Source organism: Nicotiana tabacum, chromosome 23 (genome assembly GCF_000715075.1).
Source record: "Nicotiana tabacum cultivar K326 chromosome 23, ASM71507v2, whole genome shotgun sequence".
Lineage (NCBI taxonomy): Eukaryota > Viridiplantae > Streptophyta > Magnoliopsida > Solanales > Solanaceae > Nicotiana > Nicotiana tabacum.
In genome coordinates this window covers 140,032,448-140,104,536 of record NC_134102.1, presented here as the reverse complement: position 1 = coordinate 140,104,536, position 72,089 = coordinate 140,032,448, and the positions used below count along the sequence as shown (strand labels likewise).

The following is a 72,089-nucleotide window of genomic DNA, read 5'->3' as shown; positions in this document are numbered from 1 at the left end:
CTGCAGGAAATACATCTGGAAAGTCTCGCACTATCGGTACATAATCAATAGTAGGAGTGTCTGCATCAACATTTCTCAGAAAGGACAAATATGACAAACACCCTTTCCCAACCATACGTTGGGCCTTCAAATAGGAAATTACCTTACTGGGAACATAATCTAGTGAACCTCTCCATTCGATCTTCGGCAACCCTGACATTGCTAATGTTACAGTTTTTGCGTGATAGTCCAGAATAACATAACATGGAGACAACCAATCCATACCCATAATTACATCGAAATCTACCATACGGAGCAAGATCAACTCTAGTCTCTATCCCCCCGATAGTTACCACACACGGCCGATACATACGGTTCACAGTAATAGTATCGCCCACCGGCGTAGATACACGAACAAGTAAAACTAAGGACTCACGGGGCATATCCAGATAATGATCAAAATACGATGATACATATGAATAAGTGGAACCAAGGTCAAATAATATAGAAGCCTCCCTGTGGCACACTGAGACAATACATGTGATCACTACATCTGAAGCAACGACATCTGGCCTGGCAGGAAAAGCATAGAATTGGGCCTGACCGCCACCTGATCGGCCTCCCCCTCTTGGGCAACCCCTAGCTGACTGAGCCCCATCCCGAGCTAGCTGGGCGGGTGGTGGAGCAACTGGTGCAGAAGTAGTAACCTGACTCATCTGTTGAACTGGACCTGTAAAGGCGGGGACAATATTTCCTCACATGACCCAGCTCTCCAAACTCATAACAATCCCTCTCAAAAAATGGTGGCGAGTTCTGAGGCGGACCTCGAGAACCAGAATAACTGCTAGAAGCACCTGGTGAAAATGAACCCTGAACTGAAGGAGCATAGGACGTACTCTGCGCTCGCAGAGCACTAAGAGATGACTGACCCTGATGATAAGTGTATGGACCATGGCTAGATGATGCACCATGGTGAACTGGACGACCCGTCTGAGCGTGCCTATAAGGGCGACCCCTACTGTGGTAGGATTGCCCTCCAGAAGGTACCCCACCAGAACCACCCAAACCTCGAGGCCTCTTGGCCTGCCTCTCACCACACTCCTGGCTAGGTACCACCTCTATCTGCCTAGCAATGTCAACCACTTCGTCAAAAGTGGCACCAGATACCTTATCCCTAGTCATAAGCAACCGCAGCTGATACGTGGGGCCATCATTAAACCTCCTAATCCTCTCTCTGTCAGTGGGAGCCAACCATATTGCGTGATGAGCCAACTCAAAAAACCTCATCTCGTACTGGGTCACAGACATGCCATCCTGCCAAAGCTGTTCAAACTATCTGCGCAGCTCCTCTTTGCGAGACTGCAACCCGAACTTCTCCAAAAAGAGAACAGAGAACTACTGCCATATAAGTGGTGCTGCACCTACTGGCTTGCCCCTCTCATAAGCCTCCCACCATCTGAAAGCATCCCCAAAAAACTGAAAAGTATTGAATGAGACCCCGCTGGTCTCCAGAATACCCGATGTCTGAAGTATCCGCTGGCACTTATCCAGAAAACCCTAAGCATCTTCTAACTCAGCACCGCTAAATGATGGAGGTCGAAGCCTCCCAAATCTCTCAAGTCTCCTCTGCTCATCATCTGCCATAAAGGGGACTACCGGGGTGTGAGCAGCTGCAGCCGGCTGGGCTGGTAGTGCCCCCCAGTATCTGAAGTCCCTGCACTACCTACTCTGGAGTACGGGCAATAGGGGTATGATTACCTCCCCCGGCCTAAGAAGTGGCAGGTGCGGCCTGAGCAAAAACCACCTGAGCAAGGCCAGTGCAAACTGTCAATATCTGGGCCAAAGCCTCGTGAAGGCCTGGAATCACAATGGGCATAGCTGGTGCCTGAGCTGGTCCTATCAGCTCAGTTATGTCTAGAATCTACTCCTGAGCTGGAGCAACTGGGGGTGCTACAGGTGCTGCTCCAACTGGTGTACGAGCTAAACCTCGACCTCTACCTCGGACCCGGCCTTTCGCGGCCCTAACTGGTGTAACTGGTGGCTGACTGTCCGATCCGGTAGTACGTGTCCTCACCATCTGTGAGAGAATAGAATAACAATTTTTTAGTTTCCCGAATCAACAAATTCGCATGACATAATACAAGAAAGTGAAATTTTCCTAAGGGTTCGGCAGCTTCTCGAAGATAAGTACAGACGTCTCCGTACCGATCCACAAGACTCTACTAAACCTGCTCATGACTCGAGAGACCTATGCAACCTAGGCTCTGATACTAACTTGTAACGACCCAAAATCTCACATGTCGTGATGGCGCCTATCTCAATACTAGGCAAGCAGACAATCTCAATAAAATACAATATCTTTTAAATTTGAAAGCATAAAATTTAAATTCAGCGGAAGAAATCTCACAAATATAGATATAAACACTCCCCAAAACTTGGTGTTACTAAGTACATGAACATCTAATATGAATACAAAGTCTGACTGATAAAAACACCGTTTGACAGTATAGAACAGTATAATAACTAAGAGAAAGAGAGTAAAGGTTAGCGGACGCCAGGCAGCTACCTTGATAGTTTCCGACGGATATCACTCTGAGATCTAACAGTCGCCGTGTCCGAAAGCACCTGGATCTGCACACGAGGTGCAGAATGTAGTATGAGTACAACCAACTCAATAAGTAACAAAACTAACCTCTGGGCTAAAAGTAGTGACGAGCTCCGCTGGTACATTCCAGTACATAAATAATGGTACAGAAATGTAGGCATGCTTTCAAGTTCAACAGTTAAACTAGGTACTAGCAAAATAGATCAATTTTGCATGATATGAGGAATGTGACATCTTAGTGGAAAGACCTCATGTACTACTGGTCACTAATCATTCGGTCACTCGGTACTGTTTATGGCCAATCCAACCCAGGGATATTCCACCCCGTATATATATATACACATCGAGTGATAGTCAGTCACTCAGTACCGTATAAGGCTAATCCAGCCCTGGGTTAATTTATCCCCAAATGCAAATGATACGGACAAGATCTATGTCCAGGGAAAATTCATCACAATATAAATAAGTAAGGCAAGTCCATGCCATGGGAAGTCCATCCCGAATATATAATCATCTTTGCTCACTAGGGGTGTGTACAGACTCCGGAGGGGCTCCTTCAGCCCAAGCGTGATATAAAGCAGATATGGCCTACTGCAGGCAGGCAATCCCGATCCGTATAATAATAAAGCCTATAAGTCCTGCTGCAGGCAGGCAACCCTGTTCCATATAGCAATAATATATATAAAGCGACTATGGCCTGCTGCAGGCGGGCAGCCCCCGATTCGGAGCTCATGTTTGGACCTAGTCCTTCAATCGAAACTCAATTCGGAGCTCATTTTCTCAATGCGATACCAATTTCAGGGCTGCCCTCCTGCAGTAGGTCTGATAGGCTTTATATATATTATTACTATATGGATCGGGGCTGCCCGCCTGCTGCAGGCCTTAAAGGCTTATTTATTATATGGATCGGGACTGCCCGCCTGTAGTAGGCCATAGCGGCTTTATATTATACTTGGGCTGAAGGAGCCCCTCCAGAGTCTGTACACACCCCCAGTGAGCGTAGATGATTACATATTCGAGATGGACTTCCCAGGGCATGGAATTGCCTTACTTATTCATATTGTGATGAAATTTCCCTAGACATAGATCTTGTCCGTATCATTTATATTTGGGCATAAATTACCACAGGGCTGAATTGGTCTTATACGGTACTGAGTGAGTGACTGTTAGTCGATGTGTATATATATACGGGATAGAATATCCCTGGGCTGTATTGGACATAAACAGTATCGAGTGACCGAATGATTAGTGACCAGTAGTACATGAGGTCTTTCCACTAAGATGCCACATTCCTCATATCATGCATAATTGATCTATTTTGCTAGTACTGAGTTTAACTGTTGAACTTGAAAGCATGCCTACATTTATGTACCATTATTTATTTACAGGACTGTACCAACGGAACTCGTCACTACTTTCAGCCCAGAGGTTAGTCTTGTTACTTATTGATTTAGTTGTACTCATACTATACTCTGCACCTCAAGTGCAGATCCAGGTGCTTTCGGACACGGCGACTGTTAGATCTCAGAGTGTTATCCGTCGGTGACTATCAAGGTAGTTTCCTGGCGTCCCCTAACTTTGACTCTCTCTTTCTCTCAGTTATTATATTATTCTATACCGTCAGACGGTATTTTTATCAGTCAGACTTTGTATTCATATTAGATGCTTACGTACTTAGTGACACCGAATTTTGGGGAGTGTTTATATCTATATTTGTGAGATTTCTTTCGCTGAATTTAAATATTATGGTTTCAAATTTAAAAGATATGGTATTTTATTGAGATTGTCGGCTTGCCTAGTATTGAGATAGGCGCCATCACAACAAGTGAGATTTTGGGTTGTGACAAGTTGGTATCAGAGACTAGGTTACATAGGTCTCACGAGTCATGAGCAGGTTTAGTTGAGTCTTGTGGATCGGTACGGAGACATCTGTACTTATCTTCGGGAGGCTGCCGAACCCTTAGGGAATATTTCATTTTCTTGTATTCTATCGTGCAAATTTGTTGATTCCAAAAATTAAATTTCTGTTATTTTATTCTCTCAATATGGTGAGGACACGTACTACCGGATCAGACGGTTAGCCACCAGTGCCACCAGTTAGGGCCGCGAGAGGCCGGGGCCATGGTAGAGGTCAAGGTGTAGCTCGTACAGCAGTTAGAGTAGCACCTGTAGCACCACCAGTTGCTCCAGCTCAGGAGAAAAATCCAGATATAGTTGAGCCGGCGGGGCCAACTGAGGCACCCTTTGTGGCCATTGTGATTCCATGAATGAGGTTCGAGATGAGTATTCAGTGTTTGGTGATGTGCCAGTCTGGAGGACTTGAGGCCAGGGTTATACCGCAACTTAAGCTCGGTAGTTTCGGATGTGAGAAGTTGTGCGTTTGGACTTATGCATTGGTAATATCCCTATGAGTGGAATTTGTGGCTCGATGGGCGGTTGAATGACTATATGATGAGTATGATGTGAACACGAGATGTGTTCAGGTGGGTTAAATGAGACGAATAAAGTTTACTTGTCACTCAAGAGTCTTCTATTGGGTACTTAATTCATGTTTTGATGTGTCGTACAGTATTGAGTTGTGAGTGCGTTTAGGGATGTGTCATGCTGTTTAATTGTGGAGCAAAGTAGATTTTCATGCCTTGTTAATGAGTTTAGACTCAGAAAGATTAAGTGATTGCGTAGTAATTATGGCTGCGAAAGGGTATAACAAGATGCCAATTTGAGACTAAGCATGTGGGTTATCTCTTGCGGAGTAATCTACGTAGGTGTGTTCCTTATAATATTGAGTGGAGAGTTTCTTTTCTGCCAGCGGAGCGTAGGTGATGAGATTTGAATCTGGAATCCGGTTGAGAAAGTTGACTTGAGTGTTAAGAGAATGAATGTGAGTTTAGCGGATGATTGAGATATATTTATGGTTGGCGTTGCATGAGCTTGAGAAGAATTTTCGTTGAACTGACTGCGGTATTATGAAAGTAATAGAGTATGGTTATTGTGAGTTATCGAGTGTTTTAATTTATGGCTTTGAGCCAAGTGGGAGAGCCTGTTATTGACAATTCAATTTTAGGGTTATATGTTAAATTTTAGTTTTGGTCTGAGACATACTTGTGGATTAGTTATGACTTGCATAGGTTGAGATCGAGGATGACTCGAGTACTAAAATTCCTAAATACGAGTTATATTGCGCTTTATGAGTGTATGAAAATCATGGGATGAGTGAGTTGTTATTTGTGAAGGATGTAGTGCGCACGAAGTATGAATTTGATAGGTGGTGTTAAGGCAGGGTTACCTCTTTAAGTGTTGTTGTGCTAATGGGGCAAGTGTCTTTCAGCTCGTTTGGACGGTGCAATTTAAATTTGAGCAAAGTGGGTGACTCCCGAGAAGGTTCTAATAGGTTCGAGATTTATATATAGTAATCGATAATGTTTCTGGATTTGTGTATAGATAGAATTTGAGAGTTACGTTTAATGGTGTCGGGCCGTGCGGTAATTTTGTTTGACTATGGATTATACATTTCAGCATAAGAAAGGAAAGAGGAACAATTTTAAATTCACATAAGGTCCTTAAGAGTGAGTATTATGGTTGTGGTATTTATGGAGGTGCTTAAGAAGAATATAATGGCTTATGGGCCTTAGGGCGGTGTGATTTTATGTTAGGAAGTCTTGTAGTGAGCTTTGGATTAGGATCATAGTGTTCTGACAAGGAGAAGTGTCAACCTGAGGGTAATTTAGAAGAAACTCAGAGAAAAGATAATAGGACAACTTGGTAGTAGGCTAGACCACTATAGTAATGGTATGCTCGGTTCTTTTGGGTAATTATGATGGGGTGAGGCTCTACGGATATTTGGATGACCTGCATGGCTTGGTGGAGATAGTGAGATTCAACTCTAATAGCTCAGTTATGTACAAATGGGTTTTGAAGAGTCCTTGATGGTTTCTATCATGATTCGAATCAAATATTTTTCTACCAGTGTGGTGGACATATTATGTATTGTGATTTCCTCCTGAAAAGAAGCAAGAGAAAGGTTTCTAACTAACGGGGTATGTAATTTGTTGGTGACTCAGAGTTGATAATGAGATTCTCGTACTTTTCACATGATCGTGCATGAAAGATGTGTTAGTCATTTGAATGCTAGAATTGGGATTAGTTATGATGATTCATGTGTCCTATGAATTTGGAGACTGGGAGTTCTCAGAAGCATATTGTTTCAAGGTTGCAGCCTGATTGAGGTGAGTATTTTATTTAAATTCAGTGGAGGCACTAGTTGCGTTAATTATTGGTAATAGCTACGCGCTATGAGTGCGCATATATGTATAGTTTGAGCCCATGTGTGGGCGTCAGAGCAAGTATTCATACTCAGAAGAATTCCTGGGCTATGATATGCCTAGAGTTAACTGTTAAGCGTAAAGTTATAACGTTTCTCATATTCATACCTTTATCGAGAACTATCTGGACTACACTTGAGGTTACAAAGAGACTAATTCCCTGAATAAATTGGGTAGTTACTATTTCTATGTTAACTTTCCGATTTGAGTGGTGATAGCACACTTTGCACCTGCCTACTCTATGGCATATTATTTATACCAGTCCAAGATCATGAGAATCTTAATTCATTTATCATATACATGTGTACTTATTTGATTACTCCTGTATGATATGCTTGGACTGGGAGGCCTGTGACCATGCCATGCGAATTATATTATTGGCACGTGAGTTGTCCGTGCGGATCAATATACTGATATTATTAGCATGTGAGTTGTCCGCGCGGGTCCAGATATTGATACTATAGCACGTGAGTTGTCCGTGCAAGTTCAGATATTGATACTATAGCACGTGAAGTTGTCCGTGCGAGTGATGTTAATTTGAGCTCTAGAAGAGCTGGTTACTGTTATTAAATTTGTGTGTCTTGGTTCTACTATATATAATGAGCTTATAGCATTGCAGTTGTGGTGGTGCTTGTTGAACTCGCAATACAATTCTCTTCTTTGAGACATTTTCTATTTTTGGGTACACAGGTTGCGCAGTTGTGGCTTGAGTTATATTGGTATGGCATGTTTGTGGGATACTTGTGTTTAAAATTATAAGGTCATTGGGCCTAGAATGTGTGCTATCGGATTTGATTACGGTATATTTGGGAGGATGACATCAAAAGTCGGCTTAGAAAGTGATTATGGTTCGAGTTGGGGTGAGAGAGCTCCATGACTTGTTAATCTAATAATTTGTTGTGAGATTTCGCGTGTTTCTTTAAATATCATCAGTGTACGAAGGTTTTGGAACTAGGTTTGGCTTGATATGGGGTTTAATACTATTATCGGGTTAGTTTGGAGTAGTTACTGTGATCGGAAATGGTGCTAGAGCATGCGAGTCGTGTAGTATGTTACGTGATTATATTTGGGGTTATGGTTATGGCTTGATACAGCTTGTTCAGACTCATACAGTGTGTAGATGTGAGATTCAGGTCTTGAAAAGAAATTCTAAATGTTGGAAATTGAATTCCAAGGTTTATGGGCTAATGTTGAAGTAATGATCTTCAATTATGTGGTATTGTCAGGCCTATATGGAATAGGGTGGCGTGGGATCACCGTCGGGTACGTGCGTGGTAAGATGGAATAATGATTTGATGGCTTGGAAACAACCCTTGGCACGTTCGAGGACGAACGTATGTTTAAGTGGGGGAGAATGTAGTGACCCGGCCGGTCGTTTTGAATATTATAACCCCGTTCCCCCATTTATAGCTCAATTTATACTTTATAGTTGTTTTATGATTTGCCGGGGTAATTGGATTAGGCCCGGTGAGGTTTTGAAATGAGTCGAGACACTTAGTCTCCAAATATGGAAGCTTAAGTTGAAATAGTTGACTGAAAGTTGATTTATGTGTAAACGACCTCAGAATAGAGTTTTGATGATTCTAATAGCTTCATATTGTGATTTCGGACTTAGGAGTGTGTCCGGATATTTATTTTGAGGTCCGTAGCTAAATTAGGCTAGAAATGGCGAAAATAGGAAATTTAAGTTTGGAAGTTTGATCGGGGAGTTGACTTTCTGATATCGGGGTGGGAATCTGATTCTGGAAATTGGAATAGGTCTGTTATGTCATTTATGACTTGTGTGATTTGAGGTCAATTGGACTTGATTTGATAGGTTTCGGCGCTGAATGTAGAAGTTGAAAATTCTTAGTTTCATTAGGCTTGAATTGGAGTATGATTCATGGTTTAGCGTTGTTTTATGTGATTTGAGGTTTCGACTAAGTTCGTATCGTGTTTTAAGACTTGTTGGTATGATTGAATGGGGTCCCGAGGGGCTCGGGTGTGTTTTGGATCACTCGTTGAGAAACTAGTTAAGTTAAGGATTTAGAGTTTGACCATGGTCAATATCGGGTCAAGATGACCTCTTTTTTGTGTTTCGAGCACACGAGCAGGTTCGTAGCGTGTTTTATGATTGAAACGCATATATGGTTTGTGTCCGGGAGGTTCCGAATGAGTTTTGGGTGGTAAAACGAAAGTCCTTTCGTTGCTGATTTTCTGGTGTAAAATAATTACGAAAATGTCACTTTTATCCCTTAAATTTCCAGATTTCATTTAAATCTTCAAAACATCATATCTCCCTCATTTAAGGCTAAATTGGGTGATTCAAAAGCCTAACTTGACTAAACTTTCACAAGGAATCCATTGGATGCATCAAAAGAGAATTCCAGGATTGTTTGGCACACGAAACAAGGCAGAACAACATAACCATGTAATGATCCAAATGTCCATTTTTACTTCTAGAGATCGAAATTCGATTTTGAGACTTTCGGGAGCTTGATAATGAATTATAGGAATTGTCTGGAATGTTTTGTCTAATTTCATCAAGTCGCTATTGGGTTTTTAGCGTGAAATATGAGTTAATTATTTAACAAACGAAATTGGTATCGCATTCCGCAAATGAGCTCCGAATTGAGTTTCGATTGAAGGACTAGGTTTGTATTATTATTTGTGACTCATACGAACAAGAATCATCGAATTCCGAGTTCGTATGATGGAGTTAGAACCTTTTTAGTGAAAATAAATATTGCTGGTGCAACAGGTTCTGGTGCGCACCTCTAGCGGCCAGATTTGGCACTTTTAGTGACGGGAATTGGGCTTTTAGCAACCCAAATAGTGTTTTTATTGAGCAGTTTTATTTTTTAGCTCATTTCAATATTTTTGAACGAAAGAACACGGCTTGGGGCGATTTTTGAGGGAGAAATTACGGAAAATCTTAAGGTAAGTCACTTGTGATTATTTCTACTCCATAATATTGAATTATCATCGCATAATCCGACTAGATTACATGATTTTGAGGTGTAAATCAGGGATTTGGAACTAGGGATTTGAAAATATGATTTTAGGATTTGGAGGTCGAGTTGATGTCGGAATTTGGTAAAATTAGTATGGTTACACTCGTGGTTGAATAGGCTTTCAGATTTTGTAACTTTTGACGGGTTCTGAGACATGGGCCCCACGGGCAATATTTGAGTTGAATTTTGAATTTTGTTGGAAAAATTAATATTTTCTTATAGAATTAATTCCAATAATTTGTATTGACTGAATCGAATTAATTGTGGATAGATACGAGATTTTCGGAGACCAATTCACGAGGCAAGGGCATTGCGGAGTAAGAAATTACACGGTTTGAGGTAAATAACATTTCTAACCTTGGTTCGGAAAGTATGAATCCCTAAATGTTGTGTTATATCAATTGTTGGAGGTGACGCACATGCTAGGTGACGAGCGTGTGGGCGTGCACCATAGAAATTATGACTTAAAAATAAATTCTATGGAGTTGAAAAATTAAAGAACTATGCTATTATCCGTGTATCTTCCACATGTTAGAGAAAATGAGATGAGGCTCTTATTAAATATCATGTTTAGGCTACGTGCCGATATATTGGGACCCATAGGGTCGTGTTGCTGTTGAATTAATTATTTTAAAAATGTACATTTCACACTCAATTATATTCATCCATTGTGAGGATATTTATGGGATCGAGTTGCGCGTCGCAGCAGACCATATTGGCTTTATATATATTATTATTGTTATAGGATCGGGTTGCATGCCGCAGCAGGCCTTATAGGCTTTATTATTATATGGATCGGGGCTGCCCGCCTGCAGCAGGCCTTATTGGCTTATTTATTATAGGGATCGGGACTGCCCGCCTGCAGTAGGCCATATCGGCTTTATATTACGCTTGGGCTGAAGGAGCCCCTCCGGAGTCTGTACATACCCCCATGAGCGTAGATGATTATATATTCGGGATGGACTTCCCATGGCATGGACTTGCCTTACTTATTTATATTGTGATGAATTTTTCCTGGACATGGATCTTGTCCGTATCATTTGCATTTGGGGATAAATTACCCCAGGGCTGGATTGGCCTTATACGGTACTGAGTGACTGACTGTCAGTGTGTGTGTGTGTGTGTGTATATATATATATATATATATATATATATATATATATATATATATATATATATATATATATATACGGGATAGAATATCTCTAGGCTGGATTGGCCATAAACAGTACCGAGTGGCCGAATGATTAGTGACTAGTAGTACATGAGGTCTTTCCGCTGAGATGTCACATTCCTCATATCATGCAGTATTGATCTATTTTGCTTGTACTGAGTTTAACTGTTGAACTTGAAAGCATGCTTACATTTCTGTACCATTATTTATGTACTGGACTGTACCAGCGGAGCTCGTCACTACTTTCAACCCAGAGGTTAGTCTTGTTACTTATTGAGTTGGTTGTACTCATACTACACTTTGTACCTCGTGTGCATATCCAGGTGCTTTCGGACACGACGACTGTTAGATCTAAGAGTGCTATCCGTCGGAGACTATCAAGATAGCTTCCGGCGTCCGCTAACCTTGACTCTCTCTTTCTCTCAGTTATTATATTATTCTATACTGTCAGACGGTGTTTTTATCAGTCATACTTTGTATTCATATTAGATGTTCATGTACTTAGTGACTCCGGGTTTTGGGGAGTGTTTATATCTATATTTGTGAGATTTTTTCCGCTGAATTTAAATATTATGCTTTCAAATTCAAAAGATATGGTATATTATTGAGATTGTCGGTTTTCCTAGTATTGAGATAGGCGCCATCACGACAGGTGAGATTTTGGGTCGTTACAATAATGTAAATAAATATTTGTACTTTCAGTATATATAACTTAAGTTCTCTAAAGAACATGTCATATACAACCTTGACATCCTTAAAAATCAATGCTAAATAAAATTAAAAGTTTTTTTTTAAAAAAAATTATCACTTGAATTCAAGTCAATTAACTAGTCAAAAGAACCTTAAAACAAGTCTACTAGTTGGAATTCTTGATACTTTTGAATTGACATTCAAAGACATTTTTTCTTTTGGTGATGAGAATTCAACATCTCGGAACCCGTCAAAATTTTATGAAATCCGAACACCCATTCCGATACGAGTCCAACCATATCAAAATTATCAAATTCCGTTAACGAATCGCTCTTCAAATCTTCATTTTTAGTTTTTAAAAGATTTCACAAAAAAACCCATTTTCTTCCAATTAATTCACTAATTAATGATGCAAATGTGTATGGAATCACGAAATATAATCAATATCGATTAAGAAACACTTAACCAATTCAAACTCATGGAAAACTCCTCCAAAATCGCCCAAAACTGAGACTTCAAACCCCAAAACGAAAATGAAGAAATGACCAAATTCGATCCTTAATGTTTCTGCCTAGTTTCACACATGCGAGGAAATACACGCATCTGCGGAGTCGCTTTTGCGACCAAATATTACGCTTCTATGAAGTCCACTGGCCAACAGATCCCTCCCACTTGTGGGCTCTTCTCCGCTTCTGCGCAATCGCAGGTGCGGGGCCCAATTGCGCATCTGCTAAGCTTGTCGCTTCTGCGCTACAATTTTACGCACCTGCGATGTCGCAGGTGCGCACCATTTTCCCACTTCTACGACCTAACACCAGCCCCCACATTTTGCTTCTGTGCCTCCATCCTCGCACATGCAACCCTCGCACCTGCGCCCAGTGGTCCGCAGGTGCGACAACACCAAACTTTTCCCAAAACCAGCCTTAACAAAAAATTCCAAAACGATACAAAAGTCGTTCGAAACTCATCCGAGCCACTTGAGACCTCATCCGAATACACCAACAAGTCCCATAACCCAATGCGGACCTACTCGAGGTCTCAAATCATATCAAACAATGTTGAAATTATGAATTGCACCTCGAATCGAACTTATAAGTTTAAGAAATTTCCAAATTCTATATCGTGTGCCGAAACAGATCAAATCAATCCGGAATGACTTCAAATTTTGCACACAAGTCATATATGACATAAGGACCTATTCCAACTTCCGAAATCAAAATCCGAACCCGTTATCAATAAAGTCAACCCTCGGTCAAACCTCTCAACCTTCTAAAACTTTTACTTTCCAATTTTTGTCATAATGCGCCGAATTATCCCACGGACTTCCAAATCCAGATCCGGATGTACCCCTAAGTCTAAAATCACCCTACGAAGCTATTGAAATTACCAAAACTCCATTCCGGAGTCATTTGCATAAAATTCAAACTCCAGTCAACTCTTCTCACTTAAGCTTCTAAAATAAGAATTGTTGTTTCAATTTAATCCCGAATCATCTGAAAACCAAACTCGACCAGCCACGCAAGTCATAATACACATTACGAAGCTGCTCGAGACCTTAAGCCGCTGAACGGGACGCAAATTCTCAAAACGACAAGTTGGGTCGTACATTCTCTCCCTCTTAAACAAATGTTCGTCCTCGAACGAGCCAAGAACCTTTTTGAGGACATCAAATTACTGAGTATATTCATCATACATATACTCGCGGGTGATCCCACATCATCCCAGTCGACATAAGCCCGATAACACCATCTCGATTGAAGGTTATTTCTCCTATCTACACCGTTAAACCTTAGAACCAAATTTCTTACCATCCAAAAATTTCCAAAATAACTGATTTCCACATCAACACACGGTATCAAACATCAACCAGCTGTAAAAACTCATGCTTTCACCCACCAGGTACCACCACACGATGTAACACTTCATATATAGTCCTATAATAATAACTCTGGCCACGATGCCCATAAACAAACACAACACCGGCAATTAGCCTCATCTCAGTTAGAACCTCATTTCAAACCTTCAATACTCTGGCAACAATGCAAGGAACACGAAGACCTCCTAACATTCACCCGAATCATCAGTTCACATTTAATGCTACTTGAGCACAGACCTCGTAAGCTAAAACCAAATAAATACTATGCAATTATGGCTAAATATGCAAAGAAAAACACATAAGAGAACTATCAAATAAGCCCAACAGGCATAACTTCCTATTAGTGCTATAATGCAAATAAGTTTCACAAAGGAGAATTTATAACACATGAATTAGCCACAAGAATCTCATCATGATATAACTTCTCTCGCGGCACGTAGCCCGGTTCAAAAATATCAAATCACATGAGAACGCGAGTATCACATCCTCAGCTCTGAATCACTAGTATTATGCACACCGTGACAACAAAAAACCTTCAATTTTCTTCTTTTAAATAAATTCTGTTAAACAAAGTCACAACACATAATGTACCCCCATATCGGTACGGCATATAAATCACAATTTGCAACTAATTGTCACAAAATTACATCAAAACTCACAGTAATGAGTAACAGAAAGTCACCTTTAGTCTCATAGCACTCATTAGTGACCAAAATAGAATGATATACACGGCTATCGCCATAGAATCTCCCAACAAGGGTAAACACATAGATAAGCAAAACCAAATCAAAGTAGGGATAGTGCTCCTTTATATCAAATCAAAATCATACCTGTAATGACACCATCGGTGTAGCGGACTCAGTCATACCATAGTAAATACATCAACAGGTCGGGTCTCCCCTTCTAGGGCGCCCTCCACCCGCCTGTCCTCCACCCTTAACTGGCTGTGCAGGTGGAGTAGTAACTGGAACAAAGCCTGTAGCTTGAGTGATCTGATGAAATCCGCCTCTCTCAAGTATGGGACAATCTCTCATGATGTGTCTAGTATCACCAAACCCATAACAACCCCTATGTGGGCGCAGCTGCTTGTACTGAGTCTGTGCCGAATAACTAGAATAACCATTGTAAAACCCCCGTGCCGGTGGTGCACTAAAAGATGACTGCCCCATTTGAGTACCTTGACTAACTGGAGCACCGCGAGTAGTCTGAAATGCAGACTGGGCTGGCCGACTGCCCGACCCTTCGCCATAATGATTCATAGCTTTAGAGTAGATTCCACAGAATCCTCCATAACCTCGAGACTTCTTGGTCTCCTTAGTCTCTTTTTCCTCATCCCAAACACGTTCTAACATCCTTGCAATTTTCACCACTTGCTGAAATGGAGTATCGGTCTGTAGCCCCCGAGCCACACAGAATCTAACATCATAACTGAGTCCTTCAATGAATCTGCGAAATCGCTCTTTGATAGTAGGAACCGAAGTGTGTGCATGACTGGCTAACTTAGTGAACCTGATGGCATATTCTAACACCGTCATGGTGCCCTGATGTAACCGTTCAAACTCTATGCGCCACGCATCCTGGAGGGTCTGGGGAATAAACTCCCTCAAAAACATCTCTGAAAGCTGAGCCCAAGTGGGTGGTACTGCATCAGTTGGTCTACCCTCTTCATAAACTTGCCACCATTGATACGCTGCTCCTGACAACTGAAATGTAGTAAAGGCAACTTCGCTCACTTCCACAATACCCATGATGCGGAGAATACAATGTAACTTTTCTAGAAATCCCTGAGCATCCTTAATAATTATGCCATTGAAAGTAGGTGGACCATACCTTTTGAACCTCTCAATCCTTTTTTGTTCATCTTTTGATACTCCTGGCCTAACCTTAGGCTAAATCAGAATAACAAGTTGTACCGGCACTACACCCGGAACTGACCAATGTGAACCCGCTACTCTGGAGTACGGGCGGTATGAGTCTGGAGCTTCTCCCCCAATCTGTGAAGTAGTTGGTGAAATAGAGATCAATCTCGCTTGAGCCAATGTACCAAACATGCTTAGGAACTGTGCTAAAGTCTCCTGAAGTCCGGGGGTAACAACATGTGCCTCCGGTGCATGTTCCCCAATCGGAGCTACTAGAGGCTCATCAACTGCTTCTCTTACAGGTGCTGTAGCTATGGCACATGCCCTTCCTCGGCCTCTACCTCGGCTTCTCACAGCTCTAGCAGGGGGAGCATATGTCTGTTCAGCTGACCTGGTAGCGCCTGTCCTTACCATCTGTGAGAGAATAGAGATTCAAAGGCTTAAACTCCAAAATCAACCAATCCGCATGATGTGAATGAAAGAAGTGGAAGTTTTCTAATAGTTTCGTAGCCTCTCGAAGATAAGTATAGACTTCTCCGAACCGATCTGCAAGACTCTACTAAACTCGTTTGTGACTTGTAGAACCTATGAACCTAGAGCTTTGGTACCAACTTGTTATGACCCAAAATTCCACCACATGCGTCGTGATAGCACTTAGTATCTAAGACTAGGTAAGCCGATTACAATAATAATTCAAGCTATTTTTTGACCATGATAATATAAATATCGAAACTAAAAGTGGAAATAATTATAACAACCTCCCAAGACTGGTAATATAGAGTCACAAACTCTAACTGAATACATGATATGATCTCAACGATCGAAATACAATATTGTTCGAATAATAACTCACAGTACAACAAAATGAAAGACTCCAAGGGACTGCGATGACCAAGCAACTCTAACTTGAATTCTTGCGATCAACAAGCTAACTCTTTCGAGTTCGATATCTCCAATACATGGTTCTACACAAAAATATGCAGAAGTGTAGTAAGAGTACACCACGGTCGGTACCCAGTAAGTATCAAGACTAACCTCGGTGGAGTAGTGACGAGGTACAGTCAAGACACTCACTAGTCAAATAACATGTGCAATATAGCAGTATACAATAATAATGGAAAACATGAAGCAGTAATGGCAACAAGAATCAACCAGTGATATAACGGCAAAGTAATAATAACACCATAAATATTGTTCAATCACATAAAGAACATAAGAACATCCAATTAATTAAGTCTTTCAAGTGCAAGTTGTTTCACAATAAAGTCACTCCGTGATATCTCATCTCATAATCATAAAACAAGCGTCTCAACCCACTATCAAAATCTCATGGCTCGTGCCCATATCTCAAATCATAATCTCACGGACAACTCACATGCCAATAATATTAATATGTGGATCTGCACAGGCAACTCACGTGCTGCACAAACAACTCACGTGTCAATAATATCAATATATGGATCTGCAAGGACAACTCACATGATGCACAGACAACTTATGTGCCAATAATGTCAATATGTGAATCCGCACGAACAAATCACGTGTTACATGGACAACTCACATGCCAATAATATCAATATGTGGATCCACACAGACAACTCACGTGCTGCACAGACAACTCACAGGCTCACAATCTCATCATGAAACGGATAATATCAAAGTACATGGACATATTTAATAAATGTCAAGTTTCATACACATGAGCTAGTATAAGTAGTATGTTATAGTGTATGCATGTGCAAGTGTACTATTGCAGCCCAAATCAACAAAAAATGTCAAGTGCATCAAATAGCTCATCGAAACAACAAGGCAAGTTACTCAAAATATATAACAAACACAATAAACACACATTTCTTAAGAATTATTCCAATACCACAACCACACCAAGCCTTCGCACTACAAAAAAATAGCGTTTAGCGACGGAATTTAGTGACAAAAGATACTCCGTAGCTAAATAACGATGGATTAGTGACGAATTTTATAGTTTGTCACCAAATAAGCTACAAAAATAATTTGTATCAAATATAGCGACGGAATAGCGACAAAAACTTATATTTGTTGCTAAAATTACCGCTAAATATTAGCGCCTTTATTTTACCTACAAAAAATTAGCGACGAAAGTGGGGCGACAAAAATTATTAAAACTTAGCGACAGATTTAACGTCAAAAAATCTGTCCCTGCATTTATTTTACTTATCAAGACATTCCAAAGTTGATTGCGACAAAATTTTCCGTCGCTATTTCCGTTGCTAAAATCTAGTTTTCTTAAAATAAAATTTCATTAGTTATTATTAGCGACAGCAATTAGGCCCGTCGCTATTTCCGTTGCTAAAAGTTTTATCCTAAAAATAAAATTACCTTAGTTAAAAGACATTCCAACAATTAGGGCACAACATGCCCACTTTCTCTCCTCTCTATCAGACTCCCACTTTCGAATCTAAATGCCTTCTTGACTTTTTAGGTCTGGAGGATGAAAATTGACAACCCAAAAACTGAATTTCATCATCTGAATATTCTTTGAATAGATTAATAAAGACCTTTTTAGTTCCACTGCTGCTAGGTTTTGAACAAAAAGATGATATAATCTCAACTTTGACGTCTCTTTTCCTTGAGTATTTTTCACCAACAGTGTGAGTTATTTTCTTCAAATACAAAAAATTGGGCGTGAATCTAGGGTTAATGTCTGAAAAATAGAAGAAAACTTTCGAAATTGCAAGATTTTTGCTGCAGAATTCTGAAATTTGAAGTCGTGTGTTGCTGCTCCGCAAGATTCTCAGGCGAAAGGGTAAGCTTCTTTGTGATTTCATTCCTGTCTTGTAGATCTGGGCGAGAATCATTGTTCAACTTTGCTAAAACTAAAGTCAGATCTGGGTGAGAATCATTATAATGTCTTCCTCTCAAACTTGCTTAGAATTGTCAGCATATCTACTAGTTCCTAGCAAACTAAAGCCGACAGCCCATTCTTGCTGGAAAGAGCGTGAATTGCTGCCTGGACAATCTTATATTTTTTTGGATAAACAGGGTAGCATATGGTATTGTATGTATCATAAGGTTTAATAAAACAATGTATGTATCCTAAGGTATCAGTTTATTTTCTTTATCTTGTTGATCTACATGAAATTGTTAGCTATGTTAAGCTTCCTAGTTAACATCGTTGATTAAGTGGTTCTATGAACTGCTTAATTTTTCAAAGAAGTTTGACTGTAATAACCCAACCGGTCATTTTAACTTTTGGAACCCCGTTCCCTAAAATAAAACTTCACATTGCGGGGATGGTTGGTTCGGAATTTGGAAGTGTTCGGGTTGAAATCGGAACACTTGGGTTCTTAAGTTAGCCTTAATAGGGCAAGTTTGACTTCGGTCAACATTTTGAGAAAACGACCCCGGAATCGAGATTTGACGGTTCCAATAGCTCCGTATAGTGATTTTGGACTTAGGAGCGTGTTCAGAATTTTATTTGGAAGTCCGTAGTTAAATTAAGCTTGAAATGGCTAAAACAAGAATTAAGTTTGGAAGTTTGACCGGAGAGTTGACTTTTTAATATCGGGATCGGAATCCAGTTTCGAAAATTTTCATAGCTCCGTTATGTCATTTATGACTTGTGTGCAAAATTTGAGGTCAATCGGACTTGATTTGGTAGGTTTCGGTACCGAATGTAGAAGTTGGAAATCTTAAGTTTCATTAAGCTTGAATTGGAGGATGATTCATGGTTTTAGCGTTGTTTTGATGTGATTTAAGGCTTCGACTAAGTTCGTATGATGTTTTAGGACTTGTTGGTATAATTGGTTGAGGTCCCGAGGGGCTCAGGTGAGTTTCGGGGTGGTTTCAGATCATTTCTAGGCCATTTTTAACTCCTGGTTTCTGCCTACAGAGGTGTGCATCGCGATCGCGAACATTTGCTCGCATTCGTGAAGAGCAAACAGCAGTTTGGGGCCTTGTGAATCACGATTGTGGAAGCTCTTTCGCGATCGCGTAGAACAAATCTCTGTTGCACTGACCCGACTTTGGAAGCTTATATCTCACAATCTATAAGGAATTTGGAGAGGATCCAAAAATGAAAGTTGTAGCCCTTGATGTCTAGTTTTTATAAAGGTAAAGAATTTGTGATTTGGAGTTGTGTACAAAAGGTTATGGTGGATATAGTATAGGCTATCTAGGAAAAGTTTGGAAATCTCCGTTGCACATGGCTGATTTTGGAAGCTTATATCTAGAAATATATAAGGAATTGGGAGATGAGCAACAAATGAAAGTTATAGCTCTTTGTGTCTAGTTATCAGAAAAATAAACCATTTACAATTTACATTTTGTACAAAACGTTATGACCATTATACTAGAGGCTGTATGAAAGAGTTGGGGGAGTTTGTTCTTCGCGATCGCGATTGGTTTTCCGCGATCGCGAAGAGCAATTTTTCATGTTCATGCACTTGTGATACCGGGTTTTGGGATGATTATGGATTGCACTGTATTGGAAATTTTTAAAGATATTAGTACGTATTTGGTAAATGTCATCTTCTGCTATTTAATTGAGGGGAACAACTATGACTTCAAAAATATTAAAATGAGAATTTATTTAGTATTTATTGTTGGCTTGTCTGACAGCGGTGTCCGGCGCCATCACGACCTATATGGATTTTGGGTCATGACAACATGGTATCAGAGCACTCGGTTCACTTAGGTCTCACGAGTCATGAGCAAGTCTAGTAGAGTCTTGCGGATCGGTACGGAGACGTCTGTACTTATCTTCGAGAGGTTACAGGGCTGTTAGGAATACTTCCCTTTTTGATTCCTTTGAGGCTTATGCCTTCATTTCCTTCCTACTCAATCTTATGCGACGTGAAGCGCTTGTTATAAATTGGGGATCGAGGAAATACTTAATGGTACTACAGATGTAGTACAGGATGCTTCTCCCTGTGTAATTAATTGGGCTATTGTCCTCGCCTTGCGAAAGGCCGCTCTGTCATTTCAAATTAAGTATCAGTACTACCTAAGGTTTTGAGATTTGGCATTGATTGTTATGACAATTTGTGCGTTGTTATCGCACAATGTTTATGAAATGGTAAACTGCCTATCTATGTGTTAGGGCAGTAAACGACTTGAAAGAAGGTTTTTCTCAGTACATGATTTAGAGGTTCCATGTTTTAATTCCAGCGGAGAAAAGGCAATCGGACTATGAATGTTCAGGTTTGGGGTTGATGGAGTAACGAAGCTTGATATTTTCGAGCGTGGTAGAGTTCTCAATTGTGATGTGGTGTCATCGCCTTATTAAATGCGATAAGGTTTACTGGTGTTATGGTCTTATTCAACTCGCCTTCACGGCGGGGTGTTAGGAATTCGTGTTGGGGAAGCAGTTGTTAGAGATCACGGTGTGCAGTGGTTCAGGATTGAAGTGGTGTTCCTAGTATTGATGTCTCGAGAAGGATGATCCTCAAAAAGGTTTAAAGCTGGTAACGAGCTATTGGTTCAAGTGTTACCGAGACGTATTTTTAGTTAAGGCAACAACTGGGCAGCGAAGGATAAGGAAGGACATGTGGAAGGTGTCTTGTGGTGGTTAAGTTCCTAGGAGGCCAAGTGTGAGAAACAGAAATCGAGTAGTTGCTTAAAGAAGAGTGGCAAGGTAGCATATGAGTTACGTGGTAGGATAACTACACGGCTTGAGGAAAGTTTGAAGTGATTTGGGACTTAGGATGGACTGTGACTAGGTCTACTGACTTAAGTTGTAATATTAGCTGCTATATTGAGGAAGATTGGATACAACATGAGGGGGTTGCTTGATATGAAGAAGGATACAACATGACTTTGGATTAGAATGTATTGTCGCACCTTTAGTTGACGTCCATGAGGAGTGAACGGACTAGTGCAACTGGTGAATGAGCTCGGACTCGGAATGATCTACTGATTTTGTAGTAATCACACCCAATGCAGCGACGTTGGAATATGTCGGCATGTAATTTCCACATGTGGGTTATCTCCTATGAGCAGGTTAGCGGTCGTGTGGTGTTGACGAAGCTTCTACCAAGAATTCCACTGGCTACCCGGTAAGAGATTTAATATGTAAATATAGCTAGTGGTTCAGAGTGTTTATTAAAGGTTAATAGGAGGAATTCGAGAAATTTGGCGAGTTGCGTGTGTAGGATCATGTCAACAATGAAGAAAGAATCTCAGTGGATTGCAGAATTATGTAATTGTAGCTTCAAGCTAAGTGGGAGAGCCCCACCATCTATGATTGGATTGCGTAGTGTCAACTTGTGCGGAATCTGGTTATCGGTGTATTTGGTGGGTCATTACGACTAAGGAAAGAAAACATCGGTGGTAATTTGAGCAAAGGATTTGGGGAATGTGTGCCATATTCGGCCTTATCAATTCATATTCAGGTTTGTGGGAAGACTCAGAGATTATGCTTCGTGTAGATGTAATGCACAGGGAAAGTGAGATAGTCGGGTGTTTCCTTAAGAAAATGTCCATGTGCTAGCAGGGCCTTGGAGTTGATCATGTTTGGGAACAAGTCAGAGCAAGTGACTCTCAATAACGAACCTAGCGGATTCAAAAATTTAAAGTGTGGTGTCTAAGGATCTCGAGTCTATAAGTTGGAGTACTCTACGTTATCTTCAGGTTGTGGTGTAGCATTAGAGAAACGGAAGAAAATAACTTCGGATTCATAAAAGAAGTATCAGAATGGGTGTACGAGTTGAAGATGTAAAAGTGCGCACAAGAAGGGATTTGAGATAATTAGTGGGTTTTGAAATAGCGTGGTCTCGTAAAATAAGTGCACTTAGGATGAGTGCGGATTTGAGTTCATGATGTAATGAATGGAGCTATTATTATTTCTAAGGAAAGTTGAGAGTAAATTGAGAAAATACGGATCGGCTAACAATGGTTGAATCGGCACGATGGTGGCAATGATCAGTTCCTTCAGCCCATTTAATTATGCATGTGATTGGTGGCGGTACGTGCGAGGCTTGACGGCCGCCGTAATTGATTTTATTTGGAGGAATTCAAGTATTATGACATGTTATGTGTAGAGGGATCCCATAAGAGTTATGGTGGTATAGACCACTACTTAAGGCCGGTGTTTTCTGTGTATATGGGAATTCAGTCAGGTGTTGCAATGGTTCTCTTGAAATAAGTTAAGTAGAAGGTTTCTATATGATGAAGTATTTACCCTATTAGTGGTTCGGGAGTTATGATGGAATTCTTGTACTCCTGCGCACTTGCGTGATTAAGTGCACTAAGTAGCATGGAATTCGAAAGTTGAGGATTCAAGATTTCGGTTCGGTGTTGACAAGGATGTCATGAGCTCGGATGAGCAGGAAAAGGATTTAGATGTCTAAAGTAATATGGTATTGTTTTTGGCATCATCTAAGGTCGATGCCAAGTGTAAGAGACCTTGTGTATTGATTTGTGGATTCTTGATATGCCAACATTAGTGTAACTGGTAGCATGGATGTGTAGACTTGTTACCTGGTGCGGAAGGTCGCGGGAGCAGGTCTCATGGAAAGATTGTGTAAGAGTGACATGTAGTCACTTGATTGAGTGAAGATTGAAACCAAGTATAAAGATTGTGGTAATATCGCTGATTCGAGAATTTATGCCTAGAGGGCGCTCGGTTCATTTGGTTGTCGACTGTGGAAGTATTGTTCCGGTTATGATGGCTATTCTTGTATGTTATGGGAAAAAGGGTTATTATGGATACTTGAAAGGTTATTAGCATAGTACGATGCGATCAGAATCGGCTTGAGGTCTGTGGATGGATTTGAATATGAATATGGGCTCTATATCAGGCTGGATGTGTTCATTTCAGCATAACCGCTCCCTATGGAGGAGTATTCAAACGTTGGATATCGTTTTGTCGTCAATTATTTCATGTAATACTATATTGTGCTGTGTGAGTTTCGAAATGGATTGATAAAATTCTTATATGTTGAGGTTCCGCGTAGCGATGGTGTTATGTGAGCAGGATGGCTCTCGAGATTCAGATCATATATTGCACCTTAGTTGTGCTTGAGTTTTGTAGCATATGGCGCTGTCGGTCCTTCCAAGGATGGTATTATGCACTTAGCGTGCTTGTGTCCGATGTTCAGATATTTTCTAAGTAATGAGCATTCTAGCTCGGTAAGTATTTTCTTATAGATTCTTTTTGTGTGGATCGGGTTGCACGCCGCACCAGTGTGATGATGAGTACAGTTCCCTATATTCTATTTTGTGTGTTTTGTGTCCCATTTTCTGAGGAAGGTTCATGACACCTTTTTAGTTATTTAATTAGTCACGTGGGTTGAGTAATCCTTTCCATAGTTTGTTTTCCTTATGTATTGTAATCGAGTCCATAGCTTGTTGGCACATTATGGAATCACATGAGACTTTTGATCATGTCTCGGGTGGCTTATTGCCTGAGCAACTTATACTAGGAGAGACTAGATTATTGGATCTGGGATCAGTGTATCAGATTATATGCAGTATATTAAAGAGCAAATACCATTATTTGGTTCATAATGAGGTGATGATTCTAGTCAAGAGGAGAGATTCAATGGGTTGTTGACTCGGCAGTTGTTTATGAATTTCTACACATCTCTTCCGTTGTGGCGGTATTGCAAGAGATAGAGCAAGACTAATATATGCCATGAGGTGCATTGTGAGCATCGGATTCGTGAAATTTTGACTATCATTATCAGAGGAAGTTATTATGGTCATGTGAATTATTCGGTGCAAGGTGTGGATTCAACTAAGGTATGCAATCCTGTACTGGTGCATCGTGTAGTGATTGATACGGTGTTCATAGGTTGAAAACGGGCATAGTGGAAAATTCTGGATGTTAGAATTTGGCTCTAAGGATTAATTTTCTAAAGAAAGGGGAGAATCTTCAGATTGGCTCGAGCTAATGTGCTCAATTGGTTGTGGTAGCACGGGTAGATGCTCGAAGTGTTAAACAGTAATTTTGGGACAACTCCGGAACAATCCTTAGCACGTTCGAGGATGAACGTATATTTAAATGGGAGAGAATGTAATGACCCAACTGGTCATTTTAACTTTTGGAACCCCGTTCCTTAAAAGAATACTTCCTGTATATGTTTTTAATGATTTACGACTTGCGGGGATGGTTGGTTCGGGATTTGAAAGTGTTTTAAAATCGGAACACTTGGTTCCTTAAGTTAGCCTTAAAAGGGCAAGTTTGACTTCGGTCAACATTTTGAGAAAACGACCCCGGAATCGGGATTTGACGGTTCCAATAGCTCCGTATGGTAATTTTGGACTTAGGAGCGTGTTCAAAATTTTATTTGGAAGTCCATAGTTAAATTAAGCTTGAAATGGCTAAAACAAGAATTTAAGTTTGGAAGTTAGACATGGGAGTTGACTTTTTGATATCGGGGTCGGAATCCAATTCCGAAAATTTTTATAGTTCCGTTATGTCATTTATGACTTGTGTGTAAAACTTGAGGTCAATCGGACTTGATTTGATAGGTTTCGGTATCGAATGTAGAAGTTGGAAATCTTAAGTTTCATTAAGCTTGAATTGGAGGATGATTCGTGGTTTTAGTGTTGTTTTGATGTGATTTGAGGCTTCGACTAAGTTCGTATGATGTTTTAGGACTTGTTGGTATAATTGGTTGAGGTCCCGAGGGGCTTGGGTGAGTTTCGGGGTGTTTTCGGACCATTTCTAGGCCATTTTTAACTGCTGGTTTTTGCCTACAGAGGTGTGCATCGCGATCGCGAACATTTGCTCGCGTTCGCGAAGAGCAAACAGCAGTTTGGGGCCTTGTGAATCGCGATCGCGGAAGCTCTTTCGCGATCGCGTAGAACAAATCTCTGCTGCACTGACCCGACTTTGGAAGCTTATATCTCACAATCTATAATGAATTTGGAGATGATCCAAAAATTAAAGTTGTAGTCCTTGATATGTAGTTTGTAGAAAGGTAAACCATTTGTGATTTGGAGTTGTGTATAAAAAGCTATGGTGGATATACTATAGACTGTCTGGGAAGAGTTTGGAAATCTCCGTTGCACAAGGCTGGCATTGGAAGCTTATATCTAGAAATATATAAGGAATTGGGAGATGAGCAACAAATCAAAGTTATAGCTCTTGGTGTCTAGTTTTCTGAAAGTTAAACCATTTACAATTTGGAGTTTTGTAGAAAATGTTATGACCATTATACTAGAGGCTGTCTGAAAGAGTTGGGGGAGTTTGTTCTTCGCGATCGCGATTGGTTTTCCGCGATCGCGAAGAGCAATTTTGGGGCTGAAAAATTTTGTGCTTCGCGATCGCGAAGAGTAAATGCCTGGACAGAAGATATACTTTGAGGTTTCGGCCATTTTAACACATTAGGAGCTATGGAGCTCGGATTGAAGCGATTTTTGAGGCGATTTTTACCATATGGATAGGGGTAAGTGTTCTATATCCGAAAGTGAGTATACTTCATGATTCTATGGTTATATTCATCATTTATTTCGGATTTAAATGGAAGAAAATTAACATTTTTTGCAAAATCTTCCAAAAACAAAAATTTAAGATTTGGATGTCGAGCTGTTATCGGAATTTGATAAAATTGGTATGATTGAACTCGTATCGGAATAGATGTTCGGATTTTATAACTTTTGTTGGGTTCTGAGACGTGGGCTCCACGAGCAATTTTTGAGCTAAAAATTAGTATTTTCTTATGGAATTAATTCCAATAAATTTTAGTGATTGTATTGAATTATTATTGGCTAGATTCAAACCAGTCAGAGTTGGATAATCGTGGAAAAAGGCCTTCTATTGGATTAAATTCGAGCAAATTGAGGTATGTCTCTTGTCTAATCTTGTGATGGGGAATTACCCCATATGTAATTAAATTAATAACTGTTGCTAATTGTGGGGGCTACGTACGTACGAGGTGACGAGCGTCCGTGCGTAGCAACTATTAATGCTAAAGTCCGGGTAGTTTAGGACTCAAAGCATGAATTACTTGTGTAAATTATATCTGTTATTTAATTACATTATTTGATATATATCATAAATTGTTAGTGAGAGATAGTAAAAGATGAAAATCTCATATGCTTATTTCTGTTTAAATTAATTAATTATTAAAAGAAATTGTTCTTCCTCTCTAACATACTCTCATTCCGGAGGTACATAAGAAAATGTCCTCTTTTCTTGTGGAGCGGGCCGAACGCCTCGGCAGGATCAATGCATCTATGGATCGTGTCGCACGTCCCTCGGCAGTGTACATGAAACTCTGGATAGGTTCGTACGACCTCGGTAGAAATCGTACTTAATTATAATAATAATTATACGATACTTGGATAGTTTATTACAGCTTGTAAAGCTATTTGATAAATTGGAAATTTATTGAAACTGAATTGCAGCTTGTAAAGCTATTTGATAAATTGGAATTTTTATTGAAATTGAAGGATTTAATTAATAGATTAGAAATTGTTGCATTTGAAGGAATTTGATTGATAAATTGGAAATTTATTGGAATTGAAGAAATTTAATTACTTCTACTGGTTTAATAAAATTATTGTTAACTCTGTGAATCACGTTGATATAAATATTTTTATTTTCATGATTATTTAATATTATTGACCCATAGTGAGTGTCATAGTCGGCCATCTCGTCTCTACCTCTTCGAGATTAGCTTTGATGCTTACTGAGTACACGTTATTTTCGTACTCATGCTGCACTTGCTGCATATTGTATTGTGCAGGTACATATATATCTAGCTGCCTTATGGGCGCAGAGGTATGGTTAATAGTTGCGGGGACATAGGTGAGCTACATTCTGTATTACGATCCGCAGCCAACAGAGTCTCCTTCAGAGATATTATAATTTTCTGTCTAATTTATATTCTGGACAGATGCTGTATTTTAAATTTTAATTCCCTAGTAAATGCTCATGCACTTGTGACACCGGGTTTTGGGATGATTATGGGTTGCACTGTATTGGAAATTTTTAAAGATATTATTACGTATTTTGTAAACTTCATCTTCTGCTATTTAATTGAGGGGAACAACTATGACTTCAAAAATATTAAAATGAGAATTTATTTAGTATTTATTGTTGGCTTGTCTGACAGCGGCGCCATCACGACTTTTATGAATTTTGGGTCGTGACATTGACTATATCATATATACTTTTCTTTGCATGCATATCAGTTTGACCTTGAACATATCAGCAGATTTACAATCATTGTTCACGTGGAATACTAAGCAGGTTTTCTATTTACCTTAATTGCACAATAACTTGGATTTCACTCTTTAATCCCTATTACTTGGGTCTGATTTTCTTCTATGTGAGTACATATGAATGTCTGGATCTCTGGGTGTGTATACATCTTATGTTCCACTAAGCTAATCTCTAGGACATAATATATGTACACTTGTCATCCCTGGTCTAATATCATTGAAGTTTGCTGGAGTGTAGAGGAGAGGTGGTCATATGGATGTTGATGCCACAGCTAACACTCTGAATTTTAGGACGTGGAAATTGAAAACAAAATGTAATACAGAAATTTACCAGGCTATTGGTTACCTATAAAAATATCAGATAGTAAATTCTATGCCTTCTTGTACAACTTGATGAAGTTTGGCCAAATAGTTAATTATTGAAATAGAACAATTTTATACATTATACAACTTCACAACAGAAATCTCACGATTTTTCCATTGCCAACAGAGAAAGCAAACTAATTTAGCCAACAACGCATATAGATCACATAGAATGTTAGTCGTAAATACACATATTGTTCTCTTCTTTGTGGGTCTTGGTTTCTTTAACGGCTTACATTGAATTTTAATTGCATGTATTTGTCTCCTGAAAACAAGTCTAGATGTGTGAGTTTCTTCAGAAAATGTCTTGATTTTTTGGACGAGCCTGATCATCTGGTATGTTGTCTCATAGTATTAGCAAAATATGTCTAGTATATTTCATTATCTCCTTGCGTAAACAAGAAAATGCTAAAGCTGGTGTTATTTTGAGTCTTGAACTTTGCTACTTGTCTTTAACAAAAATGCGCCTCTCTATAGTTTGATAAACCTTTCCATTTTCCATCTTTGCCAAGTACTTTGGAGAAATGACCTGCAATTCTGACTTGATTTTTTACTTGTAATGTGGTTTTAAAGGACAAGAACAGCCACCTGTTGTAAAATGTAAACCATGCAGGAAATTACTCATCTCAGTTTCTCTTCTCTAAGTTCATAAAAGTAAAAAAGAAGGAAAAACTAACTGGAAGTCTGGAACCTGTGCATATTGTATCATACATATGATGGGTTTGGCAGCTTTCTTTTTCTGCCAAAACTAACTGGAACCTGTGCATACTGGAACCTGCTTGCTTCCCCATAGTACTATAGTCTTTTAAATTTAAAGAAATTAGCTTCAAATTGCATATCTGAGCTTCCATGCTAGCAGCAAAAGTGGTGAAATGCTAGGTTCCATTTATGGATCCAGCTATGGTTATTGATGGATATCTGACTCAGGCCAGTCATTCTGACACAATCATGAGATGTGAAGTCATCTGCAGTGGGAAAGTTTTGTTTCTAGTTAGGAGGTGTATCATGATTAGTAGTACTATAGTACAAAATTGATAACAGAACTTGATTGGTCTATCTTCTTAATTGAATAACTTTTGTATAGGCTGTTAAAAAAGGTCGAAATCCAACACCAAGTGAGTTGCATTTGCACGTTCATACACATGGTAATAATGGAAAATCTTTTGTTGCTGAGAAATCCCGAATTGTACATGTAAGATAACTTTTTAAATAATTTTATTGACTTTACTTTCATATATCTTTTCATTTTGTAAATTGAATGCTCAATATTATTTAGTCTTTTTATTTCACTAATTATTAACTCTTCTACAGAAAAAATATCAGGAGATATTACAACACAAACATAGACTCTATCTGATATTGATCAGTGTAAAACATATTATCAAGCCGCGGGAGGAGAAAAGAAAAGAAGAGTATATGGTCTTGGATCTCAAGCAAAATGCTACTACGGGCCAAATCTTCATGACTCTTTTGGATCTGATGCTACATCATCAGCAACACCTCCAAATGCTCAATCAACACCGACAGGGAATCACTACTAAAAATCTGCTAAAAACCGACCAACTATTTCCGACCAACGTTGGTCGGTCAAAAAATGCGACCAAAAACCGTCCAGGTTGGACGCAAACTGGGAAAAAAAATATTTACATTTTTTTTAAACAAAATACCGACCAACATTGGTCGGTAAATTGGTCAATAGCTGGTCAGACAAGAAAATTTTGGATTACCGACTAACGTTGGTCGGTAATTTGGATCCAATTTTTTAAATTTTAATAATTATTTTATTATTCTTAAATATTTTATAATATTTAAGAATTTATATTTAAAATTACCGACCAACGTTGGTCGGTTAAAGATTTTAATTTTTTTTAAAAAAAAACCGACCAAAGTTGGTCGGTTTTTGGTCAAACGGTCAGCACTTAATGTACCGACCAAAATTACCGACCAACTTTGGTCGGTAATTCTAAAATCAGAGAAGTGAAAAACGGGGGAAACCCCCATTTCTCTAAAAAAATTTCCCTCTTCTTCCTTCCCATCTCTCCTTCTCCCAGCCCCTCCCCCTCACCGTCCAGGCCTCCCCTCGCCATCCAGTCGTCGCCGCGCCGTCGTCGTCGCCTCTGCCACTGCCACTGCCGCCCCTCGATCTCCTTCTCCATCTCCTACAAAATTCTAGGTTTGAATTACAACCCATTTATTTATTATTTCCAGGTTTTGTTAATTAGTTATGAATTAGTTTCAATTGATTAGTGTTTTAATTATTTGAACATTGCATTTTATTGAGGATTAGGGTTTAGGTCTTGTTTTAATTAGTTTTGTTAATTAATTTTATTAACTAATTAGTTTTGTTAATTAGTCAATTATTTATGAATTAGTTTAGTTTAGGGTATGGGTTGAATTTCTTTAGTTTAGTTAGTTTATGTTTAAACTCGTAGGATATGAATTGAAATTTTAGTTTTTAGGATTTGTTCTTGTGAATTAAACTTTTAGGATATGAATTGAACTTTTAAGATATGAATTGGACCTTTTGGATATGAATTAAACTTTTAGGATATAAATTGGTGTAATTAGAAAAAAATAATTATCTTGAATTAACTAAAAAAGATATAATTAATTTATAATTGTAGAATAAATTAATTTGTTCTTGTGAATCGAACTTTTAGGGTATGGGTTGAATTTCTTTAGTTTAGTTAGTTTATGTTTAAACTCGTAGGATATGAATTGAAATTTTAGTTTTTAGGATTTGTTCTTGTGAATTGAACTTTTAGGATATGATTTGAACTTTTAAGATATGAATTGGACCTTTTGGATATGAATTGAACTTTTAGGATATAAATTGGTGTAATTAGAAAAAAATAATTATCTTGAATTAACTAAAAAAGATATAATTAATTTATAATTATAGAATAAATTAATTTGTTCTTGTGAATCGAACTTTTAGGGTATGGGTTGAATTTCTTTAGTTTAGTTAGTTTATGTTTAAACTCGTAGGATATGAATTGAAATTTTAGTTTTTAAGATTTGTTCTTGTGAATTGAACTTTTAGGATATGATTTGAACTTTTAAGATATGAATTGGACCTTTTGGATATGAATTGAACTTTTAGGATATAAATTGGTGTAATTAGAAAAAAATAATTATCTTGAATTAACTAAAAAAAGATATAATTAATTTATAATTGTAGAATAAATTAATTTGTTCTTGTGAATCGAACTTTTAGGGTATGGGTTGAATTTCTTTAGTTTAGTTAGTTTATGTTTAAACTCGTAGGATATGAATTGAAATTTTAGTTTTTAGGATTTGTTCTTGTGAATTGAACTTTTAGGATATGATTTGAACTTTTAAGATATGAATTGGACCTTTTGGATATGAATTGAACTTTTAGGATATAAATTGGTGTAATTAGAAAAAAATAATTATCTTGAATTAACTAAAAAAGATAGAATTAATTTATAATTGTAGAATAAATTAATTTGTTCTTGTTTTATTTGTACAGATGAAACATCGTACTTGGATGTACAATAGAAATTATCCTAATCGGCGGAGATTGCGGGAGAATTTTGTAGAAGGGGTTGATGACTTTATTAGACATACAATGTCACTTCCACCATACCAAAGTGAAGGAGTAATTAGGTGCCCTTGTGTCAGGTGCGATTGTATGAAGTTTAAAAAATCGGAGGAAGTTAAGCTTCATCTTTATAGGAAGGGGTTTATAGAGAATTACTTTGTGTGGACTAATCATGGAGAGATCGATGGTAGCCGTGAGATATTTCATAACATGGTTGTTGGTGAAAGTAGTAGGTCGGTGGAGAATACAAATTTTGATTCTAGAATTCAGGATATAGTTGCGGATGCTTTTGGGGGTGAGCCCAATGAAAATGTTGAACAAACTCCTAATGATGACGCAAAACGTTTTTATGAACAGTTAGAGGAAGCTAGTCGTCCACTACGTGAAGGAAGTCCGCACTCTGAGCTGTCTATTGCAGTTAGATTACTAAGTATCAAATCTAATTAGAATATTTCTCAAGCAGCCATGGACTGTTTCATTGACCTTATGAGTGAACTAGTTGACCTTAATATCAACTTACCTGGTGATTTCTATAAGGTGAAGAGATTGGTTTCTAAGTTAGGACTTTCGTCAATGAGAATTGATTGTTGTGAAGATGGTTGCATGTTATATTATAAAGATGATGCAACTTTAGACAGTTGTAAATTTTGTGAAAAGCCTCGTTTCAAGAGGCTTTCCAGCGGGAATATGGTCGCCGTCAAGGCAATGCATTATTTACCTCTTATACCTAGGTTAAAGAGGTTATATGCGTCGATGAGTTCTGCTCCTCATATGAGATGACATTTTGAAAATAGTAGACCACCTGGTGTTATGTGTCATCCTTCAGATGGAGAAGCTTGGAAGCACTTTGATAGGACATATCCAGATTTTGCTAGTGAACCAAGGAACATTCGGTTAGGTCTGTGTGCCGATGGCTTCACGCCTTTTTCTATATCTGCGACACCATATTCATGTTGGCATGTCTTTCTTACACCTTATAATCTACCACCTGAGTTGTGTATGACTAGTCCATATATATTCTTAAATTGTATTATCCCCGGTCCACGTAATCTGAAAAGTTTGATTGATGTATATTTGCAACCTTTGATTGATGAGCTAAAACAATTGTGGTATGATGGTGTTGAAACATATGACATATCAACCAAGCAGAATTTTAATATGCGTGCTAATTTAATGTGGACTATTAATGATTTTTCTGCGTATGGAATGTTGTCTGGGTGGATGACTACCGGGAAGCTAGCTTGTCCTTACTGCATGGAAAATAGTAAAGCGTTCACTTTGAAACATGGCCGAAAGCAATCATGGTTTGATTGTCACCGTCAATTCTTGCCTGATGATCATGAGTTTAGAAGGATGAAAAATGCATTCAAAAAGAATAAAGTGGAATATGATTCTCCACCTCCGATACTTTCAGGTGAGGAAATTTGGGAGAGGGTCCAGAACTTCAGTAAAGTTACTGAGGCTCCACCTTATAGATTCCCCGGATATGGTGTTAATCATAATTGGACGAAACAGAGTATATTTTGGGAGTTGCCTTATTGGAAGGATAATCTTCTCCGACACAACCTTGATGTCATGCATATTGAGAAGAATTATTTTGATAATTTGTTCAACACAGTGATAGATGTTAAAGGTAAGACAAAAGATAACCCGAAGGCTAGAATGGACTTACAAGAATATTGCAGGCGGCCTGAATTATACTTGCAGACAGCAAACAATGGTAAGGTGTTCAAGCCCAAAGCAAGTTACACATTCACTTTTGAGGAAAGACGACAAATTTGTGATTGGGTTACGAAATTAAAGATGCCTGAGGGTTATGCGTCGAATCTTGGAAAAAAGTAGATATGGAGGTAGGGAAGTTGAGCCATTTGAAAAGTCATGACTGCCATGTTTTCATGGAGACCTTAGTGCCTATTGCATTTTTTGGTTTGCCTGAAAGAATCTGGAAACCCATCACAGAGATTAGTTTGTTTTTCAAAGACTTGTGTTCTACCACATTAAGGGAAGAAAACCTACTTCGGATGGACCAGAACATCCCTGTAATTTCTAGTAAGATGGAAAAAATATTCCCATGTGGTTTCTTTGATGTGATGGAACACCTTCCAATACACCTTGTACACGAGGCACGACTTGGAGGGCCTGTTCAATGCAGATGGATGTATCCCTTTGAGAGGTAATATTATAAGTTTGATGTACTATTCTATTTGCAAAGGCAATGGCTTACCGTAGAGTTCTTAGAGAGGAGCGAAAAAGGAAAGAAAGCTCGTGCATCCGAGAAGGGAGGCTCCTTGCACACTGGAGGTGCGATCAGCCTAGGGACAATAAAAAGAAGATTGGTACGTAATTGCTTAAATTATTTTACTTTTCTAAGTATATCTATTTTGTTTATTAACTAAATTAATTTGTTTTCAGGAAAAGAAGTATGGGCGTCCAATGAGTCATGATGAGCTATTCAAGGAGACACATGTTGTGAAGAAGAAGAAAGAGGGGGATCAAGATAGGTGGGTCGAGGACCGGGCCTCGACTGCATATGTAAGCTTTCAATTTTATTTAAGTATTATAATTTACTTTTATAAACAACTTGAAATACTCATTTAATTTAAAATAATATAGGGTCGCTACCAAAGTAACGTGGAGGAATTCATCCGTAATCATCCAGCTGGTGAATCGGGTGAGCCAACCCAACCTTCGGACGAGGATGCTGAAAGAATATGGTTGGAGTCTGTTGGCGGTCCAAAATGGGGGAAGGTATACGGGCTTTCTACTAAAAACTTCCATCGCTATAAGTGTGGAATGCGAGGAATAGGGACTTCCTCGCATGGCGAGCAACTTAATAGGGAGAGCCTCTCCGCTATGCGGGAGACAGTGACAAAGCTCACATCAGAGCTAGAAGCGGCCAAGGAAAGAGAAAGGCTTAGAGATGCTCAATTCCTTGGCATGCAAGCTCAGATCAGAACTCTCCTATCTAGTGGAGCTTTTCCGTTGCCCCGATCTCGTGAGTCATCTCCAGAGGGTCGACCTCCACGTGATCGTTCCTCCCGCCCTGCTCGTGATCGTTCCTCCCGTCCTCCCCGTGATCGTGCTTCCCGTCTTCCACAAGACCGTTCTCTATATCGTCTTGTAGATGAAAGTTCATCAGACGGTGATGATGATGTTGTACAAAACACCCCTTGACTTTTATATACTTTGAACTAGACAAATAGAACCAGTTTTGAAGTAGTTGTAATTAGTTTTAACTTGGTTTTGTATTTTTATGTTCAATTGAACTTTAATTTGTTAGTTTTAAAGTATTTATTGAATGTTTTGGTTGTTGTTGTTGTGTTGTTGTTGTTGTTGTTGTTGTTGTTGTTGTCGTTGTTGTGTTGTTGTTGTTGTTGTTGTGTTGTTGTGTTGTTGTTGTTGTTGTTGTTGTTGTGTTTTTGTTTTTGTTGTTGTTGTTGTGTTATTGTTGTTGTTGTTGTTGTTGTGTTGTTGTTGTTGTGTTTTTGTTGTTGTTGTTGTTGTTGTTGTTGTTGTGTTGTTGTGTTGTTGTATTGGTATGCTGGCAGGTGGTTTAGCTGCCAAAACAGGCATTTTATGCCAAAATTAATCCCAAAAAAACCGACCAACGTTGGTCGGTTTTAATAATAAAAAAAAAATTATTCCAAAATACCGACCAAAGTTGGTCGGTTAATGAACGTTGAATTCCCAGAATTCAAGACTACCGTCCAACTTTGGTCGGTATTTTGCTTGCATTGTTGAGATTACCGACCATAGTTGGTCGGTAATGTTTAATTTTAATTAGTTTTAAAAAATATATATTTTCAATTACCGACCAAAGTTGGTCGGTTTTTTTTAATTTTAATAATTAATAAAAAAATATAATTTAGTTAAACCGACCAACTTTGGTCGGAAAATTAAATTAATAAAATATGTTTCCGACCAAAGTTGGTCGGTAAGCAATTAAACTTGTCAGATGGTCGTTTTAATATACCGACCAAAGCTGGTCGGTAATTTCCGACCAACTTTGGTCGGTAAGCCGTTCCGACCATCAAAATACCGTCCACACCGTAAAGGTCGCGTTTTGGTCGGTAATTTGCCATAACCGACCAACGTTGGTCGGTATTTTTGGTCGGTTTTTAGCGAATTTCTAGTAGTGTTTAAGGGTGCAAATAATTATACTTTAAAATAGTTTAGGGGGTAATAAAACCCCGCAAAGATAGAGTGTCTAGTTGAATTAGTTTCCATACCCTCGCATCAGCCAAATACTGATCTTACCAACCACCCATTAGATGTGGCACCTACAGTTCCTACATCTTCTACTGCTGTTAACATTGATGAGGTTCATGCATTGGGTTCTGATGATGACCGTAACTCTCCAGTCTCGCATAGTTAGCCTATTTTGTTTGGACTTTATTGTTGGTCCTTGTGAATTTTTTGTACTTAATGATACTGTTATATGCATTATGCTATATATTTTGTACCTTGTTGAATATATTGTTAATTTATATTAATATCAGTGACTTTTTATTAAGTGTATTTAATAGCTATTATGTAATATGCTTGAACAGAGTACATTTAAAATAATAAATAAATTTTTTTAAAAAAAATCAGCAATATATTAAAAATAAATTAGCGACGGATACTTTTCATAGCTAAAATTATCGCGTAAAATTAAATCTTGCGACGAATTGGCGACAAAAGATTTTTGTTGCAAAAAGTAGGGAGAATTAGCTATAACACGACTAGCGACGGACGATTTCGCCGCTATAAGAACAAACGACGAATTTTGTTATGTATTGTAGCGACAAAAATCGTCAAAATAGCGACAGAAACAAGCAATATAGCGACGGTTATTGCCCTCGCTAAACTTTGCTACAGATATATTCCGTCGCTCATCCGTCACTAAATCTGCGACGGTTTGGTATTTTCCATCGCTATGAGCCTAGCTACGAGCATTTTAGAGATAAACTTGAATCTGTCACTAATCCATCGCTAAACAACTGTAGCGACGGAAAATAGTGGTATAGACTTCTCCGTACTGATCCGCAAGACTCTACTAAACTCGTTCGTGACTCGTAGAACCTATGAACCTAGAGCTCTGATACAAACTTGTTATGACCCAAAATTCCACCACATGCATCGTGATGGCACTTGGTCTCTAAGACTAGGTAAGACGATTACAATAACAATTCAAGCTATTTTTTTGACCATGATAATATAAATACCGAAACTAAAAGTGGAAACAATTATAATAATCTCCCAAGACTGGTAATACAGAGTCACAAACTCTAACTGAATACATAATATGATCTCAAGGATCGAATGAAATATTGTTCGAATAATAACTAACAGTACAATAAAATGAAAAGACTCCAAGGGACTGTGACGACCAAGCAACTCTACCTTGAATTCTTGTGATCAACAAGCTAACTCTTTTCGAGTCCGATATCTCCAATACATGGTTCTGCACAAAAATATACAGAAGTGTAGTAAGAGTACACCACGGCCGATATCTAGTAAGTATCAAGACTAACCTCGGTGGAGTAGTGACGAGGTACAGTCAAGACACTCACTAGTCAAATAACATGTGCAGTTCAGCAGTATAACAATAATAATGGAAAACATGAAGCAGTAATGGCAACAAGAATCAACCAGTGATATAACAGCAAAACAATAAGAACGCCATAAATATTGTTCAACCAAATAAAGAACACAAGGACAACCAATTAATTAAGTCTTTCAAGTTCAAGGTTTTTCACAACAAAGTCACTCTGTGATATCTCATCTCATAATCATAAAATACGGGTCTCAACCCACTATCAAAATCTCACGGCTCGTGCCGACATCTCAAATCATAATCTCACGGATAACTCACATGCCAATAATATTAATATGGGGATCTGCACAGGCAACTCACGAGCTGCACAAACAACTCACGTGTCAATAATATCAATATATGGATCTGCAAGGACAACTCATGTGCCAATAATGTCAATATGTGAATCCGCACAGACAAATCATGCACTGCACGGACAACTCACGTACCAATAATATCAATATGTGGATCCACACGGACAACTCACGTGCTGCACAGACAACTCACAGGCTCACAATCTCATCATGAAACGAATAATATCAAAGTACATGGACATAATTAATAAATGGCAAGTTTCGTACACATGAGCTAGTATAAGTAGTATGTTATAGTGTATGCATGTGCAAGTGTACTATTACAGCCCAAATCAACAAAAAATATCAAGTCCATCAAATAGGTCATCGAAACAACAAGGCAAGTTACTCAAAATATATAACAAACACAATGAACACACATTTCTTAAAAATAATTCCAATACCACAACCACACCAAGCCTTCGGCTCAACAACAATGAGTACAACAATAATAAAAATGACAACAATGGGAATGAGACGATTAAAGAAATACACCAAGAATAGCTACACCGAACTAAGTCAATTAATGCATCACGGGAGGAAATAAGGGATATTATATCACGAAAAAAAACAACCAAATACAAGTGCACCAATAGAGGAATATCAACAGGGGCACTCCCGAGGTACCGCCTCATAGTCCCAAATCATAAATAAATAAAATAATAGAAATATATCAACAAGGGCACTCCCGAGGTACCACCTCCTAGTCCCAAATCATAAATATATTCATAATCTTTCCTTATATCACCGCGGGAGCCATCACATTTAGTTTTAAAAATCATTTTCCCCCCAAATAGCATCCCGCATTTTAGATCACCTTATCACACCGCATGACTTCTAGTAGTTCCCCTACTAGCCACGCGTATCTAGCCCACCTTATCTCACAGCATGCGTCTCAACACCCAGACCTTATACCACTGCATGCGTATCAATATCAAAACATATCATAAATCGCATCTCAAGTGCCCAAATATTAAAACTTGCCAAAGAAATCAACAATAACAGTATTCTTCACAATAAGGAGCCCACAACTCAACCACAATGTACAGAAAGTGTCAATAACAACAACATGAACTGAAAAGTAACTCAGCAAGAAATAACATCTCCTTTAACCACAACCTCAAGTAAATAAATTTATGTCTATTTATAACTTAAATTCTCATTTAAATAATTTTCAGTTAAAAATCAATTATAAAAGTGTTTCCATAAAAAAGGCAACTTGACAATAAAAGTATTCACGAAATGGTCAAAGTGGTTATAATTCCAAATAAACATATAAGAGCAATTCGGCAAATAAAATGTGTACATGTAACTGTAACTTCAAAGAAGACATGTAATAGTGGACATGGCAAATAAAGGTATAACAATGTGCCAACAAATTTTCAATCAAATACATAAGAGATGCGTTATATTTTAAACCTATAGAATTTTTCATATATAAGCCCGAGTACGTACTCATCACCTCGTATACACGACTTTCACATTACACAAATTGTACATACGACTCAATGACTAAGGGTAATTCCCCCACACAAGGTTAGGCAAGATACTTGCCTTTATGAAGATAGGCCGACACTCTAAAATTGCCTTCTCGCATGAAACGACCTCCGGACGGCTCAAATCTAGCCAAAATAATTTTATAATATCATTAAATTTTAGAGAAAATAATTCCGGATAATAAACTTCGACTTTAAATTTTTACATTAAAAAGTCAACCCGGGGCCCTTATCTCGGAACCCGACAAAATTTTATGAAATCCGAATACCCATTCCGATACGAGTCCAACCATACCAAAATTATTAAATTTCAATAACGAATCGTCGTTCAAATCTTCATTTTTCGTTTTTGAAAGATTTCACAAAAATCTCATTTTTTTCCCAATCAATTCACTAATTAATGATACAAATGAGTATGAAATTATGAAATATAATCAATTTTGGTTAAGAAACACTTACCCAATTCAAACTCGTGAAACACTCCTCCAAAATCGCCCAAAATCGAGACTTCAAACCCCAAAACGAAAATGAAGAAATGACCAATTTCGATCCTTAATGTTTCTGCCCAGTTTCGCACTTGCGAGGAAATACACGCACCTGCGGCATCAATTTTGCGACCAAATATTATGCTTCTGCAAAGTCCACTGGTCAACAGATCCCTCGCACCTGCGGGCTCTTTTCCGCTTCTGCGCAATCCCAGGTGCGAGGCCCAATTGCGCATCTACGAAGCTTGTCGCTTATGCCCTCTAATTTTCCCGCTTCTACGACCAAACACCAGCCCCCACATTTCACTTATGCACCTCCATCCTCGCACCTGCGACCCTTGCACCTGCGCCCAGTGGTCTGTAGGTGCGACCACACCAGAGTTTGCCCAGAATTAGCCTTAACAAAAATTTCCAAAATGATCTGAAACTCATTCGAGCCACTCGGGACCTCGTCCAAATACGCTAACAAGTCCCGTAACCTAACGCAGACCTACTCGAGATCTCAAATCACATCAAATAACGTCAAATTTATGAATTGCACCTTGAATCGAATTTATAAGTTTATGAAAATTTTAAATTCAATATCTTGTGCCGAAACATATCAAATCAATCCGGAATGAATTCAAATTTTACACACAAGTCATAATTGACATAATGGACATGTTCCAACTTATGTAATCGAAATATGAACTCGTTATCAATGAAGTCAACCCTCGATTAAACCTCTCAACCTTCCAAAATTTTAACTTTCTAATTTTTGCGAAAATGCGCCGAATTATCCTACGGACTTCCAAATCCAAATTCTGACGTACGCCTAAGTCCAAAATCACCCTACGAAACTATTGAAATCACTAAAACTCCATTCCAGAGTCGTTTGCTCAAAATTCAAACTCCGACCAACTCTTCTCACTGAAGCTTCTAAAATAAGAATTTTTCTTTTAATTTAACCCCGAATCATCTGAAAACCAAACTCGACCACCCACGCAAGTCATAATACATATTACGAAGCTGATCGAGACCTTAAGCCGCTGAAAGGTGCGCAAATTCTCAAAATGACAAATCGGGTCATTACATATATATTAATAGGGTTGAGAAATTTTTATATTATTACATTACCTAAAAAATAAATCCAGATAATTATTCATAAAAACTTTAGGAGCAAGCATCTTTATTCTTTACTTAGAGGAGACACTATGCTACTTGCTATCTTTATTTTGTAACACCATAACAGATTTTATGATTGTACACGTCTAAAATTTGAGTGAACATATATAAACCGCTATAATTAGATATCTCATCATAAAGTTGAGGTCACTAAAAAAACAAAACAAACCCTCAAAGGTTCTAACTCAATATAAACAAAGAAATCCTCGAACCACCAAAAAGCTAAGTGTAATGAGATATATATGGAATCTCTTCATTTAATTAGAAATCTCAAATTCGAGCTTTGAGAATCAAAACAATACGAGCTGGTAGCAAGGTGTATGCACCTTATACCATATGGTGTCACGGGATATCGCTTGGTTGAAAAAATTTATTAGATATTTATATTTGTTTTATTGGGAATACGTATAGAAAATGACACTGCTTGTCATTATAGTAAGCTATTCATTTGTCCATTTTTTTAAATTATGACATCACCACTTATGTAAAACTCTGCGTGCGCCACCGGCTGGTAGCGAGTACTTAGCTCGTTTAGTGATTTAGTGACCCCCAACACAACTTGAAGGAATTTGAACAAGCTCTTGAGCTACCTCCATAAATTCAAGTACCCCATAATTTTTCCCAACAGTATTTCCTTTAAGAAAGAACTAGCAAATCCCATAATTTTTCCCATTCTAATATTGTATATTGAGAAAAGTTCGGAGGTTGGGGGAGAAGGGGATATGAAGTTTTTCTAAACACAAAGGAGGATTAAGCAAGGGAGAAAATGAAAGAGCGTTTAAAATTTAAATAGATGAGGAAATTTGGAAGAAGAAATAAAATAATAATAATAATAATAATAAAAGTTTGGAAGGAGTCAAATGTAGTACCATTGGGGCAATACCATAGTGACTGTGGCAGTGGAGAGAAATAATTTTGTTTTTTCAATAATGGAATTAAGTATTTGAGCTGCTTTTAATATTTAATAAATGAGGAGAAAAATGATGAATAATAAGTAGACTTATTTAACTAACGAGTCTTTGGTTTTTAGAGAGATTTATTTCTTTCGATCCTATCTATCATGATTGCTCTCTTCCCATTATTAGTAAATCTTTTGATAAATATTAAAATTTAGTGATAACGTAAATAAATATTTGTACTTTCAGTTAGGGGAGCTTATCGGGCGGATCGGACGGATAATTACGCTTAACGGTTCGGCTTATCGGTTATCGAATTATAAATATAGTAATCCGCTAGCCATCCAATAAGACAATGAGCGGATTGGTATCGGAATAATGATTATCGGGCCGTTTTTAGGCTAAACCAAATAGAAATATTTTGAACAATCAACAAATCCTAAAACATAAGCATGCATTTTAATTCACCCAACACTTTCAATTAAAATGTTACACGGGACTTGTTACTTTTAGTTTGATAGTAATTCTAAAAGCTACTGCATATTAACACATTTTGATGTGATTATATTAAATTTTAAATGATGTTTCTTCTTCCTTTATTTTAATTTGGAAATTTTTTAATGGAGATTTTACGGTGCAGATGTGATGATAATAAGATAATTATTTTCGCGTTGTAATTTAAACGGCTAAATGCATAGTTCAAACTGTCTTTGTTAGTTTTTGAACAATCAATATCATTAACATTGTTATCTGCAAAGGTAATACTATGGCCCACAGAGGAATTCAATTCATGTCCACTCATAATTCATGAAAAGTCAAAGACGTCTGCCATTAGGCATTAGCTACAAACACTAGATAGTTCTATCATTCTATGTTACAATTTTGCACGCATCTGCGACTGTTTTGGTTTAAAGAATATTCGAATTCAACGGGTAGTATGCTGGGATTAATTTCATCCAGTGTCTAAATTCTAAGCATAGTAAGATGACATGTCGATGCTTTCAAACTAATGTCGGATTCAAATTCTGTAATGACCCGACCGGTCATCTTGAGCTCTAGCGCGTTGCTCGGTGGTTTGAGGCCTTGGGTAGTTTCACTTCATGTTTTATGACTTGTACGCGTAGTCGGAATCGAATCTTGGGAAGTTCAGAGTTGATTCGAATGGAAAATTCTAATTTCGAAAGCTTTAAGTTGGAAGTTGACTTTTGAGTAAACGACCTCGGAATTGGTATTTGAAGGTTCCAATAGGTTCGTATGATGATTTCGAACTTTGGCGTATGTTCGAGTTGAGTATCGGATCGCCCGGGAGCATTTCGGCGCTTATTGTGGAAAGTTGGCATTTTGAAGGTTTTAGAATTTCCTAAGTTTAGTTTGATGTGTACATTGGTGATATCGATGTCCGTTTGGGGTTCTGAGCCTTAGAATAAGTTCGTATCGTGATTTGTGATATGTGCGTAAAGTTTGGCGTCATTCCAGAATATTTTGATATGATTCTGACTCATTCATCGAAGTTTGGAAGTTTGAAAGAAAGATTTTTATCGTCGATTCATGATTTTTATGTTATTTGTGGCGTTTCGAGCCTTTGGATAAGTTTGTATAACGTATTGGGAATTGTTGGTATATTCGGACGGGGTTCCGAGAGGCTCAGGTGAGTTTCAGGGTAGTTTCGGATCATTTCTAGGTTATTTTTAATTGCTGATTTTTGGCTACAGAAGTGTGCATCGTGATCGCGGATATTGGATTGCGTTCGCGAACAGCAAAATGGGAGAAGGGGTGTGTGAATCACGTTTGCGGAGGAAAATTTGCGTTCGCGAAGGAGAAATTTCTGTTGCATAGGGCTGACTTTGGAAGCTCATATCGTGCAATCTATAAGGAATTTGGAGAGGATCCGAAAATGAAAGTTGTAGCTTTTGGTGTCTAGGTTTCTGAAAATCAAACCATTTGTTATTTGAAGTTTTATACAAAAATATATGACCATTATACTAGGAACTTTCTGGAGGAGTTGGGCAGCTTGTTCTTCGCGGTTGGTTTGTCACGATCGCGAAGGGCAATTTTGAGCTGAGAAAAGTTGTGCTTCGCGATCGCGAAGGGTAAATACCTGGGCAGAAGCTATATTTTAGGGTTTTCGGCCATTTTATCATATTTGAAGCTATGGAGCTCGTATTGAAACGATTTTCGCCATATGAATTGGGTAAGTGTTCTCTACTCGGTTTTGATTATATTTCATGAATCTATCCTAATTTTTGGCATTTGGTTGATGATTTAAAAAGAGAAATTGGGGGGTTTTGTCTAAAGTTTCATAGAGTGAATTTGAGTTTTGAACTTTGATTCGGAGTCGGATTTTAGTGAAACTAATATGGCTGAACTCGTAATTGAATGGGTTATCTGATTTTGTGAGTTTTGGCGGGTTCTGAGCATGTGAGCCTGGGGGTTGACTTTATTGACTCTTTGAGTGGAGTTAGGAATTGTTATAAATTGATTTATTGCGAGTATTAGAGTATATTTCTATTGGTTTGCACATTGTTTGACTAGTTTTGGAGCGACGAGCATCTGTTTGAGGTGTTAGAGTGGCATTGGAGCCGGTTATGGAACTTTGGAGCGAGGTGAGTCTCCTGTCTAATCCTGTGAGGGGAAATTTACCCCGTGGGTGTTATATTCTTATATACTACATGTTGTGGGAGCTACGCACGTATGAGGTATCGAGTGTCCGTGCGTATACTAGAATTCCTGATTATGTCCGGGTAGACTTAGGTTCACGCCATGCTATAATTGTACTATTTGAGTCATCTTTGCTCGTTTTATTCCTTTATTTCGCGTTACGACTTGAGACTAGACTTGCATAGGGTGATATACTAGCTATTGTAGAGATGTGACGAGCTACTTGATAATCTGCGGAATAATTTGTGCTTCCCTTATGAATTTCTCTCGCGTTGTGCGTACTCATTGCAAAGTTTTTCTTAAATCTCATAACTCACACGTATATTCATGAGTGGGATCAAGGACCCATTAAAGATTCTTATTCTAATGGGATCAAGCTGTTTGCCTCGGCAGGACTTTGCACCACACTCTTATGGGAGCAGGCCGTTCGCCTCGGCAGTATAATAGTTGTATCTATGGTTCGTGCCGTTCGCCTCGGTAGTATCATAATGAGATTGGGTCGTACGACCTCGGCATAATCGTGCGTTATATCGATAGCAGTCCGAATATTCATGAGATTTTCCTTCCACTGATGCCTTGCATTTTATATGGTATTTCTTATTCATTTGATTGGCACTTGATATTTTTCGAGTTGTTGAGATAGGATACGAGATTAAGAAGTTTATATCGCTAAAACAAATTTTGAAAGATTATGTTGGTTACCGTTTCATCCTACTATTATTGTTGTGCTTCATATCTGTTTAGGATTAACATACTTCTTTATTGGACCTCTAGTAAGTGTCGGCGTTGACCCCTCGTCACTACTTCTCCGCGGTTAGGCTAGATACTTACTGAGTACGTATTGATTTATGTACTCATGCTACACTTGCTGCACTTATTGTGCAGGTGTGTGTGTGTGTGTGTGTGTGTATATATATATATATATATATATATATATATATATATATATATATATATATATTTCACACTTTATGGAGAAGTGATTTAGTGTGTGCGCGCGTGTGCGTGTGACTGTGTGTGTGTATCCATGTTTCTTTCCTCTTCTTATGCACAAAATTGTGCACAAATTGTAGTGTATGATTACGCACGGAGTTTAAGAAATAAATATATATTTGGCGTGTGTGTGTCTTGTGGTCTTTTGGGCTCATTCCATGTTACGATCCGCAATATACAGAGTTTTCATTAGAGTTAATTATATTCTCCTGTCTAACTTGTATTCCATACATATGTTATTTTATTATTGCACTCCTCACTTATGACACCAGGTTTTGGGAGTTCGTACTGGATGTTCATTATTGTAGTCCACGTAATCATTGTCATTTCACCTTGTAATTTATATTTTATATGAAAATTGGAAAATAAAACCACGAGTTTTCTACAAGTGCCAGATTTTACTCTACTTATTTAATGGGATTCATGATTTCAAAAATAATAAAATGAGTAACTAAATTGATTAATCGATGTTGGATTGCCTGACGGCGGAGTTAGGCGCCATCACGACATAGAGTGAAATTTGGGTCGTGACAAATTCAAAAGACTGTCTTGTTAATATAACAGTATTTTGGAAGAGTCGTCTTCCAATCTAGTACATATAAGGATGGCATGTGGGCCGGTCCAGGCCCGGGACCGGCCCAGGACCGCAGACCATGTGGGCCTAAATTGTCCTTAATCGGTTAGAACCGGGACCGTGGTGGTGGGCCTGTCTTCTGGGCCGGTCCTTCACAAAAAGACCGCAAGACCAGGACCGTTTGAGACCGGGATCGGACCGGTCCTTGGCGGGCCTAAACAGTCCCAAACGGTCCCAACGGTCAGATTATTTTAAAAAAAATTGCCCGTTTGGCCATTTAAAAACTAGCCATTTGGTCTGCCAAAATAGTCGTTGGCTATTTGCAAAATAGCCATTAAACATTCCAAACTTTATTTTAACCCCAAACGTTTTATAATTACACTTTTTCCCTATTTTTAACTATAAATACCCCCTCATTCATTCATTTTTCTCACAAAATCATCAATCTCTCTCTAATTTTCTTCTATAATTACTAATATTGCTTACTTTATTGTTACAATTTGTAAAAAAATTGTGAAGTTGGTGAATTGAAAGATTTTGGCATATCTTTATTAGTGAAAAAAGGATTTTGTTGAAATTTTTTTGGCACATCTTTATTAGTTTCTTTTTCTTCTCAATGGTGGTATTAGCACCTTGTTGTGCTCATTCCATAGGGGAGAGGAAGACTAAGAAAGATATTGCCATATTATTTTAATGCTATAATTAAATTATAACGCATTGCTTTGAATATCTCTTTACAATATTTTTGTCTTTAAATTTGAATTACAAAATTTAGCTCACAATTCTATAATATAATTTATAAGGAATTGCCTTAGATATTTTTATTACCATCTTTTTTCTCTAACTTCTATAAAAAGTCAGCTCGGTGTACGACGTATTTTGCATTCACGCAGGGTCCTGGGAAGACCGCATCCTAAGAGGTGATGTAGACAGTCGACCTTGATACAAGCATCGGTGGCTGATTCCACGGTCCAGACCCGTGACCTATAGGTCATACGAAAACAACTTTAATGTTGCTTCAAGGTTCCCATATTGATCACACAGAGATAACTTTATTGTTATCGGGGGCAAAGCTACATGTCTTAAAGGATGGTCAATTGATTATCCTTCGTCGAAAACATTAGGTTCAGAGGTATATAATATATACCTAACATCTTTTGTCGGATTGTTTTTTTACTTCTTCCAAATTTAAACATTTTTGAGAAAATTTCTGGTCACCACGGATCGTTCCCCAAAACTGTATTATTCTTCTATTTCAACTTGATTTTCTTCATCTATTTTGTTCGTGTTAGAACAATGTTGGATTGAGTATCAGACTACTAGTGCATTGATTGATTCAGTCAAGTCATCTAAAATGTGCATATATGTGACAATGCAACTGAATAGCAGAAATTGAGGACATAAAGACAAACAAGACTTACTCAAACTTGTCTAACGTAGGAAGTTGGGTACATAAAGACAAAGCAGAGAACTAGGTATCTGTTGGTTTTTTAAAAGATGGGGCAGCAAAGAGATTAAAAGTATTGATTAAAAATATTTCTTAATAATTTTATTAAGTATAACAAGGCTTTAAATAGCCAATTAAGAACATAATCTGCAAAATTTAAAAAATCCAAAATATCTTAACAAACCTAAAAAATCTAACAGAAATTTAAATTTTAAAAAGTATATTTATCCTAAAACTAAGTAACTTATTATGCTAAAATAGATACTGCAGTAACTGAAAGCAACAAAATTTCAACATTCCTCCTTTGCTTCAGTTGCTGTAATTTAAAAAGTTGCTCCTGCTCAATTCTTGCTTCTGTTGTTTGTGCTTGAAGATTGTTTTGACCATCACTGAAATTGCACACTTTTGTAGTGCATTTCTTTTTCTTCTTTTCTTCTTTCTTTTTCTGTAACGACCCGACCGGTCGTTTTGAGCATTTATGCTCCTTCCAACAATTTGAAGTCTTGAATAACTTCCTACGAGGTATTATGACTTGTGTGAATTGTTGGTTTTGGTTTTAAGGTATTTTAGAGTTAGCTTGGAAGAATGAATTTTCATGTTTGAAACTTAAGTTGAAATAGTTGACCGGATATTGACTTATGTGTTAACGACCTCGGAATTTAATTCTGATGATTGCAATAACTCTGTATGGTAATTTTGGACTTAGGAGCGCGTACGAAAAATTATTTGGAGGTTCGTAGTGGAATTAGGCTTGAAATGCCGAAAGTTGAATTTTGAAAAGTTTGACTGGGGGGTTGACTTTTTGATATCGAGGTCGGAATCTGATTATGGAAATTTTAATAGCTTCGTTATGTCATTTATAACTTGTGTGCAAAATTTAAAGTCATTCCGGATTGATTTGATGTATTTCGGCACAAGAGATAGAATTTAAAAATTCAAAGTTCATTAGGCTTGAATTGAGGTGTGATTTGTAGTTTTAGCATTATTTGATATGATTTGAGGCCTCGAGTAGGTCCGTGTTATGCTATGGAATGTGTTGGTATATTTGGTTGAGGTCCCGAGGGGTTTGGGCGTATTTTGGATCATTGGTTAAGAGATTTATAAAGTTAAGAAATTTGGGAGTTTGGCCATGGTCAATATCGGGTAAAGATGACCCCTTTTAAGTGTTTTGAGTGTGCGAGCAGGTGCGTAGCGTGTTTTATGATTGAAATTAATATATGGTTTGTGTGCGGGAGGTTCCGGATGAGTTTCGGGGTGAGTTTTGAGCGAGTTCGAGTATTTTGGCACTCTAATATTGTTCTGGCACTTTTGGGGATGCAGACCGCACATTTTTGGGTGCTTAGGCGAAGGAGGGGTGCAGACCGCACATAAGAGTGGGACCGCAGTAGAATTTCGTGGCCGCGCTTGGAATTTCGCGGACCGCACAATTCTGTCCGCGGCCGTGCTCCAGGGAGTTTTGCAGATTCGCCGGTCCGACTTCGAAAACCTATGTCCTTTGATCTACAAGGAATTTTGAGATGATTTAAAAATAAAAGTTATAGCCCTTTGTGTTTAGTTTTCAGAGAGATAAAGAAGTCATCATTTGGACATCTATAGAGAAAGTTATGGCCAAAATACTAAAGCCTGGCAGTGCAGCCACCAAAAAGTGCGGCCGCACCAATTATTCGCGACCGCAGGACCTGGGAGGCGCGGCCGCGCTTGGAATTTCGCGGACCGCACATGGTGAGTTCAGAAAATGGGCTCTATAACTGAGGCTTAGGTTATTATTTCATTTTTGGACCTTGAGAGCTCGGTTTGAGATGATTTTTCATGGGGTTTTCAAAAAATTCATCGGGGTAAGTGATTCTAACTCATATTTGATTAACATACATAAATATATCATTATTTTCATCATGTAATCAATATTTTGAGATGGAAATTTGGGAAAAATTGTAGAAATTTCATAAAATGAATTTTTGGGAGTTGAATAATGATTCGGAGTCGGATTTGAGTGAAATTAGTATGGTTGAACTCATAATTGAATGGGTTGTCGGATTTTTTATCTTTTGTCGGGTTCCGAGATGTGGGCCCCATGGGCGATTTTTGAGCTAAATTTAGGATTTTTATGGAAAATTAGCATTTTCTTATGGAATTAATTCCAATAAATTTTATTGATTGAAACAAATTAATTGTGACTATATTCGAGGCATTCAGAGGCCGATTTGTGAGGCAAGGGCATATCAGAGTAAAGAATTTCACACTCTGAGGTAAGTAACAGTTTTAAATTTGGTCCTGAAGGTATGAAACCCCAAAATTTTGTGTCATGTGATTATTTTGGAGGTGACGCACATGCTAGGTGACAGGCATGTGGGCGTGCACCGAGGGGATTGTGACTTGGTCCGTCCCGTGAAAACTGTAAAACTGAATAACTTGTTGATAGTCATGTGCTCTCTATGCGTTGTGGAAATTTGACTATAAGTCATGCTAGAAACCATGCTTAGGCTATATGTTGGAATTGTTGGGATCCACAGAGGTCATGTACATGTTGAATTATCTGCTTAAATTATTGTTTTGTACTCAGTCACAACTTACTTGATTATTTTATCTCAGTCTCTATTTGTTCATTTATTGATGTATCATATCATTCTTGTTTGGGCTGATTTTATATCTGTTGAGAGCCCAAGAGACTGGAGAGCTTTATCTTTGAGTGAGGCCGAGGGCCTGATTGTGAGATATTATACTATAGCACGTGAGTTGGCCGTGCAACACGTGAGTTGGCCGTGCGGATCCTTATATTATACTATAGCACATGAGTTGGCCGTGCAGCACGTGAGTTGTCCATGCAGTACGTGTGTTGTCCGTGCACGTGCGTTTGTCGTGCAGCATGTGAGTTGGCCATACGGATCCAGATATTTATATTATAGCACGTGAGTTGTCCGTGCAGATTATAGGGCTTGGGCTGTGGGAGCCCCTCCAGAGTTTGTACACCCCGAGTGAGCGCGGGTACCCATTAAGTATGAGTGCTTAGGGCTGGGAGCCCAGTAAGTGATTATTATCTTGAGAGGCTGTACTTGTTTTTCATTTGTTGATGCACTTAGTTGCTATCTGTTATTGTTGTGAAATCTCTAAAAGATTTTATATCCGGATTGCATGAACTTGAACTGTAGAAAATTGATTTGATTTAAACTGCCGAATTTGAAAGCATGTATATTCTTTGCTGGAATTACTGAAAGTGAACAATAACTGTGCAGCTCGTCATTATCTTCAGTTCCTTAGTTATTATTGTTACTTGCTGAGTTGGTTATACTCATACTACACCCTGCACTTCGTGTGCAGATCCAGGTGTTTCCGGACATAGCGGGTGCTACTTCTCTCGCACAGTTGATTTTTCGGAGATTCAGAGGTAGCTGTCGTGTTTCACAGACCTTGCCTCTCCTTCCTTGTCTCCTTATTTACTACATTTGGTCGCAAACTATTAAGGACCGTATTTTCCAGGCTTGTATTCATATTAGATGCTCATGTACTCAGTGACACCGAGTTTTGGGAGTGTTATATTTGAAATTGTGAGATTTTTTCAGCTGAATTTAATTATTTTGTTATCAAATTTAAAAGATATGGTGTTTTATTGAGATTTTTGGCTTGCCTAGTATTGAGATAGGCGTCATCACGACAGGTGAGATTTTGGGTCGTGACAAGTTAGTATCAGAGCTTTAGGTTACATAGGTCTCACGAGTCATGAACAGGTTTAGTAGAGTCTTGCAGATCGGTACGGAGATGTCTGTACTTATCTTCGAGAGGCTGCAGAACCCTTAGAAAAATTTCACTTTCTTGTATTCTATCATGCGGAATTGATTCAGCTTGAAACATAACCATTTGAATTCCTTCCACGCATTCGTATGCGCATATGAGCGCTCAGTATCAGCTGTGCATCGCTGGCTTGTGATTCTATGAACGAGATTCAAGATTTGTATTCTATGTTTTGGTGATGGGCCAATCTGGAGGACTTGAGGCCAGGTTTAGACCGCAACTTAGGCTCGGTAGCTTCAGTTGTAACCTGTACATTTGGACTCATATGTCCGGTAATGTCCCTGCGAGTGGAATTTGTGGCTCTATGAGCGGTAGAATGGCTTTGTAATGAGTATGATGTAACTGCGGGATGTGTTAAGACGATTTGAATGTGACGAGAAATGTTTCCTTGAAATGTAAAGGAAGGACATCGGGTACTTTATTTTCATTTTGATGTGACGTACAATCTCGAGTGTGAATATTTTGAAAGATCTTTCACGTTGTTAAAATTTGGGGCAAATTAAATTATTGTGTCTGGTTAATGAGTTTGGACTCAGAAAGATTAAGTGATTTCATAGTAATTGTGGCTGCAAAAGGGCATAACAAGATGCCAATTTGAGACTAAACAGGAGGGTTATCTCCTGCGGAGTAATTTATGTAGGTGTGTTCCTTATGATGTGAATAAAGATTTTCTTTTCTGCCAGCGGGGTGTATGTGTTGAGACTTGAATTTGAATCTGGTTGAGAAAGCTGACTTGAGTGTTAAGAGAATGAACTCGAGATTAGCGGATGATTGAGGTATTTTATGGTTGGTGTGTCTTGATCTTGAGAAGAATTTTCGTTAAACTGACTGCGGTATTAAGGCAGTAATAAAGTATGGGTATTGTGAGTTATCAAGTATTTTAATCTATAGCTTTGAGCCATGTGGGGGAGCCTACTATTGACAATCCAATTCATGGTTATGGGTCAAATTTGTTTTGTTTTGGTCTGAAGTATACTTGGGAATCAGTGATGACTTGCAGAGGTGGAGTTCGAGAATGACTCGAGTAAGAAAATTTCTTGAATACGGGATATAATGCACTTACGAAAATATAAAAAATATGGAATGATTAAGTTGTTATTTTGAAGGATGTAGTGCACACGAAGTATGAATTTGATTGGTCATGTTAAGACAGGGTTACTTATTAGGGTGTTGATTGTGCTAAAGGAGCACATGTTTTTTGGCCCGTTTAGGGCGGAGTAAATTAGATTTAAGCAGAGTGGATGACTCTCGAGAGGGTTCTAATGGATTCAAAATGTATATGTGAAAATTGAAATTTTTTCGAATTTGTATGTCACTAGAATCAGTTAGTTACATTGGATGGTATCGGGACGTACAATAATTATGTTTGACTATGGATTCTACATTTTCAGTATAAGAAAAGAAAGAGGAATAATTTTAAATTCGCATAAGGTATTTTCAGAGTGGGTGTTACGATTGGGGTATTTATGAAATTGCTTAAGAAGAATTTAATGGCTTATGGGCCTTAGGGCGATGTGGTTTTATGTTAGGATGTCTTGTAGTGAGCTTGGGTAAGGATAGTAGTGTTTTGACAAGGATAAATGTCAACCTAAGAGTGATTCAGAAGAAACTCGAAGAAATAGGACAAATAGGTAACATGCTGGATTAGTATGGTAATGGTATGCTCGGTTCTTTTGGTTCATATGATGATGTGGGGCTTTACGGGTGTTTTGTGGCAATACTCTCGGATCTGGCAACTTGTGTGGCTTGGTGGAGTTATAGGGATTCAGTTCTGATAGCTTGGTTATGTGCAAATAGATTTCAAAGTATTCTTAATAGTTTCTACCATGGGTTGAACCGGATATATTCTACCGGTGTAGGGAACATGTTGTGTATTATGAATTCCTCCTGGAAGGAAGGAAGATGAAGGTTACTGAATGACCGGGTATGTAATTTGCTGGTTACCAAAAATTCATAATGAGATTCTGGTGCTTGTCACATGATGACATGATAGATGTGGTGTGTGGCACGGGATTGATCTACATGTACAAGGTGGCAGTTCATTTTTGAAAGGAAGATCACGAATTTTGGACAGAATTGTCAATTTCAGATAATTAGATGAATTTTATACCTGCTCGGTAATCCCTGAGAAGGGTGCGCATTCCAAAGGCGCATTGTGTTTTGACTTACGGATATTCATTGGTATTGCAGTACTCACCTGGTTGATAGACTGCTGATATTCAAATTATTGCTATGTGGCACAGAAGAATTATGTAAGTACTCCTTATGGGAAGATCGTGAATGGAAGATGTGTTAGTCATTCTAGTGCTAGAGTTGGGATCAGTTACGGTGATTCATGTGTTTGATGAATTTGGAGATTGAGAGTTCTCAGAAGTATATTGTTTCGGGTTGCGGCCTGTTTGAGGTGAGTATTTTATTTTAAATCAGTGGAGGCACTAGTTGCGTTAATTATTTGTGATAGCTATGCACTATAAGTGTGCATATATGTGAGGTTTGAGCCCATGTGCGGGCATTGGAGCAAGTATTCATACTCGGAAGAATGCTTAGGCTATTATATGCCTAAAGTTGACTGTTAAGCGTAAAGTTATAACGTTTCCCATATTCGTACCTTTGTTGAGAACTATCTGGGCTATACTTGAGGTTACAAAGAAGATGATTCCCTAAATAAATGGGGTAGTTACTAATTCTGCATAAAATTGCCGATTTGAAGTGTGATAGCAGACTTTGCACATGCTTGCACTATGGTGTGCTATTTATACCAGTCCAGGAGCATGAGAATCTTATTTCATTATCATATACAAATGTACTTATTTAATTGCTCATGTATGATATGCTGGAACTGGAGGACTGTGACCATGCCGGGCGATTCATATTATTGACACGCGAGTTTTCCATGCCGTGTGAGGGAGTTCTATTTCTATGATAATTTATCTGATTCATTAATTTCCTACCTCTACAATTGTGCACATGTGCCTACGGTTATCCTCTTCATGAAATTTGAGGAGTTGGTTGTAATATTGTGGTTGTGGTGGTGCTTGTTGAACTTGCAATATGGTTCCCTTCCTTGAGACATCTCCCATATTTGGGTACATGGATTGCACAGTGGTGGCTGGAGTTATATTGATGTGGCGTGTCTGTGGGATAGTTGTGTTTAATAATATAAGGCCATTGGACCTAGAATGGGTACTATCAGGCTTGATTATGGTATATTCGAGAGGATTATGGTTCTGGTTGGGGCGAGAGAGCTCTATGGCTAGTTGATCTGATGAGTGGTTATAAGTTTTTAATTGTTTCTTTCATCATTGGCAGTGTACGAAGGTTTTGGAATGAGGTTCTGTTGAATGCGGAATTTTATACTAGTACTTGGTTGGTTTTGAGTAGTTACTGTGATCAGAAATGGTGTTACGAGTATGCAAGTTGTGTAGTATGTTATACGATTGTATCTGGGATTATGGTTATGGCTGGGTACAGCTTGTTCAGGCTTATACAATGTGTAGATGTGGGGTTCGGGTATTGAAAGAATTCTAGATATTAGAAATTTGGCTCCAAGATTTTTGGGCTAAGGTTAAATTAATGATTTTTAGTTATGTTGTGTGGTCAGGCCTATATAGAATAGGGTGACATGGGATCACCCCAGGTACGTGCATAGTAAGGAGGAACAATGATTTAAAGGCTTATGAACAACTCTTGGCACGTTCGAGGACGAACATATGTTTAAGTGGGGGAGATTGTAATGACCCGACCGGTCGTTTTGAGCATTTACGCTTCTTCCAACTATTTGAAGTCTTGAATAACTTCCTACGAGATATTATGACTTGTGTGAATTGTTGGTTTTGGTTTTAAGGTATTTTAGAGTTAGCTTAGAAGAATGAATTTTCATGTTGGAAGCTTAAGTTGAAATAGTTGACTGGATATTGACTTATGCGTTAACGACCTCGGAATTTAATTCTGATTATTGCAATAACTCCGTATGGTGATTTTAGACTTAGGAGCGTATACGAAAAATTATTTGGAGGTCCGTAGTCGAATTAGGCTTGAAATGCCGAAAGTTGAATATTAGGAAGTTTGACTAGGGGGTTGACTTTTTGATATCGAGGTCGGAATCCGATTCTGGAAATTTGAATAGCTTCGTTATATCATTTATAACTTGTGTGCAAAATTTGAAGTCATTCCGGATTGATTTGATGTATTTCGGCACAAGAGATAGAATTTGAAAGTTCAAAGTTCATTAGGCTTGAATTGAGGTGTGATTCATGATTTTAGCGTTATTTGATGTGATTTGAGGCCTCGAGTAGGTCAGTGTTATGTTATGGAACATGTTGGTATATTTGGTTGAGGTTCCGAGGGGCTTGGGTGTATTTTGGATCATTGGTTGAGAGATTTATAAAGTTAAGAAATTTGGGAGTTTGGCCATGGTCAATATCGGGTCACGACAACCTCTTTTCAGTGTTTTGAGTGCGCGAGCAGGTCCATAGCATGTTTTATGATTGAAATTCATATATAGTTTATGTTCGGGAGGCTCCGGATGAGTTTCGGGGTGAGTTTTGAGCGAGTCCGGGCATTTCGGCAATCTAATATTGTTCTTGCACTTTTGGGGGTGCGGACCGCACATTTTTGGGTGCTGAGGCAAAGGAGGGGTACAGACCGCACATAAGAGTGGGACCGCCGCAGAATTTCGTGGCCGCGCTTGAAATTTCGCGGACCGCACAATTCTGTCTGCGGTCGCGCTCCAGGTAGTTCTGCAGATTCGCCGGTCCAACTTCAGAAGCCTATATCTTTTGATCTACAAAGAATTTTGAGATGATTCAAAAACGAAAATTGTATCCCTTCGTGTCTAATTTCCAGAGAAGTAAAGAGATCATCATTTGGACATCTATAGGGAAAGTTATGGCCAAAATATTAAAGCCTGGCAGTGCAGCCACTAAAAAGTGCGGCCGCACCAATTTTACGCGACCGCAGGACCTGGGAGGCGCGGCCATGCTTGGAATTTCGCGGACCGCACATAGTGAGTTCACAAAATGGGCTATATAACCGAGGCTTAGGTTATTATTTCATTTTTGGGCCTAGAGAGCTCGGTTTGAGACGATTGTTCGTGAGTTTTTCAAGAAATTTATCGGGGTAAGTGATTCTAACTCATATTTGATTAACATACATAAATATATCATTATTTTCATCATGTAATCAGTATTTTGAGATGGAAATTTGAGAAAAATTGTAGAAATTTCATAAAATGAATTTTTGGGAGTTGAATAATGATTCGGAGTCGGATTTGAGTGAAATTAGTATGGTTGAACTCGTAATTGAATGGGTTGTCGGATTTTGTATTTTTTGTCGGGTTCCGAGATGTGGGCCCCATGGGCGATTTTTGAGCTAAATTTAGGATTTTTATGGAAAATTAGCATTTTCTTATGGAATTAATTCCAATGAATTTTATTGATTGAAACAAATTAATTGTGACTATATTCGAGGCATTCAGAGGCCGATTTGCGAGGCAAGGGCATATCAGAGTAAAGAATTTCACACTCTGAGGTAAGTAACAGTTTTAAATTTGGTCCTGAGGGTATGAAACCCCAGAATTTTGTGTCATGTGATTATTTTGGAGGTGACGCACATTCTAGGTGACAGGCATGTGGGCGTGCACCGAGGAGATTGTGACTTGGTCCGTCCCGTGAAAACTGTAAAACTGAATAACTTGTTGATAGTCATGTGCTCTCTATGCGTTGTGGAAATTTGACTATAAGTCATGCTAGAAACCATGCTTAGGCTATATGTTGGAATTGTTGGGACCCACAGAGGTCATGTACATATTGAATTATCTGCTTAAATTGTTGTTTTGTACTCAGTCACAACTTACTTGATTATTTTATCTCAGTCTCTATTTGTTCATTATTGATGTATCATATCATTCTTGTTTGGGCTGATTTTATATCTGTTGAGAGCCCAAGAGACTGGAGAGCTTTATCTTTGAGTGAGGCCGAGGGCCTGATTATGGGATATTATACTATAGCACGTGAGTTGGCCGTGCAGCACGTGAGTTGGCCGTGCGGATCCTTATATTATACTATAGCACGTGAATTGACCGTGCAGCACGTGAGTTGGCCGTGCAGCATGTGAGTTGGCCGTGCGGATCCTTATATTATACTATAGCACGTGAGTTGGCAGTGCGGATCCTTATATTATACTATAGCACATGAGTTGGCCGTGTAGCACGTGAGTTGGCCGTGCGGATCCAGATATTTATATTATAGCACGTGATTTATCCATGCAGCATGTGAGTTGTCCGTGTAGATTATAGCGCTTGGGCTGTAGGAGCCCCTTCGGAGTCTGTACAACCAGTGAGCGAGGGTACCCATTGAGTTTGAGTGCTGAGAGCTGGGAGCCCAGTGAGTGATTGTTGTCCTGAGAGGTTATACTTGTTTTTCATTTATTGATGCACTTTGTTGCTATCTATTATTATTGTGAAATCTCTGAAAGATTTTATATCCGAATTACATGAACTTGAACTGTATAAAATTGATTTGATATAAACTGCCGGATTTTAAAGCATGTCTATTCTTTGCTAGAATTACTGAAAGTGAACAATAATTGTGCAGCTCGTCATTATCTTCAGTTCCTTAGTTATTATTGTTACTTACTCAGTTGGTTGTACTCATACTATACCCTGTACTTTGTGTGCAGATCCAAGTATTTTCGGACATAGCGGGTGCTAATTCTCTCGCACAATTAATTTTTCATAGATTCAGAGGTAACTGACGTGTTTCGCAGACCTTGCCTTTCCTTCCTTATCTCCTTATTTACTGCATTTGGTCTCGGACTATTATGGACCGTATTTTCCAGATTTGTATTCATATTAGATGCTCATGTACTTAGTGACACCGGATTTTGGGAGTGTTATATTTGAAATTGTGAGATTTCTTCCGCTGAATTTAATTATTTTGTTTTCAAATTTAAAATATATGGTATTTTATTAAGATTTTCGACTTGCCTGGTATTGAGATAGGCACCATCACGACAGGAGAGATTTTGGGTTGTGACATTTTCGTCTTATGATTTTGTGCATAAAAACACCCTTAGTGACCTCGTCTTATCTGAAATTTCTTTGAAAGTATTTGATTCTGGACAATGATAGAATTTTCAGAGATTGCTCGTAAGCATTTTTTTCCCACTACAACATTCAACAAATCATATGTTTTAAGATATGATTTTATTTTCACTGAGCAAATCCGATAGTTTTCGCCAGTGAATGTTTGTGGGGCATTCAAAGAGAAATTAATGCTTGCCATATTTGAAAATGGGTTTAAAAATTGATATTGTTCAAAAATAATTTGAAAATGGTTCTTTGTAAGAACTCACAGATCTCGTAAGATCAACGAAGTTCAGATACCACTGTTGGTTTTTTAAAAGATGGGGCAGCAAAAAGATTAAAAGTATTGATTGAAAATGTCTCTCAGTAATTTTATTAAGCATAACAATGCTTTAAATAGCCAATTAGGAACATAATCTGCAGAAAAATCTGCATGAGAAGAATTTTAAAAACCCATAATATCTCAACAAACCTAAAAAATCTAACAAAAATTTAAATTCAAAAAAGTAGATTTATCCTAAAACTAAGTAACGTATTATGCTAAAAATGTTACTGCAGTAACTAAAAATAATAAAATTTCAATAGTACCATTCACTTTTTCCTGGTAGGGATAAATGTTAGATTTTTCATTTTCACAGAAAAGAGTAAGAAGGATGGATAAGTAAATTGAGGAGGTTTCTATAGAGATTGTTATCGTTAATCACAGATCTTGAGTTCGAGCCTTGGAATAGAGTCATCTATGGTAAGAAGAACTTTTCCAAAGTGAAATTTCCCGATGCAAATCTAAATTATTCAAACCTCAAAGCGAGTAGCGGATCACACCAAAATAAGAATAAGAAATCAAAATAAAAAAGAGGTCTTAGACTATTTTTGAACTATAAAGTGTAAAAGTTTTTTACACAAACATTGTACATAAGTTAAACTCATAGTTCAACGGCATTTCCTTTCTCTATACCTTTACATACTTCCCCTATATTAACAGCACATATGCTAAAATTTAATCTAATAAACTCAAAGTTCAATGCAACACAATCGTAATACACATTTAAAATTTGAGCAAAATATATAGGAATTCTATGAATATTTTCATTATACTAAGATCTCTAACATTCTTCAGGCATATAAAATTAGGAATCTCTTTAACTAAGTGGTGTCAAAAATCAAAATATAAAAAAGTAAACAAATAACTAAAAAAGTAAACAAATAACTAATATATACACATGAAACAATATTGACCTAACTACGCATAGTATAGTATACAAGCTCTTGGGCTACATCCATAAATTCAAGTACGCCTCCTTCTTTGCACTTCAATAACAACCTTTCTGCATCTTCCTTTTTAATCAATATTTTCACTTTATCCCATTATTTGCATTGTCAACAACAACTGTATTATTTTTCTTTTGCTCCTCATGGCTAATTTCTTCTGCTGCTGGATGTTGGTATTTAGGATTGATAGAAACTAGGGATCCACCAAACTGTATAGAGAACCAGGTTCTTTATTAGTTTTTACAGAATGCACGCACACAACAGTAAGTAAATGACACAATGGAATTTTACATGAAAAACTCCCAACTCACGGGATTGAAAACCACTCCCTACCCTTGTAGGATTTCAACTTTACTACTGAGCAAACATCAGATTACAACTTATTGTAACCTAGGAATTAACCTTTTAATTCCTCACTAACTTGTAACAACTCTATTATAAAGACTTACACTCGACTAACTCTAGCCAAGACACAAACACAGAGTTTATGGTTTAACAAAAGTTTCCTATACAATTTCTCCTAACTAAGCCATGTAATGACTCAATGCAGGGAGTTGGTCCATGTTCTGTTGTTCTTTGTTCTTGATGCACTTGAGAATTGATTGTTGGATTGATGCACAGACTTGAGAGAGTGCTAGATGGATTCTTCAATGTTCAAGCGATGTTTTGCCTTTGGTTTAATGTTAATATAATATTGGTGACATCACTTGAATGATGCAAGCATGTCTAGTACAGGGGCATTCCCAATGAAGTTGATTGCTACACTGTTTTGCACTATTGCATGTGCAGGCAGCAACTTTACATTTGTTAGGAAGTTGACTGGTACGGTCACCAAGGGAACTGGTGTCCATCTGTTCCCTTTGTTGTTTCTTTAACTTCTGAAGAGTTGATTTTCGTCTCCAGCTTGAGACTTGTTATTATCACGTACTTGAGGATGTGTATCAGGTTCCTTATCTGATTTTTTTCATTAAGTTTGTTAGATCATCAAAACATAACAAAAATGCATGTATCCTATGCATAAATCCTATCAATTTTCCCCTTTTTGATGATGACAAACTTATAATTGAGGTTCCCCCTAAGAACCAGAATTCCTTTTGAAACTGTTGTTCCCTATCTTGTTCCCCCTCAATTTAAACTTCCCCCTTTTGGCATCATAAAAAGATTAGTAGCAAGAAATAAGCAAAAAGAAGTCTAGCTCAGTTAACTCATGCCACATGTGTGTACACAATCATGACTAAAAACAGAGCAGAAGAGTAAGATATGCACAACAAAAGGACGAGAAATTCATTAATTTTGGAAATAAAACAAGAAGCAGTTCCATTGTTACCACATCATCCACAAAATAAAATCAACAAAAAAACAAAAAGGAGGTACTAGCCATAAACATCACTAAGCATAAGAAAAGGAAATAGAGGACGGACACTAAGAACTAGACACTGGGAACGGGACGGCTATTAAGGAGCACTTGAGGCAGAAGAAGAGGCAAGGGTTCTAAGAAGGATGTCCATGCGACCATTTGCAGACCCTTGCTCGGTTAGCAACCTTTCCTTCAAGTCCTCAACCTGTTTCTTGAGAGCAGCATTTTCCATTGTCAGGCGGGCAACCTATGTGTTTTGGGCACTACTGGAACCAACTGCCTCTTGGGCCTGACTAAGCTGACCTTCGAGAATGGCATTCCAAGCCTTCAGCTTCCTTATTTCTTCAGTGGCACTATTTTGAGCGTTGATCAGCCGAGAAATGGTCGAATTACTGCCAACCCCTCCACTCCTATCAATGCACTCACACTCTTCAAGGGTGGTTTTGGAGAAATATTGTTTGCGAGTTCCTACTTTAGCCTATCCCAAGGGAACCTTGAAGAATTCAAACACTTTAGTAAGGAGAAACTCGTAAGGCAACCCATGATTACCATCCTTGAACTCTGCCACTTTCTTCATGTGATATATCATAAGACCAGATAGGTTTATAATGGTGTAGCCATCCAGTGATTCCATGAGGACCAAGTCTGCTCATGATGTAATAGAGCGTCTTTCAGCACGTGGGAGCAGAACTTTGTTCACAATTTCGAATAGCAGTTGGTATACTGGAAGGAGGGCCTTCTTGTATACCTGTTCCCCTTGCTTCACTGCCTTGACCTTCACAATGGCGTTTCTAAAATTTGTAGAGCAGACCCCCTCAATGAAGGACATCCCATTAATGGGCATGCCCAAAATGGCTCTCGGTACAGTAGTGTCCATCACAAAATCAACACCATTCACTTACAGAAAAATGTTATCATCCTCAACTGAGAAGAAGTCAACATAGAAACTACGCACTTCTGCCTCATATACTTTGGGATTGTCACTTGTGAACAGATGTGTCCATTGTTGGAATTCACAGATCTCCACCAATTGGCGCATTCCTGACATATCCAGAATATCAGGGGCAAATGTACGGCCCCACAGTAGTTTTTGGATTCTCAATTTTTCCCTTCCATCATCCTGGGTTGCACCAACCTTGGCCTTCTTGGAGGAACCAGGTTCCTTACTAGCACCAGCCTTCCTTTTAACTGATTGTCTTGTACTTTTTCTTTTCTCACAACAGATTTCTCAGACACCGTTTTCTCAGACACTTGTTCAACCAACTCTTCAGTCACTTTTTTCCCAGATTGGGCAACTGCTTACTCATCAGATTTTCACCCTCAACATTGATCAAACCCATCCCACTTACAAATGACTCTTTCTTGGACGTTGGAATTGTAAGTTTCTTTGAGGACTTACGAACTAAGGAACCAGGTTCCTCATCTACCTCATCATCAATATCAACAACTGGTGCTGGAGGCACTGCCTTCTCATTTACAATCTTCCCATCCTTCACCAATCTCCTTTTCTTCTGTTCTTCTTTGCTTTTCCTAAGAATTGACTCAAGAGCTTCCTTATTCTACAACCTAGTGGTAGGTCTCTTAGAAGTTGACTCCTGGGGAGTTGCCTGTCTACTCCTAGCCCTGATGAAGCTCGCAATAGCCACATTGTCATAGTCATCTTCGCTATCCTCATTCTCCTCCTCGGATAAATATCTCATTTCAGGAACAACAATGGACAATGGCTCAGCATAGAAATGAGGAGAGGGAGCGGGATCAGTACTGACCTGGGGTTCTTGTGGAGAACCAGAGGGGTTATCCCAAGTAGAAGTAGAGGGCTCCTCTTGCGTAGAGGGATCAGGTCCCTCAGTTGGTTTCCAGTAGTACTATCAGGTTCCAAAGTTTCGACATGCACCAGTTCCCTACTCTCTATCAACATGCAGATTAAGGCTTGGGGTAGTCTTTGCCAGTTCATCACTGTTACAACCCACTCCTTGCATCTCAGAACTTTCTTCCACTGGTCGACTAGAAATTCTGATTGTCTTTTTCTGCCATTATATCTGCTTCTACCATTTTTTCGATGAGACAGAAGGAGAGGTTGCTGCCATAAATTTCTTGGGAGTCGAGATTTTGCGACTCCTATGAGAGCCAGTACTCGGTTGAGTTGGAGAGGAACCAGTAGGTGGTTGGGACTCTAGCTTAGGGTTTGGACTAAATGGTGTAGGGATTGTAGGCTCTAGCACTGGGGTTTCAATGGGTGAAGACACAGTGGGGACGATGCTTGGAACAATCTGAGTTTCCAGATTTTCAGACATGGTGGAGGATAGTGAGTGTTTGGTTTGAAGAAAAGAGGGAATTTTTGGCTTTGATGTGAACAATTATGATAGTGACCCTGAGAGAGGTTATTTAAGAGGGGTGAGGGACCGGTCAGGAATGGGTATCAAGTTGGGTAAACGGGTCGTTTCATAACGGGTAGGACGCTTGAGTTCCAAAAAAAAAGAGAAAGGAAAGATTGACATTTTAATGACAGATTCCCGTTATGACGCTGTGAGAGTACATTGGCTACTTGTTTGCTCTAGAAACTTCTAGCCTGTGAGAGTACATAGAAACTTCTAGCCTGTGTCAAAGTAACCAGGTTCCCTGACATATTTTGTAAATGTGAACTTCATCCTTTTGACTGAAATGCGATATCATTGGCTACTTGTTTGCTCTATAATCGTCATACGTGTCTACCTACAATGGTATAGAAATGAGTTAGCCTTTGCCAGAAAACACTTTTTAGCCATTTTACCTGCACATTTCTTTCATAGCCAATCATTGAGGGACTAGGTGCTCAGCTTGATTTTATCAACCCTAGTGCCAAGCGGTTCCTTTCAAAGTGCTCTCTGCTTAGTGCTTTGGTAAAGATGTCTGCAATTTGATCTTCTGTGCTGCAAAATTTCATGCAGGTGAGCCCTTTTTTAACATTATCTCTGAGGAAGTGGTGTCGTACATCAATGTGCTTTGTTCTCTTATGTTGAACTGGATTCTTTGACATGTTGAGAGCACTGGTGATGTCACAAAGTAAGGGCACACAGTCAGAGAATACACCAAAATCTTCCAGCTGTTGCTTGATCCATAGCAATTGAGCACAGCATGAAGCAACTGCCACATATCCAGCTTCAGCAGTTGAAAGAGCTATTGAGTTTTTCTTTCTTATACCCCACGAGATCAGACATGATCCCATAAAATGTGCCATACCAGAAGTGTTTTTCCTATCTACCAAATATCCAACATAATCAGCATCAACATATCCAATTAAATCAAAGTTATCTCCTCAGGGATAGTAGAGAACTAGGTTCTGTGTGCCTTTGAAATACCTCAGGATTCTTATGGCAGCCTTCAGATGAGATTCCTTGGGATTAGACTAAAACTTGGCACAGAGTCCCACACTAAAAACAATATCTGGTCGTCTTGCTGTGAGATACAGAAGTGACCCTATGATACCTCTATACATAGTTTCATTCACGGGAGAACCGGTTCCATCCATGTCCAGACGAGTAGCAGTAGCAATAGGAGTATCAATGATCTTTGACCCTTCCATATCAAATCTCTTCAGGAGCTCCTTGATGTACTTCTGTTGGCTTATCATTGTCCCCTTAGTAGTTTGCTTAACTTGCAGTCCCAAGAATAAGTTTAATTCCCCCATCATACTCATCTCAAACTCACTTCCCAAAAACAAAAACTCACTTCCCATGAGTTTTGCAAATTCCTCACACAATGAATAATTTGTTGCTCTAAAGATGATGTCATCAACATAGACTTGCGCAATGAGCAGGTTCCTCCCTCGTTTCTTCAGAAATAAGGTGTTGTCAATTTTTCCTCTTGTAAAGCCATTATCTAGAAGAAATTTGGACAACCTTTCATACCAAGCACGAGGAGCCTACTTTAGCCCATATAGTGCCTTGTCAAGTTTAAAAACATGCTCAGGATGTTCATGATTCTCAAATCCAGGAGGTTGCTTGACAAAGACTTCTTCTTTTAGAAAGCCATTCAGAAATGCACTTTTGACATCCATTTGGAACAATTTGAATTCCATATGAGACGCAAAGGCAATGAGGATTCTGATTGCCTCCATTCGAGTAAATGTTTCATCATAGTCATTCCCTTATTCCTGATTGTAACCTTGAACTACTAGCCTTGCCTTATTTCTGGTTGTGTTTCCAAACTCATAAAATTTGTTTTTGAATACCCACCTGGTTCCTATAACAGTTCTGCCAATAGGTCGTAGAACCAGGTGCCATACGCTATTCCTCTCAAATTGATGGAATTCTTCTTGCATAGATGTAATCCAATTAGTGTCTTTTAATGCTTCCTTGATTTTCTTGCGCTCAATTTAAGAGAGAAAAGCTGAGAAGACAAGCGCGTTTCTTTCCTTTGATCTGGTTTGAATTCCTGAATCAAGAGGAGTGATCACATTTTCAAGAGGATGTGAGCTTTGTGTTTCCAATTAGACACCTGAACCTCATTGTGGGATGGTTTAGATATTTCTGAATCTGATTATGCATGTGGGGTCCCTTGAACTGCATCAGCAACTCTATTTTCAGCTTCAGTTATTGTGATTGAGGAACCGGGTTCCTCCCCATCAATTGAAAAAATAACTGCACCATCATTATTTGATTGCTTGACGTAACTCATTATGTCAGCTTTCCCATTTGCCATGTCAATGACTTCACCGGGAACAGTTGACTATTCTCCCTCTTGATCAATCTTATCATGTGAATCCTTCCCATATGAGTAGTGAGATTCATTAAAGATCACATGTATACTTTCGTCAACACATTAAGTTCTTTTGTTATATACTTTGTAAGCTTTGCTTTGTGACGAATATCCCAGGAAGATTCCTTCATCACTTTTGGCGTCGAACTTTCCAAGTGCTTCCTTGCCATTGTTGAGGACAAAACATTTGTAACCAGATCTCCTTAGATGTGTTAGCTTGGGCTTCCTCCCATTCAACAATTCATATGGAGTTTTGTTCAGAAGGGACCTGATCATGCACCTGTTCACCAAGTAGTATGCAGTGTTGACTGCCTCTGCCCAGAAACCCTTTGCAACTATCAATTTTTATTGTTCTTGTCATGTCTTCAAGAGTCCTATTCTTCCTCTCCAGAACACCATTTTGTTGAGGTGTTCTTGGAGCTAAAATATTATGAGTGATGCTATTTTCAGCACAAAATTCATCTAATTTGGCATTGTCAAACTCTGTGCCATAATCTGAACTGATACTTATTACATTATGGCTCATCTTCACTTGGATCATTTTTAATAAGATGGGTCCCAAAAATATCGGCACATAGCCTAAACATGATCTTTAATAAGAGCCTCAACTCAATTTCTCTAACACGTGGGAAATGTTCAGATTATAACATGATTCTTTAATTTTACAACTTCATAGAATTTATTCAAGTCACAATTTCAATCCACACGCTCGTCAACTATCGTTTGCGTCACCTCCAAACAATTTATATAACAGCAATTCGGGGATTCATACCCTCAGAATCAAGTTTAGAAGAGTTACTTACTTCAAACCGTATAATTATTTACTCCGCTATGCCTTTGCCTCGCAAATTTGCCTCCAAAAGCCTCGTATCTAGTCACAATTAATTTGATTTAGTCAATACAAATTATTGGAATTTATTCCATATGAAAATACTAATTTTCCAACAAAGTCCGAAATTTAACTCAAAAATCGCCTGTGGGGTTCACGTCTCGGAACCCGACGAAACACATAAAATCCGACAACCCATTCAATTAAGAGTCCAACCATACTAATTTCATTCAAATCCGACTCTGAATCGGTATTCAAATCCCCAAAAATTATTTTATGAAATTTCTACAATTTTTCCCAAATTTCCATCTCAAAATACTAATTTGATGATGAAAACAATGATATATTCATGTATATTAACCAAATCCGAGTTAGAATCACTTACCCCAAAAATTTTCTTGAAAACCCCACGAAAAATCATCATAAACCGAGCTCTCTAGGTCCAAAAATGAAATAATACCCTAGGCCTCGGTTATATAGTACACCCTCTGACCTCCCAATGTGCGGTCCGCATATTTCCAAGTTCGGTTGCACATTTCCAAGTTCTGCGGTCGCACAAAAATTGTGCGGCCGCACTTCACAGCCTCTCTACTACCACGTTTCAGTAAATTGGCCATAACATTCTTTACAAATGTTCAAATGATGATTTCTTTACCTTTCTGCAAACTAGACACGAAGGGCTATAACTTCGTTTTCTGAATCATTTCCAAATTCTTTGTGGATCAAAAGATATAAGCTTCCGAAGTCGGGCCAGCGAACCTGAAGAACACCCTGAAGTGCGACCGCAGACAAAATTGTGCGGTCCGGATTTTTCCTCTGCGATCCGTGCATTTTCATCTGCTGCAGCACTTTTTCATCTGTTACAACACTCAAAAATGTGCCTCAGCACATGAAATTGTGTGGTCCGCACTTCCAACATTCCAGAACAATATCAGCATGCTGAAATGCCCGGACTTGCTCAAAACTCACCCCGAAACTCACCTGAGGCCCCCAGGACCTCAACCAAAGATACCATCAAGTCCTAAAACACCATACAAACCTGGGCGAACCCTCAAATCACCTCAAACAACATCAAAAGCACGAATTACACACGGATTGAAGCCTAATGAACTTTGAAATTTACAACTTCTACAAACCACATCAAAACCTATCAAATCACGTTCGATTGACCTCCAGTTTTACACACGTCATAAATGACATATCAGAGCTATGAAAATTTTCAGAACTGGATTTTGACTCCTATATCAAAAAGTCAACTCTTCTGTCAAATTTCCAAACATAAATTTTTATTTTAGCCATTTCAAGCCTAATTTAGCTACGGGCTTCCAAAAATATTTTTCGGACATGCTCCTAAGTCCAAAATCACCATACAGAGCTATTGGAATTATCAAAACTCTATTCCAGGGTCGTTTTCAGATAAGTCGACATCCGGTCACTATTTTAACCTAAGCTTTAAACCTTGGAACTAAGTGTTCCAATTCATTCCAAAATCTCACCGGACCCGAACCAATCACCCCGGCAAGTCACATCACAACTATAAAGCATAAATTGGGCATTAAATGGGGAATCGTGGTTGTAATACTCAAAATGACCGGTCGGGTCGTTACATTCTCCCCCAATTAAACATACGTTTGTCCTAGAACGTGCCAAGAGTTGTTTCCAAGCCATCACATCACTATTCCATCTTACCACACATATACCCGGGGGTGATCCCACGTCGCCCTATTCTATATAGGCCTGACAACACAACACAATTGAAAATCATTAATTCAACATTAGCCCAAAACCCTTGGAATTCAATTCCCAACATTCTGAATTCTTACAAGACTCGAATCTCACATTTACACACTGTATAAGTTTGAACAAGCTGTATCGAGCCATAACCATAACCACAAATACAATCACATAACATACTACACCACTTGCATGCTCGTAGCACCATTCCCGATCACAGTAACTACTCCAAAACCAACCTGGTACTGATATTAAATCCTATTTCAAACAAAACCTCGTTCAATAACCTTCGTACACTGCTGATAATGAAAGAAACACGCGGAAATATCATGACCCCTTATCAGATCAACAAGTCATGGAGCTCTCTCGCCCCAACTATAACCATAATCACTTTCTAAGCCGACTTTCAATATTATCCTACCAAATATACCGTAATCAGACATGATAGTACCCATTCTAGGTCCAATGACGTTATATTATTAAACATAACTATCCCACTGATATGCCATACCAATATAACTCAAGCCACAACTGCGCAACCTTGTACCCAAAATGGAAGATGTCTCAAAGTGGAGAATCGTATTGTAAGTTCAACAAGCACCACCACAACTGTAATGCTATAAGCTCATTATATATAGTAGAACCATAACACACAAATTTAATAACAGTAACCAGCTCTTCTAGAGCTCACATTAACATCACTCGCACGGACAACTCACGAACTGGCTGAGCAGGTGGTGGAACAACTGGTGCAGAAGTAGTAACCTGACTCCTCTACTGAACTGGACCTCGCATATGGAGGGGACAATATTTCCTCACATGACCCGACTCACCACACTCATTGTACTCCCCCTCGAAGAATGGTGGCGAGTTCTGAGGTGGACCTCGAGAACCAAAATAACTACTAGAAGAACCTGGTACAAATGATCCCTGAACTGATGGTGTACGGGGCTTACTCGGGGCTGGAAGTGCACTGAGAGATGAATGACCCTGATGAGAACTGTATGAACCATGGATCGATGATGCACCACGGTAAACTGGATGACCCGTCTGAGCGTGTCTGTAAGGACGACCCCTGCTATGGTAGGACTCCCCTCCCGAAGGTACCACATGAGAACCGCCCTAACCTCGAGCCCACTTAGCCTCCCTTTCACCACGCTCCTGGATACAGACCATCTCTATCTGCCAAGCAATGTTAACCACCTCATCAAAAGTGGCACCAGATACCCTTTCCCTAGTCATAAGCAATCACAATTGATATGTGAGGCCATCAATGAACCTCTTAATCCTCTCCCTATCAGTGGGAACCAACCAAACTACGTGACGAGCCAACTCAGAAAATCTAATCTCGTACTGCATCACAGACATGCCATCCTGACGTAACTGTTCAAACTATCTGCGCAACTCCTCTCTGCGCGACTGTGGCACAAACATCTCCAAAAGGAGAACTGAAAACTCCTGCCATGTAAGTGGTACTGCACCGACCGGCCTGCGCCTCTCATAAGCCTCCCACTATTTTAAGGCATTCCCAGAAAACTGAAAAGTAGTGAATGAGACCCCATTGGTCTCTAGAATACCCGTTGTCCGGAGCATCCACTGGCACTTATCCTGAAATCCCTGAGCATCCTCTGACTCAACACCGCTAAATGATGGAGGTCGAAGCTTCCCAAATCTCTCAAGTCTCCTCTGCTCATCATCTGCCATAACGGGGACTATAGGGGCCTGAGCAGCCGCAACTAGCTGGGCTGGTAGTGCTCATGATATCTGAAGTCCCTGCACTACCTGATATGGAGTACGGGCAACAGGGGTATAAGTACCTCCCCCGGCCTGAGAAGTGGTAGGTGCGGCCTGAGCCGAAACCACCTGAGCAAGGCCAGTGCAAACTGTAAATATCTGGGCCAGAGTCTCCTGAAGGCCCGGAATCATAATGGGCATAGCTGGAGCCTGAGCTGGTGCCGCCGGCTCAACCATATTTGGAATCTTCTCCTAAGTTGGAGCAACTGGTGGTGCTACAGGTGCTGCTCCAACTGTTGTACGAGCTACACCTCGACCTCTACCTCAGCCCCGGCCTCTACCACGACCCCAGCCTCTCACGGCCCTAACTGGTGGCACCGGTGGCCGATCGTCCGATCTGATAGGATGCATTTTCACCATCTGTGAGAGAATAAAATAACAGAATTTTAGTTTCTGGAATCAACACGTTCGCATGACCGAATACAAGAAAGTGAAATATTCTTAAGGGCCTCTCGAATATAAGTTCAAACGTCTCTGTAGCGATCCGCAAGACTCTACTAAACTTGCTCATGACTCGTGAGACCTATGAAACCTAGAGCTCTGATACCAACTTGTCATGACCCAAAATCTCACCTGCCTTGATGGCACCTAACAATCCTAATGAACCACCATATCTTTTAAATTTGAAAACATAATAATTACATTCAACGGAAGAAAACTCACAAATACAAATATAAACACTCCTAAAATCGGGTGTCACTGAGTACATGAACATCTAAATGAATACAAAGTCTGACTGATAAAAATCACTGTCTGAAATATAGAATAGTATAATAACTAAACAAGAAGGAAATCAAGTTTGCGGACGTCAACTAGCTACCTTGATAGTCTTCAACAGAAATAACTCCAAAATCTAGTAGTCGTCGTATCCGGGAGCACCTGGATCTGCACACGAGGTGCATAGTGTAGTATGAGTACAACCAACTCAATAACTAATAAGACTAACCTCTGGGCTGAAAGTAGTGACGAGCTCTGCAGGTACAGTCCAATACATAAATAATGGTATAGAAATGTAGGCATGCTTTCAAGTTCAACAGTTAAACTCAGTACAAGCAAAATAGATCAATACTGCATGATATGAGGAATGTGACATCTTAGTGGAAAGACTTCCTATATTACTGGTCATAAATCATTCGGTCACTCGGTATTGTCTATGGCCAATCCAGCCCAGGTATATTCCATCCCGTATTTATATTCATATTGACTGACAGTCAGTCCCTCAGTACCGTATAAGGCCAATCTAGCCTTGGGATAATTTACCCCCACATGTAAATGATACGGATAAGATCCATGTCCATGGAAAATTTTTCACAATATAAATAAATAAGGAAAGTCCATGCCTTGGGAAGTCCATCTCGAATATATATTTAATCATCTAGGGTGTGTACATACTCCGTAAGGGCTCCTTCAGCCCAAGCGTAATATAAAACTGATATGGCCTAATGCAGGCGAGCAGTCCCGATCCGTATAATAAATAAGCCTATAAGCCCTGCTGCAGGCGGGCAGCCCCGATCCATATAATAAAAAGCCAATAAGGCCTGCTGCAGGTGGGCAGCCCCGATCCAGTATAATAATAAATCCAATGAGGTCTGCTGCAGGCGGGCAGCCTCGATCCATATAATAATAAAGCCTATAAGGCCTGCTACGGCATACAACCCGATCCTATAATAATAATAATAATAATAATAATAATAATAATAATAATAATAATAATAATAATAATAATAATAATAATAATAATATAAAGTCGATATGGCCTGTTGTAGGCGGGCAGTCCCGATCCCCGATCCCATACATATCCTCACAATGGATGAGCATGACTGAGTATGAAATATATATTTTAAAATAATTAATTTAACAGCAACACGACCCCATGGGTCCCAAAATATTGGCACATAACCTAAACATGATCTTTAATAAGAGTCTCAGCTCAATTTCTCTAACACATGGGAAATGTTCAGATAATAACATGATTCTTTAATTTTACAACTTCACAGAATTTATTCAAGTCACAATTTCAATGGTGCACGTCCACACGCTCGTCAACTATCATGTGCGTCATCTCCAAACAATTTATATAACAACAATTCGGGGATTCATACCCTCAAAATCAAGTTTAGAAGAGTTACCTGCCTCAAACCATGTAATTCTTTACTCCGCTATGCCTTTGCCTCGCAACTTTGCCTCAGAAAGCCTCGTATATAGTCACAATTAATTTGATTCAGTAAATACAAATCATAGAAATTTATTCCATATGAAAATACTAATTTTCCAAC

At 38.7% G+C, this 72,089-nt stretch overlaps 1 long non-coding RNA gene across 1 annotated transcript; it reads left to right on the top strand.

The window, feature by feature from the left end:
- The first annotated feature begins 17,895 nt into the window (after window positions 1-17,895).
- Window positions 17,896-27,477, top strand: LOC107774184 (uncharacterized). The gene is made up of 4 exons (XR_001645445.2): window positions 17,896-18,283; window positions 26,198-26,267; window positions 26,596-26,710; window positions 27,174-27,477. It is a non-coding gene; the product is annotated as an uncharacterized LOC107774184 (long non-coding RNA).
- Window positions 27,478-72,089: the final 44,612 nt, after the last annotated feature.